The sequence below is a fragment of the Carica papaya genome, chromosome 3 (genome assembly GCF_054855325.1).
Source record: "Carica papaya isolate Zhongbai chromosome 3, ASM5485532v1, whole genome shotgun sequence".
Classification (NCBI taxonomy): Eukaryota; Viridiplantae; Streptophyta; class Magnoliopsida; order Brassicales; family Caricaceae; genus Carica; species Carica papaya.
Window position 1 is genome coordinate 14,484,949 of NC_142311.1, and position 72,089 is coordinate 14,557,037.

The 72,089-nt window shown below is 36.5% G+C and overlaps 3 protein-coding genes across 10 annotated transcripts; 1 reads left to right on the plus strand and 2 right to left on the minus strand.

Annotated features, from left to right (window-relative positions):
* The first annotated feature begins 10,064 nt into the window (after positions 1-10,064).
* RANGAP2 (RAN GTPase activating protein 2) lies at positions 10,065-13,801 on the plus strand. Of its 3 annotated transcripts, none has more exons than XM_022038162.2 (3): positions 10,065-10,276; positions 10,708-10,981; positions 11,763-13,801. In XM_022038162.2, the coding sequence occupies exon 3, from the start codon at positions 11,772-11,774 to the stop codon at positions 13,389-13,391; it is 1,620 nt and encodes a 539-aa protein (XP_021893854.1). In that variant the 5' UTR covers positions 10,065-10,276; positions 10,708-10,981; positions 11,763-11,771; the 3' UTR covers positions 13,392-13,801. The 3 variants fall into 3 exon arrangements, with proteins under 3 accessions (XP_021893854.1, XP_021893860.1, XP_021893846.1); XM_022038168.2 differs by having other exon boundaries at positions 10,712-10,981; XM_022038154.2 differs by lacking the exon at positions 10,708-10,981 and having other exon boundaries at positions 10,066-10,276.
* A 1,641-nt stretch (positions 13,802-15,442) lies between these two features.
* On the minus strand, positions 15,443-31,623 carry LOC110811638 (putative ATP-dependent DNA helicase CHR12). 2 transcript variants are annotated; one of them, XM_088216049.1, is made up of 12 exons: positions 31,159-31,623; positions 30,526-30,682; positions 29,602-29,666; positions 29,046-29,234; positions 28,380-28,541; positions 27,087-27,482; positions 26,321-26,580; positions 25,889-26,107; positions 18,732-18,939; positions 18,482-18,635; positions 17,262-17,867; positions 15,443-16,532 (listed from the first exon to the last, which is right to left on the minus strand). In XM_088216049.1, the coding sequence occupies exons 1-12, from the start codon at positions 31,390-31,392 to the stop codon at positions 15,751-15,753; spliced, it is 3,432 nt and encodes a 1,143-aa protein (XP_088072175.1). In that variant the 5' UTR covers positions 31,393-31,623; the 3' UTR covers positions 15,443-15,750. The 2 variants fall into 2 exon arrangements, with proteins under 2 accessions (XP_088072175.1, XP_088072176.1); XM_088216050.1 differs by having other exon boundaries at positions 28,380-28,529; positions 31,159-31,622.
* Positions 31,624-32,463: 840 nt separating this feature from the next.
* On the minus strand, positions 32,464-53,337 carry LOC110808287 (methyltransferase C9orf114 protein). 5 transcript variants are annotated; one of them, XR_015817846.1, is made up of 13 exons: positions 52,902-53,337; positions 52,707-52,754; positions 52,224-52,400; positions 52,045-52,111; positions 51,277-51,341; positions 50,262-50,340; positions 49,820-49,938; positions 49,648-49,727; positions 33,701-33,770; positions 33,407-33,483; positions 33,248-33,325; positions 33,076-33,149; positions 32,464-32,684 (listed from the first exon to the last, which is right to left on the minus strand). XR_015817846.1 is itself a non-coding variant. In XM_088216052.1 (12 exons), exons 1-11 carry the CDS (start codon positions 53,160-53,162, stop codon positions 33,078-33,080), a joined length of 1,116 nt encoding a protein of 371 aa, XP_088072178.1. In that variant the 5' UTR covers positions 53,163-53,337; the 3' UTR covers positions 32,464-32,684; positions 33,076-33,077. The 5 variants fall into 5 exon arrangements, 3 of the variants coding, with proteins under 3 accessions (XP_088072178.1, XP_088072177.1, XP_088072179.1); XR_015817845.1 differs by having other exon boundaries at positions 32,464-32,688; XM_088216052.1 differs by lacking the exon at positions 33,407-33,483.
* Between the last annotated feature and the right edge of the window lie 18,752 nt (positions 53,338-72,089).

Consider the following 72,089-nt stretch of genomic DNA (forward strand, 5'->3'; position numbering starts at 1 on the left):
CATATGAGTGACAAATGACTTTTTGTTTTAGGTAGACAGAATTTGTTGAACAGTTATAAAGAAGAAATTATGGATTTTTGTGAACGTGTGTTTGGAAAACAGACTAGAGTGAAGTTTAACAAGCAGTTAACACACAAGATCAAGGATAAGTTGGATTATATCCATTCTAACTATTGGGGTCTATACAAAACTCCCTCCCAAAATGGTGCTAGGTATTTTATGACTCTGATTGTTGATTATTCTAAGATGATTTGGATATATTTTCTGAAGTCTAAGGAATATGTATTTTCAACTTTTATCAAATGAAAGACCATGATTGAGAAGTAGACAGAAAGAAAGATTAAGTTTCTTAGGACTGACAATGTGTGGGAATTTTGTAATCATGTGTTTGATGACTTCTGAGTACGGAATGAATAGTAAGGCACCGCACTTATGTTGGGACATCACAACATAATGGAATTGCAGAATGCATGAATAGAACGCTTTGTGATAAAGCACGAAGTATATTATCTCATTTAGGTTTGGGACATGAATTTCGGGTATAAGCTGTGAATACTGCTTGTTTCTTCCTTAATAGATCTCCATTCACAATTATTAAGTGCAAAACTCCTTTTGAGGTATGGTCTGGTTCATCTGCTGGTTACTCTCAGCTGAGGGTATTTTGTTGCCCTGCCTATGCTCACGTAAGAGATGGTAAACTTGAGCCGAGGGCAAAAAAATGCATATTTCTATGGTATACTTTTGAAGTGAAATGCTACAAGTGTGGTGTAGTGATTCAAAGTCTCCAAGGTTTATTATCAGTAAATATGTGACATTTAATGAGTCTGTTTCACTAGACAATCAGAAAGAGAATGCAATAGCAGAATCAGATCTCGATGTTAGAGAACAAGTGGAGGTAGAGATTGAAACTTCAGCAGCTCAGTTAAACAAAGTATAAGGTAGTACTAGTGATCAACAACAATCTTATAGCATCATAAGAGAGAAGGAGAGAAGAAAGATTAGACCACCGCAGAGGTATGAAAATCTGATTGCATATGCCTTAGTAGTTGCAGAGATAGTTGTTTTACAGGAATCTGGAAGTTATAGTGAAGTTATTTCCAGTTCAGATGCAAATCAATGGATTGGTGCTATGGGTGAAGAAATTGAGTCACTTCACAAGAATCATACTTGGAAACTCGTGTCATTGCCAAAGGGACATAAGGTAGTAGATTGTAAATGGGTTTTCAGTAAGATGGAAGGCATTTCGAGGGTAGAAGCATCGCGATACAAGTATATAAAGAAGAGAAAGATAAGACTTGTGGGTGTATGTGTAGTTTAGATTTAGGAAAATCTAATGATCTATGATCTCTACAAATTCTACATTATATATCTTGAGTCTTAATATATAAAAATAAGTCAAAACTACTCTTTCTTTGTGATTGGTTATGTGATTAGTAATTAAATTCGAGACAATCAAGAATCTAAAAAAAAAAATTACTATAATTTGTTTAAAAAGTTGTGTATGTTCAATAAGTGCTTTTATTATGTTACTTATTTAGATATGTTTTATAAAATCTCTCGACATACTAGTAAGAGAAAATTAGAGTGAGACTAAGTTAAAAATTCTTAGTATCAATTAACTGAAATATTTAAAATTTGATAGATAAAAAATATAAATAAGTAAGCACATCATACTTAATTTTTGCATAATTCAATTTTTTGTGTACGTAAATGAAATAACTTGTTAAACAAATGAGCAATTTGCTTCACATATTATAGATATTGACATGGAGCTAGTATGAGGAAGGTGTATTCATTCTTGCACTCAGTTCCCACTAATAAAAATATAAATACATACTTATTCTATAATCGGAGTGAATAGAAAGTTATTTACTCATCACTTGTCCTATGAGTAAAATTTTCTTCTTGTTATCTGCCACGTTTACTTTTTTTTTTTAATTTTAAAAAATATTATAAAACATTCAAATAAAGAATTAACAACTTAATTAAAAGATCTCAAGTGTCAACAAAACAAGATATAACTTAAAATAATATTTAAACATAATCCACTTATTAATAAATATCAAACATTAGAGATATATATTGAATATTTATAAATTATAATTTGATTAATTTGACTACAATTAAAAATTTATTAATTATTTATAGCGAGATAGGTATATCATTAAATTCATATTTATCATATACATATTATGTAAATATGTAACACCCGAAATTTTTTTTTGTAATTTAGGATTTTATTCTAAATGTAATATGTAACACCCCAAATTATTATTATTTTTATTAATATTATTTTATTTTATTTTTTTTTTTTTTGTAATTTTTAGATGAATATAATAATTTATTATGTAATAATATATGTTTTTAATTTAGTTTAATTTAATTAAATAGAAATAAAAATAATAATAATAATAAAAAGGGATAAAATTATTTTTTGGATTTAATTAAAAATAATTTTGGAAAAAAGGGTGAAAAATTAGATTTTAGGGGTGTTTTTGAAAAGAAAATCGAAAATCAGATGTCAAAACGCAATTTAGAAAACTTGCACCACATCAGCAGCCCCGGCCAATCAGGACACGTTGCGTGGCAAAGACGCTGACGCAGGAGGCTACGCGGAAGGGAGCCACGTGGGTGATCCGTGTGCGCGCGATCGAACGGTTGAGATCCGTTCCTGCACGCACGGACAGCCCAGATCAAAAGCCCGTATGGACGGTCCAGATTGCACGTGTACGGACGGCCCAGATTGAATCGCGCACAGACGGCCCAAATTGCATCGCGATGAATGGTCCAGATTCATTTCTTATTTAATCGCGATGGACGGCTCAGATTAAAAGCGGAAGGTTATAAATAATCTCATCCACACCCAAACCCTAACCCTAGTCGCCAGAGCCCTCGTCGGAGAAGATAGCCCAGCCACCGGAGAACCGACCACCGCCGCCACACCGGAGCACCTTCCGACCGCCAAACGAGGTAAAAGTTCTTTCATTGGCTCAGAATTCGATTCTAAACCCACCTGTGGCCAAATCGAAGCTAAAATACTGGCCAATTGGCTGGAAAATGCCGTCGAAGCCCAACAGCGCCGCTGTGGGTTTTTTCGATTTTTGCCTTTGATGAGGCCCTTCCCGATTTCCATTCGATATAATTTTTCCACCATTGTGACCACCGTTCCTTCCTCTATAGGTTGACCGGAGCAAAACACTAAATCGTGACTCGAACCAGAGGAGCCGTCGCACCATAGAGCCCCACCGCCGGTAAGTTTCAGTTTTCGGTTTTTTTCGGCCCACTGAGGGCCCTAGGGATGTTTTCTCACATGAACCAATGCAAGTTTGGCTGAATTCGGCCGAAAACAACCGGAAACGGCCAACCCTAGACTGATTTCCTATCACTGTTGCCGAAGCACGGCGGAACCGCCTTGCCGAAATTCTGAAATTGGCCGAATAGGCCTTGGGTCTGATTTTTGAGTTATTTGGGATATGTGTAGATACCGTAAGCGCGTTTCAGTTCTTGAAAAAAAAATTAAGGGAACCCAAGAACTGCCCGTAGGCGCAGTGAAAATCCAGTTTTCGGCTTCAAATCAAGTAAGGACCACTCACCCTATTTCCTATCACGGGATTAAAGTTTAATAAATGATAAAACTATATTTGTACGAATTAAATAGATATATATAATTATTACGGTTGCTAATGGAGCCCGAACCGGACATATTTCTCTGTCAGTTCCTGTTTGATTTATTTTACAGTCTAAATGCAGTATGGTATCTGACTTATTTAGTCTATGATTTTGAATGCATGAATCACTGTTTACTTCATTGTGGCTTGATTTTGTGAATCTGATGATATGCTTGCCTTGTTGGATGCTCGTTACTTGTTTAAGTATTCATGTTTATGTGAGAAACGAAAAACTAAGAAAAAAAAATATAAAAGGTATGTGATTTGATAAATGCATAAGATGACAGCCTCACTAGATATCATGGGAGATGGTGGACGGACTAGGTCCACAAGGAACTCTACCGGGAACGTTGTCTCATACTGGATGGGGTATGGAGACTTTCAATGTTTTGGCGCTCATACCGGACGGAGTATGGGGACGGGCTGTTTCACCCTCATACCAGATGGGATATTGAGATTTTATTATTTGGTGCCCATACCGGACGGGGTATGGGGACGACCCTGGGAATTAAGTTTGTTAAAAAGAAGAGTTCACGTGTAATGGGGACCCCTATGGATCCCCACAGATACTGGTAGGTTGATAAAAAGGGGGTAACTATTGTTTGATGATTAAAATATAAAAGTATGACATGTACTATGATACAGACTATGTATGAATTCATGATATTTATGATGTTATTGTTTCTATGGGTCATTTTTATAAATTTCACTGAGGTAAGTGGACGGTAAATGGTTTGATTATTGATAAATAAATTTACTTGAAACTTGTGCTCCATTGGTTGTTTTTGATTTTCTACCAACCCTTACTTCTGTGACAGTGATATAGTGTAATGTCTTTACTGGGCTAATGTAGCTCATTCCTTACTTAACCATTTCAGATCAGGAGGACTTGGTTCCCAAGCCCGATTTACAAGAAGACGGCGAGTAATTACCTAGATGTTTATTAGTTTCTTTTATAATCTTTCATTTTCAATATTTTCCTTTAGATGACTTATTTTCGGTATTATTAGTACGTTTAAGTTATTGTGTAAGGGATATTAACCAGAACCTTTTATTTCGCTTCTGCACTTATATTCTTTATATACATTTCCTTTTTAAATTTATGGAGTCGTTACATAATAAAATAATTTTTCAAATTTTCTTTTTATTTTTATTTTTATTTAGAGTAAAAAATGAAATAAAATTGATGGAGGATTTAATTGAAAATAATTTTGAAAAAAAGATGTGAAAATTTTGGTTCTGTAGTATTTTTGAAAGAAAAATAAAAAAATAGGGACCAAAACATAATTTTAGAAAGTTTCGCCATGCCAGATACCCAGTCAACAGGCCCCGACAAACCAAGACGCACCACATGGCAATGGGCGCTGACGTGGTGCCACGCGGGCGAGCCACGTGCCCACGATCGAATGGCCCATGTCTGTTCTTGTGCGCACGGACGATCTAGATGTGCTCCCTCTTAAACGCGATCGAACGGCCAGATTCAAACGTGATCGGATGGTCAGAGTGAATCGCGATGGATGGCCCAGATTGGATCGCAATGAACGGCCCAGAATCACTCCTTATTTAATCGTGATCGGACGAGTCAGATCAAATGTGATGGACGGTCCAGATCAAAAGTGAACGAATATAAATAATCCTCATCCAGACCAAATCCTAACCCTAGCCGCTAGATCCCCTCGTCAGAGAAGACGATCCAGTTGCTGGGGAGCCGATTGCCGCCACCCGCCGCTGCACCAGAACCCTTTCCGACTGCCAGAAAAGGTAAAAACTTTCATTTTTGGACAAAATTCAATTTTAAGCTCACTCATGGCCAAATTAGAGTAAAAAGATCGACGAATTGGTCGAAAAATACCAGCGAAGCCTGGCGGCATCGCCACGGAAAATTTCACAAAACACCTCCAATGAGGCCCTTCCCGATTCCCGTTCTGTATAATTTTTTCAATGCTGTGATCACCGTGTCATTCTCTACAGATTGACTGGAGCAAAACACTCAACTGCAACGTGAGCCGGAGGAGCCGCTGCACCGGAGAGCCCCGTCGTTGGTGAGTTTCGATTTTTCGTATTTTTTGGGCCAACCGATGCCCTTTAACGTATTTTCTCGTAGGGATCGATTCAAAATTGACCGAAACAGCCGACCCGAGGCACACTGCCGTCGCGGGTGCGGTGCTGTCGCCTAAGCACGGCGGAGCCGCCGTGCCAAAATTTTGAAATTGGCCGAGTAAGCCTTGGGACTGATTTTGAGTTTGTTTAGAATATTTGTAGGTACTATTAACGCAATTTCGATTTCCAAAAAAAAATTCAGGGAACCCAAAGACCGCCCGTAGGCGCAGTAAACAACTTAGCTTTTTGGGCATCAAATCGAGTAAGGATCCTTCACCCTATTTCCTATCATAGAATTGAAGTCTAACTAATAATAATATGGTATTTGTGTAAATTAAATAAATGTGCATAATTAATTATGGATTGTTAATGGAGCCTGAACTGAAAATTATTCTCTGTTAATTTCTGTTGATTTATTTTACAATCTAAAAATATGATAATACTTTATTAATTTATTTTATGGTTTGAATGCATGAATTGTTATTTTACGTGACTACTGTTTGATTGAAAAATTGAGATATGATTGTATTCCCTTATGCATATTTGTTTGCGTATGTGATCATGATTGATTTGAAAAATGGAGACTAAAGAAAAACAGAAAAGTTGTGTGATTAAATAAACAGATGAAATGACAGCCTTATTAGATATCCTAAGAGATGGTGAACGGATCGGGTACACAGAAAAATTTACCGTGAATGTTGTCTCATACCGAAGGAGATATGGATATTTGATAATTTGACATTCATACCGGACGGGGTATGGGGACGGCCCGCTTCACCCACATACCGGACGAGATATTGAGATTTAATAAATTAGCGTTCATACTGGATGGGGTATGAGGACGACCTGCAATTGAGATTGTTAAAGGAAAGAGTTCACATATAGCGGAGACATCCCTATGAACTCTCATGGATACTAGTAGACTGGTGAAAATGTGACAGTTATTGTTTGGTTATTTAATAATGTGTATAGATTTATGATATGTGCTATGTTGTTGTTCCGACTAATTGTATATGAAACTATGATATGTGTTATGTTATTGACTCTATAGGTTATTTTTGAAAATTTCATTACGGTAAGTGAATGGTAAATGATTTTATTTTTAATAAATGTATTGGTTTAAATTTAGTGCTCCATTAGTTATTTTTGTTTTATACCCATATTTATTTTTGTGTCGGTGATATAGTATGATATCTTTACTAGACTAGTGTAGCTCATTCCTTATTTAACCATTTCAGATCAAGAGGACCAGGTTCCAGAGTCCGATCCGCAAAAAGATTGCGAGTAGGTGCGAGATATTTTCTCTTTTCTGTTTATTTCCTTATTTCTTGTGTTTCTTTCAAAATGATGAATTCCATAATATTGTTTAGTACTTTTAAGTTATTGTGTAAGGAATGCAAACCTTAACCCTTTTATTTCGTTTTCGCACTTAAGTTATCATCTATTTCATTTGGGTATTTCCGGAGTCGTTACAAAATATTTCTATTTATAATTTTCTACCAACAGAGGACCTCTCCTCGTACCACATTAATTATGAATTTTTGTTCTTATTCTTTGGAGTGAGTTAGAACGAATTAAGATGATATCTCATAATGACGATCTCAATATATATTTAAAATCTGTGATAAATTAGGTAGTAGAAGTTCAAATACATTTAAATAAGTACAATTAAAAATTTATCGATTATTTATAACGCAACAGTGTGAGACAGGTATATCATTAAATTCATATTTATCTAATACATATTATGTACATGTTTTCGTCTATAATTTTCCACCAACACAAAATACCCCCTCCTCGTATCACATTAATTTTGAATTTTTGTTCTTATTCTTTGGAGTGAGTTAGAGCGGATTAAGATGTTATGTCATAATGACGATCTCGATATATATTTAAAATCCGTATTAAATTAGGTAATAGAAGTTTAAATATATTTAAGTAAGTATAATTAAAAATTTATCAATTATTTATAATGCAACAGTTTGAGACAGGTATATCATTAAATTCATATTTATCTAATACATATTATGTACATGTTTTTGTCTATAATTTTCCACCAACACAGAATACCCCCTCCTCGTATCACATTAATTTTAAATTTTTGTTCTTATCATCTGGAGTGAGTTAGAGCGGATTAAGATGATATGTCATAATGACGATCTCGATATAAATTTTAAATCAATGTTAAATTAGGTAGTAGAAGTTCAAATATATTTAAGTAAGTACAATTAAAAATTTATTAATTATTTATAGCTAGACAATATGAGACATGTTTATTATTAAATTCATATTATCTTATACACATTATGTATCTGTTTCCGTTTATAATTTTCTACAAACACTGAATACCCGCTCCTCATACCACATTAATTATGAATTTTTGTTCTTATCATTTGAAGTGCGTTAGAACAGATTAAGATGATAGGCCATAATGACGATCTCAATATATATTTAAAATCCATATTAAATTAGGTAGTAAAAGTTTAAATATATTTAAATAAGTACAATTAAAAATTTATCAATTATTTATAATATGAGACAAGTATATCATTAATTCATACTTATCTAATACATATTATATACACGTTTTCATTTATAATTTTCTACTAACATAGGACACCCGCTTCTCGTACCATATTAATTATGAATTTTTATTCTTATCATTTGGAGGGAGTTAGAATGGATCAAGATAATATGTCATAATGATGATCTCGAGATATATTTAAAATCAATGTTAAATTAAGTAGTAGAAGTTCAAATACATTTAAGTAAGTATAATTAAAAATTTATCAATTATTTGTAGCGAGACAATGTGAGACATATATATTATTAAATTCATATTTATCTTATACACATTATGTACCTGTTTCCCGTTTATAATTTTCTACCAACACAGGACACCCACTCCTCGTACCACATTAATTATGAATTTTTATTCATATCATTTGGAGTGAATTAGAGCATATTATGATGATCTTCCATACTGACGATCTCGATATAAATTTAAAATTCGTGTTAAATTACATAGTAAAAGTTTAAGTACATTTAAATAAGTACAATTAAAAATTTATTAATTATTTATAACGAGACCGGGTGAGACATGTATATCATTAAATTCATACTTATCTAATATATATTATGTATTTATTTTTATTTATAATTTTTTACTGACACAGGACACTCACTCCTTGTACCACATTAATTATAAATTATTATTTCTATCATTTAGAGTGAGTTAGAGGGTATTAAGATGATATGTCGTAATGACGATCTCGATATATATATATATATATATATTTAAAATTTGTGTTAAATTAGGTAATAAAAGTTTAGATATATTTAAATAAGTACAATTAAAAATTTATCAAGTATTTATAGCAAGACAGGAAAAAGCATGTACGTTAGTAAATTCATACTTATATGATACATATTATGTATTTGTGTTCGTATATAATTTTCTACCAATCCAAGACACCCGCTCCTCATACCACATTAATTATGAATCTGTATTCTTATCATTTTGAGTGAGTTAGAGGGGGATTAAGATGATCTACCATAATGACGATCTTGATATATATTTAAAATTTATGTTAAATTAGGTAGTAGAAGTTCAAATACATTTAAATAAGTACAATTAAAAATTTATCAATTATTTTGAATGAGACATGTATATTATTAAATTCATGCTTATCTTATGTATATTATGTATTTGTTTCCGTTTATAATTTTTTACCAACATTGGACACATGCTCCTTGTACTATATTAGTTTGAATTTTTATTCCTATCATTTGGAGTGAGTTAGAGCATATTAAGATAATTTGTCATAATAACGATCTCGATATATATTAAAAATTTGTGTTAAATTAAGTAATAAAAATTCAAATACATTTAAATAAGTAAACAATACTATTCCTAATATCTTGATACATATAATTTTTTATGAAAATATGTAAGAATATGGTACTTTTCTTCGATTGCAGATATCGAGTTATTATATTTGATTATATTTTGTTACTATTTTAATTATTATTTTTACTACAAACTTTTGCTATTATGTCTAGCAATAATAATAAATAATAAGTAAAGCAGTAATATTTATAAAAAAATAATTAATATGTTAATATAATATAATAAAAAAGAAATGAAATACAATAAAAATCCAAGATATTGTTCCTTGTAAGTAATTGGATTCACCTTATATTATATGTATATATAATTAACTAATATCTATACTTGTGTGTATAAATAATTAAAAATAAATTTAATAAATTTAAATTCTGTTTTACGACCAAACAAAACCTTAATGTCTCATAAATTAAATTGCCAAACAGACAGAAGATTAACGTGAAGACGAACCAGACATACAATGAATCTTCCCAAAAACCTAACGTTTCACTTCCTCATTTTCAGTTGATTGCCCTTTTCCCTCCACTCGTCAGTCACTCTTCCTCCTTAGTCTGCTCTTTCATCTGGATTAAGAGATTCAGAGAGGAGAAGAAGACAAAAGGTATTGGTTTTTTTCTTCTTATCTGATTTGCTTCAGTTCTTTATTCAAAGTTTGTTTCTCGTTTTTCGTTTTTAAGGGTTAGTCGCGGTGCTTTTCCCTGTTTATCTATTTGGTTGAACTTCCTAAATGATAGATCTGTAATGTTTTATGCCGAAATGCGAACCTTTTGCAGCGATTAAGATAGTGACTAGGGTTTTGCTTTGTTGGTTAACGTGTTTATGATGCCAAAAAGAAAAAATCTTTCATTAGCTTGTGTCTTATTAGGTTCTATTAGTGGTACCGCTACGATCTTTTTCACTTTAATGTCTTTTTACTTGAGTGTTTTTTTTTTTTCCTTTTTCTCTCCTTTTTCTTTTGTTGATTACATTACGATGCAAATAGTTGATGAGGCTATTGGGGTTTTTTGTCGATTCACTTTTTTTTTGGTATAGACAGATGATAAAGTGATTATGTTGGAGTCCCTTCATATCGGAGGGGGATAGCAAAGGGAATAACTTCCAGACATTTGTGAAAAAGAGAAGCTTCACCTTCTTAAAATCTTTCCCAATTCAGGGGAAAGACTGCATCTTCCTTTTCTTCTTTGAAACCCATTTGCCAAACGAAATTTGCAAAGGCTATATAATAGCTTTAAAGAGCTTATTTCTGTTCAGATAATCCTTTACTATGTTCCTGTATATATTTTAAATATTTTTTATTTTCCAGCAGGTAAACTGTTAACCATCCCATCTGAGTAATTTAGAATTAAATTTCACCTGGATAGTTTTTGTTCCTTTTTTTTTTCTCTATTAAGGGGGTTATTATTTTTTTCCTTCTATCGGACCAGTGGAACAGAGCAAACAGAGCATAAATGTAACGAAATGTATTTCCGTAGGTTTATGTTAACTTTTTATTGTAATAACTTATTTTAGAAGGGCAGTTTTTTCTTTCTTTTTTTTCAGGAGAATTTTAGAGGGACAGTTGAAGCTGCATAAATGCTCCAATATCTTCAAATTTGCTCTGTTATATCCGTTATCAAAAACTAAAAGAGAACTTCCTTTCAGTGCTTGATTTAGTATCTTTTTGCAGAATCGCCACTCGTAAGATACATTAGAAGTTGAGTTTTTTATTACTTCCTTTGTGACTCTAGGTTGGGTTCGGGACTTACTATGTGCACCTTAGGACCTGAGAACAATTATCATTGTCAAGCATTTTCCAAGGTTGGCTTAAAAATTGCTGGTTTCACAAGTATGCAGCTAGCGTCCTTTGTGTGCTGGTCATCTTTTCTCATGGAATTAGCAAATGAATAAAATACTCTGGAGGTTGCGGTTTTTCTAGACATTGTAGGATTTCGAGGAGGGTCCTGGTTAATGTTATGTTTCTTTTTTCTTGGACTTTCTGTTTGGAGGAAGGAGATTTTATGCGTGCTTTCTTTCGTTGCTGTATAATTAATTTTCTGTTCCATGATTCTCTCAGTACATTTTTATTAATATAAGCTCAACATCTGCAGATTGTTGCAATGAACTCTGTAATGCTGAATTCACAGCGCCAACCATTTTCAATTAAACTATGGCCCCCGAGCCAAAACACACGACTGATGCTTGTAGAACGAATGACGAACAACCTCACTTCTGAATCCATTTTCACACAGAAGTATGGTTGCTTGACCAAGGAAGATGCTGAAGAGAATGCAAAAAGGATTGAAGATGTAGCTTTTTCTACTGCTGATACACACTATGAAAGGGAGCCTGATGGTGATGGAGGTTCTGCAATACAACTTTATGCAAAAGAATGCAGTAAACTTATGTTAGAAGTCCTCAAGAGTGGAGCAGCAACCAAGGATAGCAGAAAGGGACTGACATCTGAGAAAGAAGCGGCTTCCCAGGAAACCTTTTTTGATATATCTAAAGGCCAAAGGGCCTTTATTGAGGCAGAGGAGGCTGAGGATATTCTTAGGCCATTGAAGGAGCCTGGAAATTGTTACACTAAGATATGCTTTAGTAATCGAAGCTTTGGTTTAGGAGCTGCTCATGTTGCTGAGCCCATTTTGGCTTCCCTTAAGAGTCAATTGAAAGAAGTTGACTTATCAGATTTTATCGCTGGGAGACCAGAAGCAGAAGCTCTTGAAGTTATGAATATATTTTCAGCTGCTCTGGAAGGTAGTATCCTGAAGTCACTTAACCTCTCAAATAATGCCTTGGGAGAAAAGGGTGTCAGAGCTTTTGAGGCACTCTTTAAATCACAGTCTCTCCTGGAGGAGCTCTATCTAATGAATGATGGCATTTCCGAGGAAGCTGCACGAGCAGTGTGTGAGTTGCTTCCTTCCACAGAGAAGCTTAAGGTCCTTCAATTTCATAACAACATGACAGGAGACGAGGGGGCACTTTCTATATCTGAGGTTGTGAAGCATTCACCCTTATTGGAGAACTTCCGATGCTCCTCTACAAGGATAGCCTCAGATGGAGGAATTGCCTTATCAGAAGCACTTGAGACTTGTACTCATTTGAAAACACTTGACCTGCGAGATAACATGTTTGGTTTAGAAGCTGGAATTGGGCTTAGTAAAGCTCTTTCTAAGCATGCAGATCTGACCGAGGTTTACCTGAGCTATCTCAACTTGGAGGATGAAGGTGCAATTGCCATAGCTAAGGCTCTGAAGGAATCAGCACCGGCACTTCAAGTTTTTGAGATGGCAGGAAATGATATAACAGCTGAAGCTGCTCCTTCTATAGCTGCTTGCATAGGAGTAAAGCAGCATCTTACCAAGTTGAACTTGGCTGAAAATGAGCTCAAGGATGAAGGTGCTATCCAGATTGCAAAGGCTTTGGAAGAAGGCCATATGGAGTTAAAGGAAGTTGATATGAGCTCCAACTTCATAAGAAGGGCTGGGGCTCGGATTTTTGCTCAGATTGTTGTTCAAAAACAAGGGTTCAAAAATTTGAACATCAATGGTAATATCATTTCTGAGGATGGAATTGATGAGCTGAAGGAAATATTTAAGAATTTCCCTGAAATGCTTGGGTCATTGGAAGATAATGATCCTGAAGGAAATCTTGAGGAAGAATCTGGAGAGGATGATGCTAATGACGATGAGTTGGAGTCTAGAATGAAGAATCTTGAAGTTAATAGAGAGGAATAAACTTTATGTTGGTACAAAAAAATCCCTTAGTCGGGGATGATGTCAGATTTTTTTTTTTCTCATAATCTGTGTCCATTTGCGGGCATTAATGTAGGAATCAGGAGACAGTTATAACAACATTTTGGATTGACTGCTCTGGAATATTACCATGCATGAGCAGGGAAGTGGCGGTTACTTCAGATCTTAAATTATTAGATCAGTTTAGAGGTCAATTTCTTTACCTTTCTCATTTTCTTATAAGCTCCTGGCAATATGGCAAGTCATGTAGTAGATTATTTTCATATTTGCCAAAGATGGTATCTTGCATGAGACTGTACAATACTCAGCGGAGCTAATATGAATACTTTGTATCTTTCTGGTCCGCGTCAATGGTAGTAATGAATGGTAGTATGATTTTTCTTGGATTTGCATTTTTCTTGTCCAGAAGTATGAAGCCCTTAGATAGTTCTTTTCCATATTTCTTACCTTGTATGTTGAAGAAGTTACAGGTACATGGTTGGGACACCTTATCAGGTGATTCTTTTTTCTTCTGCTAGTTGGGTATTCATTTTGGTTAGTGGAGTATACCGGAAACTAGAATACAATGAGCTATAGTTAAATCCACACTAAAGGCTGAATGTATTGTTCAAGCCTTTAGCTAGTGAAGGAACAGGGTTTATTACGTTATTATTAGACAAACAAATATGGCAATATAAGATCTTACTTACAAAACAAATCCTTAAATGTTGCAAACATTAAGAATAATAATATTCATATGGACCCTTAATTTAATTTTTAGCTAGATAAAAGATCTCAATGACACTGAGGACAATAGCAATAAGTTATTGAATAAAAAACAAAAATCAGCTACGAAGATATAGTACTAAAGAAAAATAAATCACAGTGATTTGAATAACAGGCAAATTCGGTGATCTATCCTTGTGATATAGTGCATGGATTCTGCACTACACGAGGTTGACTAGAGTATTTCATCTTTTTAATGAAAGGTTGTAGTTATTTTTGAGTGGAATGCTAGAGTTATATAGACATCTTTGATAACTTCACCTATATGAACATGAATGTTTAAAGAAATGAGCTTATATCTAAAATATTTCATGAAAAACCGGGATAACGCACAAGGCCTATGTGCAATCTTATGAAGCTAAAAGTAGAACATAGAAAATGTACACGTGAGAATCAATATTTAATTTTCCAAAATAGGTAGTTCAAGACTTTTGGGTTTTTTTATTAGGTTTACACAAAGTACGATGATTACTAAGTAAAAATTCAAACCATTAATATTTTTTTTTTTTATCTTCACGTAGAAAGTTAATATTCCATTCTTCTTGTTAAAAATATATACAGATAATATAAGTTTTTTTTAAAAAAAAATAATTACAGATAATTTTTTCTTTAAACATCCATAGTTAATTTAAGAGATTTTTACTAATCACTAATTATTTAAATTAAGTCAAATTATATTCTCATATGTGATTATTTTTAAATATATTATGATTGATTTTTGTATATTATTTGAGTAGCCAATATATAAACTTTTTATTCAAGAAAAATTTAAGAGATTTATAAAACTATATGTAGTGGATAGACAATATTAATAAATTAAAAAATGATTTCAAAGTTTAGCTAGTGGGTGTATACAAGTCCATTACATTAGTAAATTACTTTCTCCCATTCAATAACATCACGCTACCTAATCAAATTCCCTTCTTTCTCTTGTTCTTTGCTCCTTCTATCTTTTTCTCCCTTGGTCTTTCTAAAGTTTTATCTAAAGAACTCTAGCTTCTTTAGTGAAGAATGTGCAATGCCTGGAATCAATTGATCCAAAATGGTGGAGTCATGTTTTTGTTAAATAATATTTTTTTGGGTTGCATATATTAGTGAGCAAATTCCTAAAAAATGTTTACACACACACACACACACATATATATATATATTGGTGGGTGGGCAGATTTCCTTTCTCACATGACATTGATAGCCTTCTATCTGAACTTCAAGCTATCTTCGTGATGAATCAAATGGTGCCCAGACAAAGATAAGCAGGTGAAATAATCTTAGACATGGAAAAGAGAACTGCATTTCATTCTATAGATTAAATAATATTACACTGCTTCTGATAATAACACAACACCTTAAATTTTTCTTACCAAAATGAATGGGAGAGGTGGAATGAGCAAAAGCTGTGATGCACCAGTTTAAAGAGTCACTTACAAAATGAATCAGCCAGCAGTCTAGCAAGAACAATGGTCACACAGCCTTCAACCCCATCCCTCAATTTCCTTAAAATATGGCACAGAGCATTTACTTTAAAATTCATTTTCTTCAATTATTTCCATCAACGTTTTTGTAACATCATTTTCCATCAAATCCATCCGTTACCTGCCCCCCTTCCATTAGAATTCTGCCCTCTAGAATCAGAAGATGAACTCTGGATGACATAGCTTGACCTTTTCTTTCTGTGGGTATTCCATGTAAAAATATTTCTGTTCCAATCATTTCCTCCTTCATTCTGATGTTCAAATTTTTCAATACCTTGCTTTTCAGATCTTTCAACTGTTTCCCCACCAGACTTAAGTCTCTTCGGGACAGAAGAGAAGGTATCATCACTGGTTCCTTCACTTGCAGCTGGAACATTCTCATTACCTAATTCAATAACCTTTTTCTCTAGTCCTGAATTATTACTAGCCACTACCTTTCTTCCCACTCCTGCATCGTTATTGGGTGATTCATGGGCCTCATATGATAGATGGTCCCTTCTTTTTCCTTTAATTGAAAACTTAGACAAGTCTTCTCCATTTTCCACTGCCTTCATCCACTGTATATCACTTAATGAATCACTATAAACTACTTCTTTTCTCCTCCGCTTTCCCAAGATACTGCCACTGTCATATTCGGAACCTTTAGCCTTGTCTTCCGGGTTAGCAGGTGCCGTATATGCCCATTCTGGTACCTCATGCTCTTCCATGAGACGAGATCTATAATTCTCTCTTTGTCTTCTCTCCTCGTCCATCTTCTCAAACAGCCAGAATTCCTCATCAGAACGGGCTGCAAGGCGGTTAATTTCTCTCTCGCTTGGCACATCTGTTCCAAGTGAGCTCGTTCCTCTACGCATGATCTCTTCCAACATCTCTCTTCTGTCCTGGGCTGCACCAAAAACGAACCAAACAAACATGATTTCGAATTCCTCCCAGTATAGTGACAGAGGGTCCTTGATGGCAAGCAACAAATTTGAGCATAAGATAAATAGGAAGAGCTACATTAGCATAGAATGGATGCAAGCAAAAACATTAGAATAGAAAGAAGTTAGGGTCAGAATAGTTAGTAGGATTCTCGGGGATTCTAGAGAATCTATTTTTTGATTATATTGACATAACTATAAACATATTTTATAAAGAAAAATATTATGAGCTTATCATATCTAGTATCAACAGGTAGAAGACCGAGAAAATCATGCCAATTTAACACCTGTTTGCTTCTGATGGTGCAATCTGAAAGGACATAACTTTTAGAACTGGTAAGAAAATCAGGCTTCGTATCAAGAAAAGTTTTGCCACCACCTAGTAGGCTTCATCACAGTTCACCCTGCACTACCATTTTAAAACATAGTTCCCTGGCAGATGGATAAGATATCCAGGACCTCTCTTCTTTTTTATCCCCCTTTTATCCCACTTTAGCAGGGGAAGTGGGGAGTAAAAGACCAATAACCAATTGGATCATGTCTTTAAATTAGGAATGGATGAGGCATCAAATGGATTAGAGCAGGCCAAAGAGAAAACATACAGTAATCAGTCCTAACAAATTTTTAATGGAGAAAAACAATTTTACAAGCCTCTTTTTATAGAAAATATAACATATATTTTCAGTACAACATACCAGTGGAAGTTGTGTTGAAAAGTCCTGCCTGGATGACCTTGGCATCTATGCCCATCTTCTGCTTTGCGCGCTCCAAGATTACCTCTTCAATTGACCCCACGCTAACTAACACAAAGACTCTCACTTCCTTCTTTTGACCTATGCGATGGGCTCGATCCTCTGCTTGCTGGTCCATTTGAGGGTTCCAATCACTATCAAAAATAATTACTGTATCTGCAGTTTGTAAATTCAAACCAAGACCTCCAGCACGAGTGCTCAAGAGGAACATGAAATATGGAGAATCTGGAGCATTGAACTGCTTTAGTAAAGCTCCTCTTTGCTCTGTTTTTGTCGTGCCATCCAGTCTAAGATATTTAAAATCGTTAAGTGTCAAATATATTTCAAGAATGTCCATAAGACGTGTCATTTGCGAGAAAAGCAAGACTCTGTGTCCAGCTCTACGAAGTTTTGGGAGCAACCGATCGAGCAGCTCAAATTTTCCTGAAGCTCTCACAATGTCTGCCTTCTTCCACATGTCATAGTCCCCTCCAACAAAAAGATATGGGTGATTACAACATTTTCGGAGTTGCATCGACAGATTCTGTAGGCTTTTTGATTTCCCAGATCCTGAAAGGTTTTAAATCTCTGAGAAAGTAGCAATGCTTAAATCAATATAACAATTAATTATGCAGATAAATTATTCAGGTATGAATTGTCGGTGGGGGGAATAGGGGACAATTGACGACACTTGAATGAGAATATAGTCAAACTTCTATTTTCTTAGGTGTTCTTTGACAATTCCGAACCTTGTAGTTCCAGCATAACAGTAAGTTCCACCATGTTAGTCAGACATTTTAATAAGGACAAAAACATGTCCCACATTTGCACTGGTATACACCATAGTATCAACACTAATTAAGGGAAAAGTGATCTTCTGATACTTTATTTAAAGTTCAAAAAGTTATGTGGCCAGTATTTTGGAAACCCTATAATTATGGACATGTTAACTTTACTTTGTCCAGCTCAAACATGCAAAAATATCGCTCTGGCTTGACTTAGTGGTTCACCAATATTCATAGGATCGCTAATGGAAGAGCTATTGAGGATCGAGTCAATGAATTTAAGTTGAGATTTTTACAACTAATGACATAAGACAGCAAATGGGACAATGCAAAGAGGACAGAAATAATCATAGATGATGACAGGATAAAAACACAAAAACATGTTGTAGAACTGCAAACCAGTATGTAGTCCAACTCTGCCCACATCTGTAACTTGTTGATAATATACTTTCTGCCACGCTGACATGTCGCATTTCAGTATGACCTGGGATTTTCCAGGAAGGAATTTTTCTACTTCATCTTTCTTTCTCCTTAATATGAATGGCCTTATAACCTGAGAAATTAGCAAATACATTCAGATAAGTAATTCCAAGATAACAACAAGGGTTTTAAACTATGGACTACTAAGGACTCATAACGCAACACTAACATGATGCAAACGTCGAATAATCAACAGCTCTTCTTCATCAGTGAGAGAAACATCACCACGATCCGCAAAAGGAGCATTAAACCACTCCTCAAAATTCTGGACAGAATTAAAAATATTTGGAAGAAGAAAATTAAGCAATGACCAAAGTTCCTGCAAGCTATTCTGTATCGGTGTCCCAGTTAACAAAAGTCTACGTTGAATCCTGTAGCTGCATACAGACAGCATTAGATTAGAAAAAGATCAGTATTTTCATATGAAGACACATGAACATTACAAGAACACTATGAGTAAGCTAATTGGAAAAGTCATGCATGCAAGACTAATATAATGGTGCTTTAAGTGATATACAAAAAAGTCACATTGAAAATATAATACAGTAATTTGAATTTGGATTATGCTCCAAGAAATATTTTATATGTAAAAGAAGTTATCATTCGTTCGGGTATTATCACTGGAAAGAGGGATCTGATTGCAATGACCTATACTATGGGGAAAAAAAGACATGAATCTTTCCAAAGTAGCAGACCCTCAAGGTTAATGTCAGAAAGTTTAATATTCTTAACCCACTCAGTGTTGATTCCAAAGGTCCTTGTAATAAGAGCAGATCAATCCAGGTAACTAAAAGACTTCATTACATATCAATCCAGGTTACTAAAAGATTAATCAACTATCCTAAAAGCGCATGGAAAAATGTTAGAAAAGGACAATGAAATTTTGATAACCGAATCAGTGTTTCTTATACTTATTCTCAAATCTGACTAACATTTTGAAATTTTTTTTAAAAAAAAAAGAATACAAAAGAAAAAGAAAATCCCAATATTTGATTTCTTTATTAAAAAACAGTACAATTAGAAAGAAATAAAAAGCTTACAACCAAAAGGACAATAAGCTTTCCTCCAAAAGTAAAAGAAACGAAGTAAGAGCTCTTGTCCTACAAGATAGTAACTCAAATCTCTGTTGCATGGACAAAAGAAAACACCCTACAGAAACAAACTTACTCTCCAACCACTCTCTCCAAAATTTCAGCAAACCAATGGAACCTTTGCTTATATTCTCACAACCAAAGGGTCCATAAGCCAGCAAGATTAACCCCTTCAAAGCATCTTCTTATCCTTACTCCACCCAAAACCAAGTCAGGAGGAGATACCCAAGAAATACAGAAAGAGACATCCCACAATGAAGAAACACATGATTTTTTTTTAAAAAAAATAGAAGAAACAGATGACTGTTATACACCGAAAGCACACATCAAAACAAGCATAGGAAGAAAGCACTTCTTGAGATGTGCAAGTCTCAAGCAAGTATTAGTGCCAATCCTCTTTAGAATTGTTGCCCACAGGAAGATTCTCATCTAAGACAGAGGTTTCACCACCAAAAAGGACAAAATTATGAAACTTTTTCTGGTAGAACAATGTGCTAAAAACTGAAAAACTTATTTGCAAGTACAAGCTCCCCAAGAGTCAATAGACCATAATTGGAATTAAGGCTAGAAGTGCGAAATGGAGTCCGACAAACTAATCAAAATGCAAATGATATAACCAATCAATATGTCCTTTATGGCCATATATTTTATTATCTAGGAGGAAATATGCTTTTCTTTTCCTGTGTAAGTAGCTAAGGGATTTTCTCTGACTTTCTTTTTATGAAAAAGAAATATTATCAGAGAAAAGCTACAAGAAATGTTCCTAAGCCAAAAAAAAGGAAAAAGAAATTATTTCAAAAAGAAAAGGAAATAAAAAGAAAAATCACAAAAAATCAATACAATGTTGCAACATAATCCCTTTCCAATATAAGCCAAAGCAACTCCATGATCCTTAGCCCACAAAGACAAAAAGAAAACATTTTGTCCGAGAGATGAGGCAAAAGGAAGTAAACGTCCTAGAAGATTGTGCTCCAATCACAACACCCATTATATGGAAGTAGGGCCGGGAAGAAAGAGTTCAACAAAGTAATCAAAATACAGATGGTATTACTTTTTTTAGATAAAACGTGTACGTATTAATATGAGTGCCAAGGGGGTGCTATCCATTTACAACATTTACAAATCTATTAGCATATCAACAAGTTCCACAAAATGCAGATGATATCATTATTAAATATGTTTCCTCATGTCAACATTTTTAATTGTCTAACAAGAATTATCCTCACTAAGGCTTTTGCTGTCATCGAATACGTAAGTAATAGCGCGTTTGCCAATGTTCCTTCTATTCAATACATAATGATTGATTAATTCAATCAATTCATTGATGGTCAGCAAGTATGGTTCTAATAGTGATGACATCAATTCTAATGATTCACAGTCATTCAGAATTTTAAAAACAAAAAGGTTCCACCATATGCAACCATCATGCAACCATCATGGAGGTTCAAGTAGGAAGTGACGAGAACACTATGCCTTGTAGAAAGTCTGTAAAGCAGGGGAAGCCATGAAGGGAGGGCTTCCTCAACAGAATCATCTACATGTCCAATGGGTTATCGGGGTAATTGTCCCAGTTTCATTATCCCAACTATTCTGGTGAAGAGCAGACTTACTCTTTGTCACTCTATGCCTCAATGAACTAGGTTCCAACTAAAACTACCATAATCACTTAGCCTTCAGAACAAGATTTTTGGATGCTAGATCCCAATACTTAGCAGCCTCCTTGGAGAGACAATACACCTCCTTAGAAAGTCTTTGATAATTCTGTTAAAATCTCCAACTTCAGAACAAGATTTTTGGATGCTAGATCCCAATACTTAGCAGCCTCCTTGGAGAGACAATACACCTCCTTAGAAAGTCTTTGATAATTCTGTTAAAATCTCCAACAAAATCCTAAACTGGGAGAAATAATAAAACGGAATACCAAATAGACATGCCTATTACAAAGTGACCCTAACCTCCTAAGAAGTAATGCCCCTTTCCAAGTGTTTGAATGTTTGGAAATCTTCCCCGCTACGGGATCCCAAAAATAATAGACACAGGATTATCCCCAGTGACACCCCGAAGTAAAATGTAGGTCACTCCAAATACTAAGATATATTAGATTGACTAGATTCCTTATAAGATTCATGATACTATGATACCAATTTTATCCAAATTGATACTCAAATTGGATATCACCTCAAAAATCTGCAAAACTAATATGCAATTGAGGATTTATTCTAGTCTTGGGACAAGAAAAGAATGATATCACCTATAAATTGCAAGCAAGAAACCTCAAGAACCTCATCTACCACAAAGAGATCCATGAATAATCATTTGCCAATCCTTGTAGTTAGCACCTTGCTAAAGGAATCTACTACTAGAGTGAATACGAAGTGTCCCCTCGTTTAACCCCTCTTTGACCTTTAAACTATATTTTTCATTACTTGGTAATAATAATAAAGTAGTGATAGATAAGTATCATAGTGCTTTGGGGCCAAAAACCACTATCCCAAGCTCAAACCACTGGCTTTCAAAAATTCAAATTCAAATTATTAATAAGATCTTACTTGCGTCTTTATATAGAGTTCAATTTTTTTTTGAGATAATATATAGAGTTCAACAATGACATATCTTTCCAACATGAGATTAGGGTAAGACAATTCTATCAGTAAAATGAATGATGTCTTCATGAAAATCACATATCATAATTAAAAATTATAATCCAAAGACCACAAGGTCCAAGATCACACCAATGTGAATTCGATTTAGTATGTACTTTGATACCATTTCTATACATTGACCAAGCACTACAAGTTTGACCTATCATTTAGAAGTGCTAGCTATTGGTGCTTTAAGTATTTTAGGCTGTAAACCATAACTCACTCTGCAGGACATTATCAGCAAACCCCTACTCCAATATATGCATTTCCACCCAAAACCACTTTTACCCACAGTTTTATCTAGGAACCACCAAACTAAACCCTCCTAAATTCTAACTAAGGAACAAGGCTCTCCATATTCTTCCTCTTGATGTCCATGGCAACTTCATTACTTATCAAGGAGAACCAATGATTTCTCTATCAGCACTCTAATAGGTCAAAATTCGTGCCTTAATGAAACATTACTTATCATAGTCAAAGTAATAAAGGTGAAATGCTTGTTGGTACCGATCTTTCCATTGAAGAACTCCTAAACGAACTTTAGTGAATCTCCTTTTATAATCTCTAGTAGAGTCCTACTTACAGTTCTAGTTTTTTTTAAAAAAGAAATCAATAACTAGTTTGGAGTGACTTTGAGTTTACATAGAAATCAATAAGTAGTTTGGAGGGTCTTTAAGTTTTTCTTTCTTTATCAATCGCGAAGTTAAATTAAAGGCTCGTTAAGAAAGAACCAAACGATCTATTATGTACTTAAACTTTTGATAAACTTTTCCATGATATTTCTGCATAGCATATCTGGAATTTATTCCAATAGAGCGCAGTTTCTAGTTTTCCATAACTTAAGAACTGTAAAATCTTACCCCATATTTTGTCAACACCAAAACTGTTAAAAAACATATTCAAATACAATTGCAATGCATAAACATGGCCAAAACTTATTTAAATAGCTCTACAGTGTACACAACCAGCAAGTACATAGCGACAAAATCCTGAACCTGGGCAATGAACCATAAAATTAGGACAAACTAATCTTTCAACATAGGAGCCTTCCTCCTCTGATAATATTTGGCAAAATGCTTTCTGGGTCTTCAAGACTCCTAACATCAGTTCCCTCCTCCAGTTGGCACTTGTCCTAAAGCACAGATTATGGATAGCACAAAGTCATTTGATCAGCCAACTCCCAAGAAGCATCCTCTGGTGAGAGGCCTTCTCAGTCAATCAAGACTTCATGTTTACCTTGGTGGAACTATGAACCTAATTGAGCTTGTGGAGTTGGGATAGGAACTGGTTGGTGGAAGATTTGGAATGACATTCTCCTGGCCATGAGATTTCTTCAAAAGTGAGACATGAAAAACAGGGTGCAAAGTAGAATCTGAAGGTAAAGCTAATTTATATGCAACTCCTCCAACACTTTCAACAGTGAGAAAAGACCCATAGAAACGTGAGGCTAACTTTTGAAGGCATTAGGCCTCCAAGAAATCTGCTGAAAATACTATAATTTGAGGAGAATCAAACCACCCACATTAAAATTAACCTTTCAATGATGTGATCATAAAAGTCTCTGGTTCGATCTTTGGCCAGGCGAAGACGTGTTCAAATTATGAAAATTTGTATCCCAAGTTGATTTTAAAATCAATTGCTTCTAAAGTAGAGAAACCCAAAGAATAAGAAAATAATCGTGGAACTGGCCCAACCACATATACCACTCTGAAAGGAGTAGCTTTCGGGGAAGTATGTAACTTGGTGCTGTAGCAATATTCAACCGAGCTACCAAATCCACCAACTAGGTGTTAGGACGATCGCTCGTAAAACAGTGCAAATACATCTCAACTATTCGATTAACCACCTCTGTTTGACTACCAATTTGAGGATGATAGGCAACATTAAAAAAGTTAACCATATTGACAAAATAATTCATTTTAAAACATACTTGTAAAAATAACACCAAATTCACTTATAGTAAATTCTGGCAATCCATGAAAATTGAAGATATGATCAAAGAAAGGGCAAGCAGTTGTTGTAGCAGTATATGGATGTTATAACGGCATAAAGTGAGCATATTTAAGATAATCAATTCACCATAACAAACAGACCATTCTTACCTCTTAAAGCGGGAAGGTTTTCCATAAAATCAAAAGAGACACATACTATACTTAATGGACACGGGTAGAGGTTGCAATAAACCAACAGATTGAAGATGGCAAACTTTATTTTGTTGTTGACAAATAGAATAAGATCAAAGAAAAGTCACAAACTTGTTCAACCCCTTCCAATAAAAATTGGTAGGCAATCCCTTCAAATTCTCCTGAGAACCCTCATGAAATTGATTGTTGACAACTGTCTGGATGAACCAGTTTGGTCAAACCTAATTTAAATGTCAACTAGAGCACAATTTTGTTGATGCCCACTGGTGGGTCACATGTGCACGGGCTCCAAAGCACAAGTCAATGGAGAACCAGGAGTTGTCTCATCTAGCAATGGGAGTTACAAATCAGCATGTGGTATGAGAAGAGGCCGCATGAAAGACAGATTGCAAGAGCAGCAGCTGGCTTGTGCTTTTCGAGCAAGTGGCACCCTATTCGAGCGAATTTCATGGTTGAGCTTCAGATTTTGGCAAGTAGAAAGGTTCTAGTGCCAGCTATAGGGGTGTTTCCATTCCCAGCGAAGCAATGGCTAGCGATTTGAACTCAAGGCTGGGTTGCAAGTGTAGGGCCTTCCATTTCTTTTTTTCCAGACAGGTTTGGGGTGGTTTAGATGTAGGGAGTTGAGATTTTTGGTTCCAAACTTGTAGCTTTAGTACCAATTGATAAAGGATAAGTCAGAGTCAATTGCCTACTTAGGGTTTAAGGTGAAAAGCTACACATCACACATAGGGTTTCTTAGACCTCACATCTAACACATCTGAATATCATATTAGGGGTTTGACTGCATCACAAAACTAAAAAAGCAAGAAAATTCTTAAAACATTTTATCCATAACAAAAATGCCTCAAAAAGTGAGATTACAGGACATTTATAACGACTTCTTATTAACCCTTCCCTAATAGGATTAAACTAAAAAATATTAATTCAAATAAGAATTGTATTCTATAATCTATTTAAGCAATTTAAACCTAACCCATCCTATATCACAAGCCCATGATCAGTCCTAAGATCCCCAATTGCAATTTGCAATCTCACTCTCCTCAAAAAATATCTTTAGCCTTCTAGCTTTAACCTTATCAATAGGGCACCATTCCAAACCCTCAAGACATACCTATTGGCTTATAGAAGGGGAAAAAGATCCTTATCATCAATTGGCATAGGTGCTAATGGCGAGATTGATTGTCCTTATGCTATCTACAAGAAAATTAGTCTCAAGTATTAAGGCCTTTGTTAATCAAGCCAACAGCCTAATTAGGCATTAAAATTTTAGGGTTCTTTGAGGAAAGAAATATCTTAAAATAAATAATTTAGTTTTAAAAGTCTATAAGCAAAATACCCTAACCATAAAGGGAAGACAAGTGAATATAGAAGAGAAATATATAAATTAATAGAAAAATTGATGAACATAAATTGAGGCAGCTAAGTGGTCTGAATTGCATTAACACATACCCAGTGATAAGTGTCCTTGCAAGAGCACACTCATGATTCTTCAATCGATGGCCTTCATCAACAATCATGTAGAACCAGTTAATTTTCTTCAAAAACGCTTTATCTCTCATGATAAGATCATAGTGAGTGATTAGTACATTAAATTTTCCTTCTCCGGATAACTCATCTCGCATTGCTTTTCTCTCATCTAAACGCCCATCATAGAGAACAGCGGCAATACTGTGCCAAGAAGAGAATACACAACAAGTTTTTAAAAAAATTAGCATAAGGATGCAAGCATACACATAAAAACTAATACAAATACAGATGCAAAAAAGCATGCAAGTGCAAATAGAAGCACATAGCCATGCGCGTCTGCATGCACAACCAGAAACATGACCACAGAATAAGAGAGAAAGAAAGATGTATATTTAAGTAAAGCTAGACACATACCTAGGGGCCCATGTTGAAAATTCATTTATCCAATTTGGTAGGACAGCTTTTGGAGCCACTATCAGGTGAGGCCCAGCCACACCCTTGTTCTCCAAAAGATAAGCAATCAATGAAATAGTTTGTATTGTTTTTCCCAGACCCATCTCATCAGCTAAAATTCCATTCAGGTTGTTATTGAATAAAGAGAGCATCCATTGTAGTCCCTCTAACTGGTATGATCTTAATTCTCCACCTTGAAGAATGGATGGTTGCTCAGTAACCTATTCAAGAACAAAAAGTTTAGTAGATTCCCTAAATTTACTTGGGAATTTGAGATCAATGCTTTTGCTACACAAGGAATTCTCATGTAATAAAGGAGCACTTGCAATCATATTAGAGATTCAGAAAAAATTATCATTATCTGCGAGATAGAAAATCTAGACATACAGGCTCAGAACACACCTAAAATCAATCCAAACCACCAGGCCATTTTTTCGAGAGACAGCTCAATAATTATGCTCATTCAATAATATAATCGGAGTTGTAACAATAAAAAATGCATACCCCACTCAACAAAATGGTTAGAATTTTAAGAACAACAAAAGCATAGCGAAGAATCTACACAAGTTTGACGATCAATTAAGTTACAGCCGACAAACTGGGCAAGTATAGAGACTAAGGGAAAATCCAACAAGCCAAATCTCAAACAAAAGGTTTAAGACCTCCACCAGAAATGACATATTCAAAGAAGTGTAGAAAGGATTACAGATCAAGCCTTTATCTTTACCTTCTCCTGAATTGAGTGTATAGCCGAGTTGTATTGCCTCTGACCTTCCAGTAGGTCATTAGAGTCATCATTGTTATCAGAGTCTGTGATCTCTACATCTTTATCAGGAAATGAATCCTGAGGGGTTCCATCCTTTGGAGCATCCACCTCAGATAAATCAGATTCTGAGCCTTTGGAGGTTTCAATGCCATCTGACTGTTTAGCATCTTTCTGACGTTGAACAGCAGCTCCTAAATTAACAAGGAGCTTATTTGTTTCTTCAAGAAGTATGGTTAATCGTTCATTTTTGCTCTCCTTTACTAATCTCATGTATGCTTCTTGATCATCAGCTTTCAGAGCTTGAAACCTTAGTTTCTCTGCCCTTGTAGCACGTTGTCTTTGTCTTCCATGCCATGCCTATTGAAGTGCACGACATATTAGAGATCTTATCACCACATGATATATAGAGAGTAACAAACAGTGATTTACCATCCAATCAACCAAAACAACTACCTCAACTTCTGGAATTACAGACAATGATCTCTAGGAAACTGCATTAATTTTTTCCTCAGAATTTCTCACATATGAAAGAAATAAAGAAAACAAAAATGAACTTTAACTTAAGCCAACTGAACCTTAGTACCAAAACAAGTAAGATTTTGCAAATACGTAACTGACATGAAGACAACATACAGAAGTTTTATTGATGCCACGGAAATTACAAGACTACAAAAAGAGGTCCATTATACCACGACATAATTGCAGAAAGAGTACCAAAAATGGATATATGTAACCATTAATGTCTTTCAGCTGAAAAGGCATAAATTATGAATAATTTAGGAACTAAGGAAAAAATTGACGTGTTATTGGTTGGAATTTACTAAAATTTAAAACAGATTCAATGTCTAATTCTCGTTTATTTCTTTTCTTTTTCCACATTTTCAGATCTTCTCAAGAACCTGATTAGTTTCATTTTGTTTTCCTCACTTATGGAACTAAGATAGCCAAGTCTGTTTATTTTGTCTCCCAGAAATCTTTATCTCAACTTCCCACATATTTCATATACATACACACTCATATGTAAAAATGCTGATTTCAGTTCACTATCTCCATTAAAATATATATTTCTATCTCCTGTGCATATTTATGGTCAGTAATTGTTTAATTCTTTTTTTCGCCTTTAAGTATTCATACTATGGTTAGGTAGCATCATTTAGACTACTTTCCGATTTCTCATCTCCAAGCTCCATCTAAGGATGTAGGCTTCATGGAATACAAGATAGAGGTTAGAGTGCATAAAGACAGACGACATACCTGGATCCCATCATTCCTTTGTTTTCGGCGCTTTAAAGAAGCTTGGATTTGCAATTGGAACTCGCGTACTGCATTGAGTATCTCTGCAAAAAATTTTCTTTTTCTGGTCTCTACGTGATTCCTTTCCTCCTCTTCCAACCGTGATAGCCTCTGCAACAAAACCTGGTTAAAGTCAGCATCAAGTAGGATTTTTTTTCTTCTTTTTTTTGGTTGAAAGAAGTAAGAAAAAGAGAGTTGCAATTAAATTTAGATGATGTACAATTTCTATTAGTTATTTAAAAAAAAGTTTATTTACAAAAAAAAAAAGTAGTATAATTTCTATTAGAGTTAATTTGATGTTGAACTTATAAGGAATGCCTGCGTACATAAACTTCTTGTTCAATTCTTAATGCAAAAAAAAAAAAAATTGATGTTGTCGAACAGCCTTGCAAAATACTTATAGCTTTATTATTCAGTTATATTCTGATATTAAGTGGGTATATTAATATTGGGAATTTTGGAATTGATAAAGGAAGCTTGTCATATGTTGATTGTTGCCTCATTGAACCACTTAGAGTTTCATCGGTTATTGAAGTTATCTAAAACCTAGAAAACAAAATTCCAAGTATTCCCTTTACCAGTGTGTAAAAGATACTTCAAACAGATAATAGGAATAGAAGTAATGACCTCAGCATCCCGTTTCTTTCTGAACTGATCATCAGCTTCCATGGCAAAAGGATCCCCAACACCATATAGAGGACGGCGTAAACGCATCATGCCCCAGTCAAATAACTGCTTGTCAGAATATGCACATTTCAATTGGAGCCAGTACTCTGAACTCACATCAGACCGAACCTTGGACTGCAATTCAGCTAGCTGCTAGATGAAAAATATCCTTAGTCACAAGGAAAGAACCCATGTCACCCCAAAATACAAAGGAAAAAGTAGGCGCAAGAGGAAATATTCCCTGACATTAACCATTGACATTATCTTAAGCAATTTGGTTTGCACTTCACAGGTTGCCAGGAGTTCATCAGCAAAGTAATTTAAAAAATCAGCAATACAAGTTCTACTCTTGGAGCACAAAAACAAACTGACGTTGTTTCTGCAAATGGGCCCGTACCCCTTAAATGCATAAAGACCAACTAACATCTTTTCATCAGATAAAATCTAAAAGTTTATGCGGTACGCAAGTGAATACATATGCAAAAACTTTGCATCGCAACTTTTGCATCAAGTTTACCTTCAATCCATAGAGCTCAAGCAAGCATTTGGTCTGCATATCTTCCCCTCTACTTGACGGCAGTTCTGATTCAAAAGATAATTATTTAGTATTCCTCTCAAAGATGCACATAATGTTTACGATCAGAAAAAGGCATCTGGAGCTATTCAATTCAACAACGCCGAAACCAGTGACCAAAATCACAAAATTTGGGTTGGAAACTTGAAAGTGTCCTGCTGCCAGACTGATGTGAGAATCAGTCAAGATAATTAAAGCTCTAGCAATGCCTATATACTGCCTAAAAGTTGAACTTTTAGCTTGGAAACTTAAAAGTGACCCTGCTGCCTGATTAATGTGAATAAATGAAACTCAATAGAGTAGCTTAAGAATAGCATATCTAACCCTTGGATGAGCAATTTGATTTAAATTTACAAGAAAAAAACGCTAACAATTTGTTTCCTCCGGTTTCTATGTTCAATCATAAAAGACCTTTAAGCTTCAACACTTACTCAATGGTATAAGTCAGATAACAAAGAAAGCCCACAGAGTGTAAAAGCTAAGCTATTCAGTCTGCCAATACCTAATACACAACCTCAAAGTGAGTATAGCTTAAGAATAGCATAATGAGTTACTGGCTGCGAAAATTCTTACTTTACAGAAACATTCAATTTCCTAGTTTCTAGTTTAGATCATGATAGATCTCTAAGTTTCAACGTTTACTCTACGGCAGTTTAGCGGAGAGCATCAACAGAGTCCATTAGAAATTTATGAGCTATATATATATTATTATGAAGGCTATAATAGCAATTAAAGCCACCAATTTATCAAAAAGGTTGCTCCTGTTAGAAACTAAACCAACATTGCACTTGTGTGTAATAATAAAGGAAGCCTCAGGAGATAGCTTTGTTAATATTTTACACAACTAAACTTGAGGTTGATGCTGACCTTCAAGTTCATGCAATCGATGCTGAATGTGGCTCCGATACAAAATTTCCCTCGATTTTGATAATTCAGAACCTGATGCGCATTTTGGACGTTGTCTTGAAAGTGCATCCTCAAATTCGCTTAGTAAATCACCTGTGCTAGAAATCCTACCATTATCCTGCAGCATGAATCTTAAATCAACATTCTGTGAACCCAAGAATTAAAAAGCAAAAAAAAAAAAAAGAAAGAAAGAGTTGCCAGAGCCAAAATTTCAACAAGGATTGAAGAAAACGGCAAAAAGATAACTTCAATCCCAAAAACAACAAAGGTATTCCAAAAACCACACTATGCCCTAAAAGATTTCAAAACAACTCCAAACATCAAATCACGAAAAAGAAAAACAAAATCCCTGATTGAGAACAATTCCCAGCAAGCAAAAAACAAAACCTTAAAACAAAAGGGAAAGTAAAAACAAAACCAAAAAAATTAAGGAACACCAAAAACGCAAAGAAAAGAGAATTACTAACAACACAAGATCATATATATCAAAGTCTTGACCATTGAAAGATCAAAGCGACAGAAAAAGGTTTCGTAAAAAACCACAATTAAAGTCGAAATTCAAAAGCATCTCCAAGGCAAGAAGCCAAAACGTACCAGAACCTTGTCCGCCACCTCTGTACGGTCAGATCCACCAGCAGTCTGGGACCCACAGCCGGAGGGCTCAATTGCGGGGTCGTGTTCGCCATAATAGATAGACGAAACGCTGTCGTATACGTCAGGAGGGAGAGGGAGGTTTCGAGAGACAAAGTTAAGGGCACAAATCAGGGACTTGGTCTTCTCTATGGGATCATCTTGTTGGCCCTGGTGATTCTCCAGCTGAGCCACCATGGCGGGAATATTGGTGATATCAACGGCTATTTATCGCTATTTTTATTTTTTTTTTAAATTAAATATATATATATATATATAATCAATACAAGCTGTTATATGTGTTATAGTAAACAAGACCTTACTCACTCTCCCTCCCAAAATCCCTCTTCGGCGCTTTATCTCAACTTTCTCTCGCCTTCTTTGTTTACCGAGGGAATTAGAGTGCCATTTGTGGAATAGCGGTGCGTACACAACGAGTAACCAAACAGGCCTTTATCTTTTCTACTTTGACAAAATTGCCCCTATATCATCCATTAATTCCCCTTTTGTCATCAACCAAGGCGGAGCCTCAATACCCACGGCCCACTTAATGAATTACAAAATTAAATTAAATGATTAAAAAGTATAATTTTATTACGTTTTATAATTTAATTTCAGTGATCAAATTTTCATTTCCCTAAGATTTTTTTTTTTTTTTTTTTTTTGATTTTGCTTTAAACCCATTAGATAATTTAATTTAAAAATAATATATACTAAAAAAAGAATGTCAGTACCAACAGACACGTGCTAATAATAATTCATTAACAATAGTGTAATATTCAATGACAACCACCTCATTATAATAAAAAATTCAAGCTTTCTAGAAAAATATTAAAATTAAAAAACAAATATGAAAAATTTTACTTGATGAAAAATATATTTATAGTATCAATGTCATATATTAAAAATTGTATTATCATTTCTATTTATAGACCACATTAAATTTGAGATTATGGACGTACGTGTATGCGTACTTTATATATAAATATATATATGTATGTATAGGTATTATACGGCCATGACGAGAGATGTCGATAGTTTTATCAAAATAACAAATTCATAGTTGTTTTAATTTATGATAAATTAAGTAAAATTAATATTTTAGGAACTTAAGTAGAATTTTTATAGTTGACTAGATTTAGTCTTTTAACTTTTGTTGGTATCTTTCATATTTAATTACCAAAAAAAAAAATAATAATTTTGTTTTCAATAAGAGTTAGAACTAAAAAATATTTCATATAATAAAAAAAAATCAGGTAAACATTAGAATAAAACAAGTAAAATAAAATAAATATGAAGGATTTTGATAATCAGAATAGTGATACAAAACATAGGAATTCACTACACCATTTTGGAGTGTTAATTAGACAAATCTTTCATTAAATTTTAATAAAAATCAAATTAAATTTTCGTTTTGTAGCAACCCAAGTAGATATACTGCATCTGCACGGTATCTCTCCAAGTTATTGCTGAACAAAGAAAATATCTACCTGCCTAAGAAACCAAGAAAAAAACTAAAGAAAGTTATTGCTTGAATACAAACCAAGACTTGTGGAAATCAAAATTACCCCACCAAACGTAGAAATGAAGAATCAAATATTAATAGTGACTTGAGACACGAACCATATACACAGCCTTAATATAAATCCCTGGGCTGTGATTAGCAGCAATTTTAGATTTAAAGTCAAACCCAGAGACACCGCGTCAAATGGTTTGTCTCATGTGCATTCATCTTAGTGTGATTAGCAGCAATTTTAGATGACTCTTTTTTTTTCGAATTTAACTTTGCCATTTCCCATTGTAGAGTTTGTGGCTGAAGCTCAAGTCTATCTCTTCGTCTCATCCCAAAAGAAAAAGAAGAAAAGAAAAAGAAAAACTAACCTTCAACTGTTAGCACTTTGCATTGCTCGGCTAATTGCTTCTTGAAAATATTGAAGTGATATAAAAATTGCTTCCTGTTTGTATTAAAGGTGCAAATTTGGAAACAAATACGCAGATTAATAAACAGACAAAGGAAAAAAGTAAAAAGAAATCAACTCAGCGAGCACCTAACCTCAGTCCTAATCGTTCGACTGCCTTGAAAAGGACACGTGTTCAGGTACGAATGAAAAACTTCACGAACATTTTTTCCCTGGATGAGAAGTGTAAAAAATTATCCACGTTTTCTTTCTCCTACTGGCCTCAGTGATTAAAGAATTTAGCCACAACATACACGTTAAAACATATTATCCAGAAATTCACTCTCAGACGCCAAGACAAGCGGCCATACATTGAAATGGAGATTGTTTTCTAGAATTAAAGAAAAAGAAAGGAGAGTTAATTTTCACAGGTTTCCTCGTTGAATGATGATGGAAATTGAATATGCCTGAAAATCTCTTGGACAAACTAACCACAAAAAGAGTTTTTAAAACTCGATTGGATACTCTCTAGGGCATAAGCCAATAGAGTAAGAAAATAGAACCAGGCAAAACAACATAAAGAAATTTACCATCCTACATGATCATACCTTAAAATTATCATCTCCTTCAATACTCTCTTCTAACCCGGCGAGTCCACCAAAAGCAATCAATAAGTGTCTACAAGTTGAAACAATATGCAAATTAGATGCTACTATTTTTGAAGAAAAAATAATATAATGTTAAAGTCACATGTTTAAGATCTCGTTCAGAGTTGAAATATGTAGAATTTAGGGTTTAAGGCTAAGTTTTATTAGAGATAACACACTAACTTACGGAATACAAGTAAGGTATATGATATTGCTTTTAATTAATTAATATAATGGCAAATTTGACGTCTATAATAGAAAAAAATCACATTACAAAATGATCAATTCGTATATTTATAAGATTGGGGTTCAAATTTTGTGTTTTTATTCAATAAAAGAAAAAGTTTTCTTCCAATTCAGTCTCTTCGAACGCATTCTTGATTCCATGGAAAAATTGTTTGATCTTGAATGAATTTTTTTTTTTTTTGCGAATTTTTTTATTTGAACACCCGTTTCTCAAACAAAATTGAATTTTGGTGCAAATCACTTGGTTAAAGAAACAGTGAAAGACTTATTGTTTCTAGGATGCAAAAAGAAGTTGTGATCTGGTAAACTTAACTGAACTGCCAAGGCCGGTCCATTTTTTTGTTAAAGAAAACCAAATCCGGTCAGGTCAATTAATTTTTAATTAACACCGAATAGGACAATGTTTGGTTTTAGAAACAAAAAACATATTTGAATTCAACCGGTTTTATGTATATGATATACATAACCCAGTTCAGATTAGATTGAACTTAACCGGAAAACAGATCTGGCTGAAAACAGAATTAATTTGTTAAATTCATTCCAATCAGATCAAGTTTTAATTTTGCAATACCCACCCCAAACCTAATCTGTTACCATCCTTAAATGTTTCTTGATGGGCAACAACATCCCCCCAATTGATAAAATGATCCTCTTAAACTCACTTGAAGAAGGAAGAGAATGTTCCTCATAACTCTCTCAACACTCTCTTTATATCTACAGGAAGTAAAGAAAGGTAATATAAGGGAATACTAGAGAAACAAGACCGTGTAGGAGTGACCCTACCACCAAGGAAAAAAAAAGACTTCCTTCCAACAGTCAAGAAGCAAAGCAAGCTTAGGGTTAATCTCGAGGGAGACATCCGAATAGGTGATGGGCCCCTCTAGAACGTCATACGCCGCCAACTCCGCCAACTCTATGACCTCTCCTCATCAATATCAATTCCAAAAGACAACTCATGCTAAGATTAATAAGCAAACCCAAGAATCCGTCAAACAGATGCAGGATGGTGCTTACATTTACCCAAGAATCCCAAGAACCCAACCACACTCTCCCCCCCCCCCACCAACCCAAAAAAAACAAAAACAAAAACACACACACACAAAGAATGCCACTCAACCGTGGCTTCTAAGCCACAAGAAATCAAACAACTCATAACATCCACCATAATCCCGAAGAGAAAGGGGGGAAAAACTCCCCTAGTCTCGAACCTCCCTGACCCCAAAACCAAGACATGGCGTTACCATTCAGAATGACAAAAAGAGCTAAGATAACCAATAATGCAACTCCTCCACTGAAGACCAAAGCCCTTCCTGTAACGCCCAAAAAATTGGGCAATTTTGTTATTTTATTATAAATTTTATTTATTAAGTTTTTAAAAAAAAAAAAAGCGCCACGTCAACGGCCCAGCCAGCAGCCCTGTCCAACCAGGACTTGCCGCGTGGCAAGACCACGTCGACCCGGGGACGGGCCACGTTAGCGATCCGCGTGCGCGCGATCGGACGGCCCAGATGCGTCCCCGCACGCACGGACGGCCCAGATCAAGCGTGCGCACGGACGGCCCAGATTCAATCAAAAACGGACGACTCAGATTTAATCAAAATGGACGGCTGAGATCAAAAGGCAAAAGGGTATAAATAGAACCCCCACACCTGACCACAAAAACCCTAGCCGCCTGCCCTCACCGGAGAAGACGAACCAGACGCCGAAGGAGCCGGCCGCCGCCACCCGCCGCCGCACCAGGGAGATTTCCGACCGCCAATCGAGGTAAATTTCATACCCCCGACTCGTTTTTCCACGCTGAGTTCCCCTGTGGCCAAATCGGAGCCAAAATCCCGGCCGAAACCCAGCGGCGCCGCCGCGCCCCTCCTCGGTTTTTGCCTCCGATGAGGCCCTTCCCGGCCTCCGTTTGATGCAATTTTTATATCACCGTGATCACCATTCTTTTCTCTACAGGTTGATCGGAGCCGAATCACCAAAACACGAACCTCGCCGGAGAGCCGTTGCACCCGAGAGCACCACCGTCGGTAAGCTTCGGTTTTCCGTAATTTTTTGGCCCCCCAAGGGCCCTAGGGTTGTTTTATCGCAGGGACCGATGCAAGTGTGGCCGAATTCGGCCGAAAACGGCCAACCCGAGACAAATCGCCGCCGCAAGCGGCGGCGCCTTCGCCGGAGCACGGCAGAGCCGCTGTGCCGGAATTGCGATATTGGCCAAAAAGGGGCCCTGGGGCTAATTTGGGATTTTTTGGAACACGTGCAGGTACCAGTAGTGCGTTTCAGTTCCTCAGGAAAAATTCAGGGAAAATTAGGGACAGCTTGTAGCGCACTGTGAAGCCGTGTTCGGACCCCGAAACGAGTAAGGACCCCTCACCCTACTTCCTATCACGGTATTAAAGTTCAATAATGATAAAACGGTAATTCTTGAATCAACGAATGTGTGAAATTGCTTAAGGTCGCCAATGGAGCCCGAGTCTAGTGTGTTGGTCGGTTAACTGTTATTTGGCATATTTTACAGTTTTAAATGCAGTATGAGGTCTGATGTTTTCATTTCATTGTTCCGTGTGCATATTTTACTGTTTTATTGATTATGGGTTGAATGACTGAGAAACCGATGCTGTATGTTGTCTTGTTTGGCATAAATTACTATTTTACTTGTTTGTGTATGAATTGATGATGCTGACTGAGGAAAAGGGGAATGAAAGGGTATGTAAATTGATAATTGTATAATGTGATCAGTCTTACTAGATATCCTGGGAGATGGTGGACGGACCGGGTCCGTAGGGAACCCTACCGGGATTGTGGTCTCTCATACCGGACAGGGTATGGAGACCCTATGTGTTTTGGCACCCATACCGGACGGGGTATGGGGAAGGCCCGTTTCACCCTCATACCGGATGGGGTATTGAGGTTTATAGTTTTGGCACCCATACCGGACGGGGTATGGAGACGGCCCTGGAATCTGATTACAAGTGTTAAGGGTTCACGGGTAGCGGGACCCGTATGGATCCCCATGGATACTAGTAGGCTGGTAAAAGATGAAAGATATGTTGTGTAATGATTGAATTACAAAAGGTGTGATAAGTATTATGTTATACAGTTTATATGATTTCATGATGATGATGATGTTATTGCTTTCGTATACGGTTTTATGATTTTCACCGAGGTAAGTGGATGGTAAAGGTTTTATTATTGATAAAAGGATTTGTTGTAAATTATGCTCCATTGGTCTTTTTGTATTTTCTACCCACCTTTACCTCCGTAACGGTGAGATATCGTGATGTCTTTACTGGGCTAGTGTAGCTCATTCCTTATTTAATCATTTCAGATCAGGAAGACATTGTTCCCGAGCCCGTTCCGCAGGAAGACGACGAAGGGAACGCCTAAAGACTCCATAGTCATATTCATAGCTTTTACTTTCGAGTTTTTCCTTTAATTAGTTTGATTTTTTATATTTTGAGCACGTTTTTGGTTTTGGTGTAAGGGATGTTAATCGAAATTTTGACTTCGCTTCCGCATTTGACATTTTTAATACACATATTTCATTTTAAATTTCCGAGGCCGTTACAGTTGGTATCAGAGCCAGGTTTCCTCGGACCCATCCCTTACACAATAGCGCCTTAAAGAAATACTCACCGATATATCGTTACTCAACCATTCCTTGTGAATGCAGGTACACGGAAATGAGGAGAGGAAGGCCCCCACTAAACCGAGCGGCCTAAGATAATTCGCTTCGGGAGGATTTAGACAGACTATTTGAGATGGTGGAAGCTCTCGTAGCTGCCCAGCAAAGGCGAGAGGAGAGAAGGGAGTTACCCGGACCTCCTCCGCTATCGCAGGTTGAGCCCCCGCTACAGCAGGCTGATCCCGAGCCACCCCAGCAGGAGCCTGCTCCTCCACAGTACCACCCGGCACCACAGCCACGTTACCACCAGGCGCCGCCACAGCACATTCCAGTACCCCCACCACATCAGCAGGTGCCACCACAGGGTCCTCCAGTTCACCGTCAGCCGGCTCCAGTCCCTCTACCTCGGGACCCCGCTCCTTCCTTGATCGACCCCGGCTTCATAGAGAGGTACAGAAGACTGAACCCTTCTACTTTTGCAGGGGGATCCTCTTTTGAAGAGGCCCAATACTGGCTGGCAGAGACTGAGAGAGCTTTCGAGACCTTGGGAGTAGTTCCTGAGCAGAGGGCTGCCATTGCCTCCTACATGCTGGTAGGGGAAGCAGTACGCTGGTGGGAGCTCAAGCGGACCACCCTGCCTACACCAGCTACTTGGGAGCAATTCTTAGCGGCCTTCCACGCGGAGTATCTCCCTAAACACATCCAACACCTAAAGGAAATGGAGTTTGCTCAATTGGTCCAGGGAAACATGACAGTGTCGGAGTATGCCCGTAAGTTCCTGGAGCTGGGCCGACATGCCCCAGAGACATTGATGGATGAGGGCCGAAAGGCCAGGAAATTCCAGTGGGGTCTCCGCCCGGAGATCAGACAGCACTTACTGGTAATGGAGCTCGAGACATATTCAGCAGTCCTGGCAAAAGCGCAGATCATAGAAAGGAGCTTCGACACCCACCCTCAGCTAGCGAGGAGTTCCCGACCCTCAGCCCCGCTCCGCAGGCCAGCACCTACCATGCCTGTCCAACCCAGTAAGAGGCCCAGACCCGCCATCCAGGCCCCTCCTCAGGCTACGGGGGCAGCACGTGGGAAGATCTGCCAGTACTGCGGCAGGGATCACGGGGACCGACCCTGCTACCGCCTCAACAACACCTGTCGCATATGCGGCAGTGCCCAGCACTATGCAAGGGAATGCCCGAGGAACCAGAATCAAAGAATACCTCCAATCCAGGGCAGAGTTTACAACCTTACCCAGAAGGATGCCGACGCAGACCCGGACGTGGTTCATGGTATGTATACTATCTCTGGCCACATTGCTCATGTTTTGTTTGACACTGGTGCATCACATTCTTTTGTTTCACATGTTCTTGCTTCTAAAATTTGTGTGTCACCTGATAGACTTGATTCATTATTGCTTGTATCTACCGCTGGGGGGGAGACATTGCTAGGAGAGGTTATCTACAGGGCATGTGCCGTGGAGATAGCAGATAGGAAATTGAGGGTAGATCTGATAGGGTTAGACACGGGGATTTTGATGTAATCCTAGGAATGGATTGGCTAGCGGCGTATCACGCCACCATAGACTCCTTTAACAAAAAGATTGTATTTAATCCTCCCAACGAGGAACCATTTACAAGTTAATAAAATCATTCAGTACTAATTTCCCCTGATGGCAAGTTTTCTTAATTCCCAGTGCCTTAATCTTGTATTTTCTCTAACTAGGTAAACCCAAGAAAGAAGTTTGTATCCAAGAGATTCCAGTAGTCCGAGACTTTCTAGACGTATTTCCGGATGAACTGCCCGGTCTACCAGTGGACAGAGAGGTCGAGTTCACCATAGACTTACAGCCAGGTACCCAGCCCATCTCGGTAGCTCCTTACCGAATGAGCCGCATCGAGATGGAAGAACTAAGGAAACAGATCACTGAGTTACAAGACAGTGGTTTCATTAGACACAGCGTTTCCCCATGGGGTGCCGGGGATACTTTTGCAAGTAAGGTAGATGGAACGTTGAGACTGTGCATTGATTACAAAAGGATAAACAAGGTAACAATTAAAAACAAATATCCTCTTCCCCGGATTGATAACTTTTTCGATCAATTGCAGGGTGCACGGGTCTTTTCTAAAATAGATCTACGATCAGGTTACCATCAGGTAAAGATAAGAGCAGAAGACATCCCCAAGACGGCATTCCGAACCAGGTACGGACACTATGAGTTCCTGGTCATGCCGTTTGGGCTAACCAACGCCCCGGCCATCTTTATGGATCTAATGAACAGGATCTTCAGAGAGTTCTTGGATCAATTTGTCATCGTGTTCATCGATGATATCTTAGTCTACTCAAAAAGTAGAGAAGAACATGCTCATCATCTTACCCAAGTCCTACAGGTACTCAGGAAAAAGAAGTTGTATGCAAAGTTGAGCAAGTGTGAATTTTGGCTCGAGCAAACCGCCTTCCTAGGACATGTTATATCGAAGGAAAGGGTATCAGTGAACCCCGAAAATGTTGAAGCGGTACTTGGTTGGAAAATGCTGACAACAGTTAAGGAAATTCGCAGTTTCCTGGGGACGGCAGGTTATTACCGCCGGTTTGTCGAAGGGTTCTCTAGTCTAGCAGCTCCTCTAACCCGACTCACAAAGAAGAATGCAAAGTTTGAATGGAATGAGAACTGCGAAAGGAGTTTTTCAGAATTGAAGAAGCGACTGACTACTGCACCCGTGCTGGCTCTACCGAGTGGATCAGGAGGGTATACAGCTTATAGTGATGCCTCCTATCTGGGCCTGAGTTGTGTCCTGATGCAGCATGGAAAGGTTATAGCATATGGGTCTAGACAGCTAAAGAATCGTGAGAAGAACTATCCTACCCATGACTTGGAGCTTGCCGCAATCATACACGCCTTGAAAACCTGGCGCCATTATTTGTATGGAGAGAACTTTCAGATCTATACCGATCATAAGAGTTTGAAACACATCTTCACTCAGAAGGATCTCAACATGCGTCAGAGAATGTGGATGGAACTCCTCAAGGACTATGATTGTGACATCCTATACCATCCAGGTAAGGGCAACGTGGTAGCCGATGCCCTCAGCAGGAAAAGTGCAGGCACCCTAGCCCATTTGATGGTTTCAGAATGCAGGTCCATTGGGGCCACGCAGCAGGTTCGACTGCGAGATCTGAAGAGGGCCACATGTTTGGGCCACCTAGCAGTCCAACCCGAATTAATCCAAAGAATAAAGGAAGCCCAGTCCGTCGACCTCGCCCTAGTAACCCGCAAGAAGGATGCAGAACAGGGAGTGAGTTCAGAATTTCAGATCTCTGCCGACGGATTGATTCGTTTCAAGGACAGAGTGTGTGTCCCAGACGACAGTGAGTTAAAAAGAGACATCATGACGGAGTCCCATAGTTCAAGGTTTGTCATGCATCCAGGAAGTACAAAAATGTACCAAACTATGCGACCTCGGTTCTAGTGGAACGGGATGAAGAGAGATATAGCCGACTTTGTATCTAAGTGCTTGGTATATCAGCAGGAACATCAACGCCCAGGTGGGTTACTTCAGCCTTTACCGATTCCAGAGTGGAAGTGGGAACATATCACCATGGACTTCGTATCAGGACTACCCAAGGCACGATCAGGACATGATGCTATATGGGTAATTGTTGACCGACTCACTAAGTCTTCCCACTTCCTGACCATCAGAACGACTGATTCTTTGGACAAATTGACAAGAATGTATATCCGGGAGATAGTCAGACTACATGGAGTCCCAGTGACAGTGGTATCCGACAGGGACCCCAGATTCACTTCTCGGTTTTGGAATAGTTTCCAGCAAGCTATGGGAACAAAGCTGTCTCTTAGTACTGCCTTCCACCCCCAAACTGATGGACAATCAGAAAGGACAATTCGTACGCTTGAAGATATGCTCCGAGCTTGTGTTCTTGACTCCGGGGGCCATTGGGACGACCATCTACCCCTGATAGAGTTTGCCTACAACAACAGCTACTAAGCAAGCATCGGCATGGCTCCATATGAGGCGCTATACGGGCGCCCGTGCAGGTCACCGATTTGTTGGGAGGAAGTGGGCGATCGAAGATTGTTTGGCCCGGAGTTGGTAGAAGAGACCACGTCCAAGATAGTTAAAATCAAGAAGAACATTCAGACAGCTCAGAGTAGGCAGAAGAGTTATGCAGATACCCGGAGGAGAGACCTGGCTTTGAGAAAGGCGACCGGGTGTTTCTTAAGGTCACTCCCTTCAAGGGAATTAGTAGGTTCGGCAGGAGGGAAAAATTAAACCCCAGATATAATGAACCCTTTGAAATTTTAGACAAGATTGGTACCGCTGCCTACAGACTTGCACTGCCTCCTGAGCTCTCCCGGGTTCATAATGTGTTTCACGTATCTATGCTACGTAAGTACAACCCGGACCCTTCTCATGTCTTAGCTCATGAACCGCTTCCACTCCAAGAGGACTTGTCTTATGAAGAAGTACCGGTCGGTATCACGGACCGAGAGAGCAGAATACTCCGCAACCGGGAAATATCATTTGTAAAGGTCGTGTGGCAGAACCACACGTCCAGGGAGGCTACTTGGGAACTGGAATCAGAATTTAGGGCCCAGTATCCCCATCTGTTCGATCAAGAGTAAGAGGCAAATTTGGAGGACCAAATTTCTTTAAGGGGGAGAGAGTTGTAACGCCCAGAAAATTGGGCAATTTTGTTATTTTATTATGAATTTTATTTATTAAGTTTAAAAAAAAAAAAACGCTACGTCAGCAGCCACGTCAGCGGCCCAGTCAGCAGCCCTGGCCAACCAGGACTTGCCGTGTGGCAAGACCACGTCGACCCGGGGACGGGCCACGTTGGCGATCCGCGTGCGCGCGATCGGACGACCCAGATGCGTCCCCGCGAGCACGAACGGCCCAGATTCAATAAAAAACGAACGGCCCAGATTTAATCAAAATGGACGGCTGAGATCAAAAGGCAAAATGGTATAAATAGAACCCCCACACCTGACCACAAAAACCCTAGCCGCCTGCCCTTGCTGGAGAAGACGAACCAGACGCCGGAGGAGCCGGCCGCCGCCACCCGCCGCCGCACCGAGATTTCCGACCGCCGATCGAGGTAAATTTCATACCCCCGACTCGTTTTTCCACGCTGAGTTCCCCTGTGGCCAAATCGGAGCCAAAATCCCGGCCAAACAGCTGAAAAACACGGCCGAAACCCAGCAGCGCCGCTGCGCCCCTCCTCGGTTTTTGCCTCCGATGAGACCCTTCCCGGCCTCTGTTTAATGCAATTTTTATATCACCGTGATCACCATTCTTTTCTCTACAGGTTGATCGGAGCCGAATCACCAAAACACGAACCTCGCCGGAGCGCCGCCGCACCCGAGAGCACCGCCGCCAGTAAGCTTCGGTTTTCCGTAATTTTTTGGCCCCCCGAGGGCCCTAGGGTTGTTTTATCGCAGGGACCGATGCAAGTGCGGCCGAATTCGGCCGAAAACGGTCAACCCGAGGCAAATCGCCGCCGCAAGCGGCCCCGACCAACCAGGACGCGCCAGGTGGCAGAGGCGCAGATGCGGGAGGCCACGCGGGGGGGAGCCACGTGAGCGATCCGCGTGCGCGCGATCGAACGGCTGAGATCCATTCCTGCACGCACGGACAGCCCAGATTGAAATCGCGCATAAACAGCCCAGATTGAATCGCGATGAACGGTCCAGATTCACTCCCTATTTAATCGCGATCGAACGGTTCAGATCAAAAGCGATGGATAGCAGATCAAAGTGGATGGGTATAAATAACCTCATCCGTACCAAAACCCTAACCCTAGCCGCCAGAACCCCTCGCCGGAGAAGACAGCCCAGCTGCCGGGGAGCCGACCGCCGCCACCCGCCGCCGCACCGGAACTTTTTCCGACCGCCAAAAGAGGTATAAGAATTTTCCTCTTGCATGAAATTTTATTTTAAACCCACCTATGGCCAAATCGGAGTGAAAGAACCGCCGCAGAAAATTTCACAAATCGCCTCCGATGAGATCCTTTCTGATTCCCATTTCGTGTAATTTTTCCACTGTTGTGATCACCGTTTCCTTCTCTACAGGTTGACCGGAGCAAAATGCACAACCGCAACGTGAGTCGGAGGAGCCGCCGCACCGGAGAGCTCCACTGCTAGTGAGTTTCGATTTTCTACGTTTTTTCGGCCAACCGAAGGCTCTAAGTGTGTTTTCTCACAGGAACTGATGCAAATTTAGCTGAATCTGGCCGAAAATGGCCGAAAACAGCCAACTGAAGGTGGATCGCCGCCGCAAATGGCAACGCCATTGCCGAAGCACGGTGAAACCACTGTGCCAGATTTTCGAAATTGGTCGAGTAGGCCCTAAGATTGATTTTTGAGTTATTTGAGACATTTGTAGGTACCATAAGCGCGTTTCAGTTCCCGAAGAAAAATTCAGGGAACCCGATTTTTGGGTTATTTAGGACATTTGTAGGTACCGTAAGCGTGTTTCAGTTCCCGAAGAAAAATTCAGGGAATTCAAAAACCGCCCATAGGCGCAGTAAACCATTTAACTTTTCAGCGTCAAATTAGGTAAGGACTCCTCACCCTATTTTCTATCATGGTATTGAAGTTTGAATAAATGATAATAACTATATTTTGTACAAATTAAATAGATGTGCATAATTAATTACGGATTGCTAATGGAGCCCGAACCGGACATTATTCTCTGTTGATTTCTGTTGATTGATCTTACAGTCTAAAAGCATAATGGTTTTTGATTTATTTATTTTATGGTTTAAATGCATGTATTATTTCCTTACTTGACCACTATTTATTTCGGAATCTAAAATATAATTGCATTGCCGGATACATGTTTATTTGTTTATGTGATAATATTTGATTTGGTGACGGAGACTAAGGGAAAACAGGAAAGGGGTGTAATCTAATAAACAGATAAGATGACAGTCTCACTAGATATCCGGAGAGATAGTGGATGGACCGGATTCATAGGGAACCCTACCGTGAATGTTGTCTCATACCGGAAAGGGTATGGAGATTTGGTAATTTGGCAATTTGGCGCTCATACCGGACCCTATGGATCCCTATGAATACTAGTAGGCTGATAAAACGAGAAACGGTTACGATTTCGTTTAATGTTAATAAATGTGAATTTATGATATGTTCTATGTTGTTGGTCGTGCATGAAATTATAATATGTATGATATTATTACTTTTATAATTTTTTTTCATAAATTCCTCCATGGTAAGTAAAAAAATAAATGGTTTTATTTTAAATAAATGTATTAGTTTAAATCTAATGTTTCATTGGTTGTTTTGATTTTCTACCAACCTTTACTTCTGTGTCGGTGAGATAGTATGATATCCTTACTGGACTAGTGAAACACATTGCTTATTTAACCATTTCAGATCAAGAGAATCTGGTTCCCGAACCCGATCCGCAAAAATACTGCGAGTAGATGCTAGATACTTTATATTTTCTTTTACTTTTCTCATTTTTCGTGTTTCTTTCAGATGATTCATTATGTGATATTTGTTTAGTATTTTTAAGTTATTGTATAAGGGATGTAAATCTTAACTTTTTACTTCGCTTCCGCACTTAAATTATTATATATTTCTTTTTGAAATTGCGGGATCGTTACACTCTTAATAATACTTCAACTATTCTAGAAGAAAACCATATTTAATCCATCTTGTCCTTGCACCTTGTTCATACTAAGAGCTTAAAAAATTGATAATTAAAGTGCGGAAGCGAAATAAATACTCAAAATTTACATTTCTCACACAATAACTTAAAATACCAATTAGTGTTACGAAATTCACTATTTTGAAAGAAATACAAATAAATAAGGAAATGAACGAAAAATAAAGAAAATTAGCATTCTACGCGCAATCATCTTCCGGATTGGGCTCTGAATCCCGATCCTCTTTATCTGAAATAGTTAAATAAAGGATGAGCTACACTAATGTAGTAAGAATATCACATTATATCACCGACACAGAAATGAAGGTTGGTAGAAAATCAAAAACAACTAATGGAGCACTAAACTAAGCAAATTCATTTATTAATAATAAAACTATTTACCGTCCACTTACCGTAGTGAAATTTATAAAAAACAACCTATAGAAAACAATAATATTATATATATCATGATTCCATATATAATTGGCAACATAACACATATTATACTTTCATATTCAAATCATCAAAACAGCAATTGCCTTTTTTTTCACCAATCTGCTAGGCTAGTATTCATAGGGATTCATAGGAATGTCCCCGCTACGCATGAACCTTTTCCTTTAACATTTTCAATTACGGGACGTTCCCATACCCCATCCGGTATGAGTGTCAAATTACTAAACTTCAATACCTCGTCCGGTATGAGCGTGAAGCGGACCGTCCCCATACCCCGTCCGCTACAAGCGCCAAGTTACCAAGTCTGCATACCCCGTCTGGTATGAGACACGTTCACGGTAGGGTTTCTTGTGTACCCGGTCCGTCCACCATCTCCTAGGATATCCAATAAGGCTACCGTTTCATCTATTCACTTAATCACACAAGTTTTTCCGTTTACCTTTAACCTCCATTTTTCCAATTCAACCGTAAACACATAAAACAACAATACATGCATTCAATGCTATAAAATCAATCAATAAGACACTATCATGCATTTAAAATATAAAAACAATCAACAGAAAAACAGTAGATACTGATTCTGTCTCCATTAGCAATCCGTAATTAATCATGAACATTTTCTAAATTGTACAAAATACCGTATTTATTGTTAATTAAACTTCAATTCTATACCAGAAAATAAAGTGATGGATTCTCACTCAATTTGATACCCGAAAGCCTAAACTATTGACTGCGCTCACTAGCGATCCCTAGGTTCCCTGAATTTTTCTTTGGGAATCAAAACGTGCTATAAGTACCTACAATTGTCCCAAACAAACCCAAAATCAGTCTCATAGCCCATTTTGGCCAAGTTTGAAATTTCGACACAACGGCTTTGCCGTGCTCCGGTGACGGCACTGTCACTCGTGGTGGCGGTCCGCCTCGAATCAGCTGCTTTCGGCCAATTCTGCATTAATTCTTGCGAGAAAACATGTTAAGGGACCTCGGTTGGCCGAAACTCATAGATGACGAGGCTCTCGGTGCGGCAGCTACTCCGGTTCACGTTGGGGTTGGGTGTTTTGTTTTGGTCAACCTGTAGAGAAGGAAACAATGATCACAATGATGAAAAAATTTTGCCGAACGGGAATCGAGAAGGACTTCATCGGAGGCGTTTTGTGAAATTTCACGCGATAGTGCCGTCGGGCTTCACCTACTGTTTCCGGCTAATCGACCGGTCCTTTTGCTCCGATTTGGCCATGGAGGTGTTTAAAATTGAATTCCGAGCAATAAAAAAATTTACCTCTTTTAGTGGTCGGAAGTAACTACGGCACGACGGCGAGTGGCGCCGGCTCTCCTTCCCGGTGGCTGGATCTTCTTCGCCGAGGGCGACTAGCAGTTAAGGTTAGGGTTTGATATGAATAGGGTTATTTATACTCGTCCGCTTTTGATTTGAACCGTCCATTGCATTTGATCTGAACCGTCCGATCGCGATTAAATAGAAAGAGAATCTGGGTCGTTCATCGCGATCCAATCTGGGCCATTCATCGCAACCTAATATGGGCCGTCCGATCGCGTTTGGGAAAGGAACACATCTGAGTCGTTCGTGCGCGCGGAAATGGATCTAAGTCATTCGATCGCGGGCACATGGATCGCCCACGTGGCCTCCTGCATGGCACCACGTCAACGTCCACTGCCACACGACGCATTCTATTTCGTCAGGACTGCTGATCGGACATCCTACGTGGTAAAACTTTTTTAAATTACATTCTGACTCTCGATTTCCAATTTTTTCTTTCAAAAACACCCCCAAAGTCCAAATTTTCACCCATTTTTCTCAAAATTGTTTTCAATTTCACCCCCCATCAAATTTACTTCATTTTTGCATTAAATAAAATTAAAAAAATCAAAAAATTTATATTTATAATTAATTTAATTTACAATTAAATTAATTTGGGCATTACATAACTCCTCAAACAACTTTATTTGTTCTCTTAATAATACTTCAACTATTCAAGAAGAAAACCATATTTGATCCTTCTTGCCCTTGCACCTTGTTCATACTAAGAGCCCAAAAATCTCTTGATCTCTAACTCATGAAGGGTCTCTTGGACCATCTCGCTCTCTCCCTATCAATGGGACTGCAATCCAAACCCTAAACAAATGACTAATTGATGATCTCATCCTCAACTACTTCTCAATAGTCAATGATCATATACAACCAATCACCTCCTAGTCTCTCTCAAGTCTTCGATTCTCATGCTCAAAGCTCTGGAATACAAGTCTCTACTCCTGGCATTAACCACCATATGAAAGAGGCCAGTACTGGCATCTGTTTTCGCAACCAAACTCATCTCGGTTTATACTTACCGCTAATTTCCTCTTTCACAAGAATCTCTTAGAAATCAATTTCAAGGAACTAATTGAACATCATCAATACATTATCCAATGCCATCTTATCGAGAACATAAACCCTAACCAAAATGTTGTTATTCTCACTCTAATGTCCACCAAAAACCTTTTTGTTCCACATTTGCAATTTACTCTCAAGAATTGCAACTTTTTCATAAACTTAAACCCCTCCCAACCAATAGGAACACTATGCCCATCAAGTCTAACACTCACTAAGGTCAGTATGGACAGCCATAAATTCTCAAAGAATCTCTATGTTCCATGTTATATCCCCCTCTTCTGAGGGATAAGTTAGAAAGCAAATTACTATGAATAAAATTAATCATGAATCCTACATCTTAAATCTAGATAGAAAAACTTTTGTAGTTTATTTCATACCTGTCTTCTTAAATTTGGGAATTTATCCATCTTTTACAAAGGTGTTCAATGAAACCAAATGAAAATAAATTTTCATGTTTGCTTGTGGATTAGAGACACTCAAAATGATTAATCAACATCTACTATAACCTCTAGTCTTCTAGGATAACAAATTACCAAAAACAAAAAAAGGAAAGGACTTCTTGCAATAGATTAGGAAACCTGTCCTCCCAACGATTAGAGACAAGGAACCAGTCAATATAGGAGGAGGCAATTCTACCCCAATTTACTTACCAGATAAATTGAGCACTAGAGAGGAGAAAATCTCTTAATTTCACAGTCCAAACTCCTAACCCACAAAAAATCATTTTTTTAATTAATAAAAATTCTTAAAGATATCTGCCCAGATTTTCTCTCTTATGAGGCCCGCATCCGCACCATGATATTAGCCACTTTCTTTTTTCTGCTTTTTTATTTGTTATTATTGGGACATAAGATATACACATGTAGACAACCACAGCACTCAAACAAAAATATCTTCTAAAACACCAAGAAGATCAAACAAAAGCAAACAAAGATTGAATATTCACAAATTAAAAAAAATAATAAGAACAACAAAATTAAAGCATTTATTAAACCTTCAAGAGAAAAGAAGTTGTTTCCAGTATAAGATTTTGGCCAAAATGGATTGAAGGGCAGAGGAGAAGTCTCAAAAGTAAAAAGAGAATGCGACCAATTGTAAGAAAATTACAGGCGATTGTATTAATTTAGGTTGAACAAGAACAAAAAGGAAGCACAAGTAAAGTCACCTAAAAAGAAATTGTAAATCAAGATCTCAAATCCCAGATATTCAAATGAACCACTTGCAGAAATCAAGCACTTCAAAGTTTCCATAAAGTTTATTAGACTTGAAAAAGAAATCCCAAATGGATATCTCTGGGACTGTCTCCCTGTAATAAGCTCCCAGGTGGGAGAACCCACATAGATGCAATTATATTCATTCTATGCAACTTTCCACGCATAGAATAGCAAGCAAATATAGTAAAGACCTATTTTTTCAGCATTGCCTAAAACTCGTCAAACTAGAAACTTCAGCTAGTTTACGAAGCAGGCATCTCCAAATATATTATGGTGAATTGTTAGTTATTCACTGAGAAGCTTACCTGAAGACAGGCAGATTCAGCTCTGAGGAATTGATAATCTGACCATGCTCTGAGGTACCAATCAAATGATCATAGCCACCCTGTGATCAAATATGACATTAGTTGGTCTTTGTGAAAGGTCAATAGAAGAAGTGCACTCATCAATTACCAAACCCGCATCAATTAGAATTACTTTGTAGGGGCAATCTTTGAATACTGAACTGATATTAGAAGCATATCGCACTTTGTACCCCCAATACATCCCTGCTTCTTCCCTAGGTTTGGAGGATGAGGCAACCAGCCGTGGCAAATCTAGATAAATGCAATGTAAATTTAAAACATTATAAGTTGAATACTCTTCTGTTATCTCACAAATGAAGATGGCATTCAGCATTCTTATCAGATTGTGGTTAATCATGGAATTCAACTAAATCGTGGTTAATCATGGAATTCAACTAAAAGTTAAATGTCACACAACATAACTGCGCATACATGCAAAAATCTAAAGGAATATGAAAGTGCAATAGCATGACTCCACCAACAAAAATTGACGAGGACCCACATAGCATAGCATACCAGCATGAATAACATTTGAACAGTTCAAAACTGCAGGAAAAGGAAGGATAGTTAATTACCAGCATCCAGATTACGGTTGGCACTCATAGCGACAGTTACTCTTATTCCAGGTTCAAGTGTTTGTTCAACAACAACATTCTGTGTCATTATGAACATTAGAAAAACAAACTTTACAGAGACTTGCTTCTCATCAAAAGTTGAAAATGACAAATAAAAGTACAATTTTGTGATAAAGAATCAAAACAAAATATAAGAAAGATAGCTAGATCAGAGCCTCCAAGGCCTAGCAGTCAATACCTGGCCTCACCATAAGGGGTCAGCCAGGATTAAAAGCTTTGCTTAGCAAAGAACAAAAAGCTTTTACATAGCAAACATAATAGTGACAAGTACAACTCTAGGCATCCTTGTCCATTGAACAAACACAAAAGTTATAATACTTGAACTCTATCAATAAATATCACAATGCAAGAACTCAACAATAAATAAGGCCTTGTAAACAACCATGGCATGTTTGGTTCACTATTTAAAGCAGAGATGTGTCGAGAATATAATAAATATTATGTAGTATAAGACTTGTTATTGATTTATTGGCCAAATCAGGTTTACTTTGCAATTCTTACTACTGAAGATCTTTATAATGCTTGCGCAAGTAAAACCTGGAGGCCACTTAAATGCCAATGGCGCCCCATAGATGAAAACTAGGAATAATACATGAAACAGATATATAAAATCTTCTAGAGAGCATAATAAAGGTTCCTGACTGCAGATATAGACAAGATCATGAGGCTACAGAACTAGATGTGCAAGATTAAACAAGCTGACCAATAGTTACTAGGCCAAATCACATGATTGAATAAAACCACATAAAGGAAAAGTTTTACCGGTGCTTTTAAGACAATAACAATAAATCCATGATAAAATAACAGCCCCTTAGCAGTAACTATGTACCACTAACAATCAGTATCTTCAAGTCTATACTTTCTATGCCATGCTAGAACAGTGGAAGAAGCTAATGAAGTACTTTTAAAAGACGAAAAGAGAGTCTCAACTAGATTTAGAAGATTGAGACCATACCTTACTTAAACCCACATCAACCATGGTTCTCATCGAGTTTGGGGCCTTTTCTTTTAGAGTGACACCTATAAATAATGACAACAAGATAAGTTTATATGTATATACATATACTTTCAAAAATACACAAATATGTTATAACACATTGGCAGCCAATCGATTCAGACCCAAAAGACTCCTGTTAGATGTTGGATAGATGACTATCACACAAAGAGGCCCAGGTCATTTCAAGACATTAAGAAAAGTTGAACTAAATATTCCTCTTTGATTAAGCTAAATTTCATTGACCATGACCCAATTCAATTCAAACACTAGACTTGCCATCTCAATCAATCCTTTCTTCAAAACAATCTTAGTGTAGGCTCTGTTTGGAATAAAGGATGTTTATTTTCATCTGAAAGCTTACACTTAGTTTAGTTCAATTTTAAGAGCTGATAATCCCTTTAAAGTTGGTGAAACTGATTTTCATTTTGATGAAATTAGGAATATATTAGTTCAATTCCACTTAGAATTCTCTTTCAGTAGAATTTTCCATTCTCTACTAGTCATACTAAATGTAGATTTCCAAATGAATTCCACCAATATTTGTCCATTTTTTTGAAACATTAACTTAGTGTGTTGTGAACATGAATATGTAATATTGCAGGTTATCTAAAACATCACCTTCTAGTACCACTGATTCAGCTAAGTGCTCATCTAAAAATATGCAAAACTATAAACTGAAGGTACAAGAAATTATAATTGAATGTCGATCATTATAATGCATTCTACCTTCTCGGTAGGCAGCCCACTCATGCTTTCGCAAATGGTGTGGAGCATCAAGTGGGGGCAACATGCCCTGCAAAGCCCCAGCCAAGACATCCAATTTACCACCCAAAAGAAAAAGTATTAGCTAATGAGGAAAAACCAAAAACAAAAAAAACAAAAATAATTGAACATTTAGAACACACCACAAATCTTAAGTTATTATGCTTTGGGAAGAGAGCTTTTCTTAAATATTGTGGTGTCTCGAGATACTGCAAGATCCTTATAAGAAAAGCTGCACCACTTTCATTTTCATCTGAAGAAACCAATGTTGTAACGCCAGAATCATTTTCTGAGCTATTCTTATTATCAAATACAACCACCTGCCATTTCAAAAAAAGAAAATTATGAAAAATTCTCAGCAAGCAAGCCAATCATATATTTCCAAACCTAACAACCCAAAATCTATATTCCCATCCACAAACAATATTGACAATTACTTCCAGAAATAAAAAAGCAAGATTAATTAAAAAAAAAAAACAATACTGATTACAAACACAAAGCAGCTTCCATTATTCCTGAGCTCTTTTGCAGTAACGAACAGTATTTTGCTCATTGTACAATAACTAAACCTTATTACTACTAAGAAAAGGAAAAACAGACCTAATGAACTAAGTATAGGTAGAGACCTCGTCAATACGAAAAATAGTGGCGGCGCGAGCAACCTGACCAGCCAACTGAAAAAGGGACAAAAGTTAAAAGAACAACATTAGGAATTTAGTGCCTAAGCAAATCGTGCGAGACCAATAAGATAAAGGAAGTTTTGGTTTCACTAATAATAAATTTCTCAGCAACCAAACAGAAGCGAGGGAGAGAAGCTGTACTCGAGTAGCAAGTTCGAGCGATTGAGTATTGTCGATGATGGAACCAGGTAAGGCTATGCTAACGGTAGGACTCTCATAGCCAACTTCGTCCGTGCCCGTTTTATCTCTCTTATGTTTCTTCTTGTTTTTCTTCTTATTAGGCTCGCCGCTAACGAGATCGACATTATTGTCAAGATCGTGTTTTTCCCTTTCTTTCAAATTTCTGCCTTCTTCCAATTTTTCCCCTGCTTCTAGTTCAGCTCTCTTCTTCTTCTTCGCCATTCCTGAGCAGTAGTTACTTTACTCTGTCCGCAGTCTAACTCTGTGGTAGCCAGAAGCGCGAGGAGCGAACCTAGGATGGTTATGCAAGAGTGCAGCAGCACAGAGGCATCGGCGAATTTTAAGTGTAGAGAAGAGTTTTGTTAAGAGAAGCATACGTCTGAGTTAGTACGCGCAGTCAAGGGGCCTAAATAATTGTGGTTTCAATAATATTAAATTTTGTTTAAATTAATTTTTCTCTTAATTTTTTATCAAATTGATTCTCGATATTAAGTTAAGTATCACGTGTCAAACTTACCGATACGGAGCACTTTATCATTGATCCAAAAAAATAATATTATATTAAATATCACATAACATTGAACATAATATTAAAAAAAATTAAATATTAATTGGTTTAAATCATACATAATTTAAAAAAAAACTATTAACTCGTAAAAAAAAAAACCACATCCTAAAATTTCCACAATCATCTTCTCTCATCTTCGATTCCTCTTCGAGTAGGTGACTCAGCACTACTAGGAGAAGAGAGTGGTGGTCGTAAGCTCCTTCACCACTGGGAGTGGGACAACATCAATGCAATGACCCTAGAGTGTGACCCGACCCCACTAAGACTCCATGTAAATTTTACACTCTCTTAACTTAGTTATACTCTCTTCTTCTAGGTTGAATTGTTCTTTGTAATTTTTCTGTAAAAACAAATTTATATATATGTTATTCCACATATTTCATTTTTATTTTTTAAATTATATTGCATTCTTTTGTAATTCTATACTTGGATATACTGATATATTTGAAATGAATTCAACTAGAAGTTGATATTTCTACCTATTAGAGTGATGTAAAATTATTCACTTGGTTAAAAAAATATGTGTATAGTAGATTTAATTTCGAATTCCATATATTTTTGTTATAAATTTTGTAATTAATACAATACTAATAGGTGTAACATGGACAAGCAATGCATAACTTAGTGAGGAGAAAACAGGAGTGAACCAACAAAGTGGGAGTGAGGAGAAAATAGGAGCAAGCAAAAGCTTAACATCATTGTGTGAAGAAATAGCTCAACACAACAAAGTTCCCAACTTTTCTTACTATGTTGAATGAGAAGGGACCAAAAGGCAATGAGGAGAAAAGGGAGAAGCAAATGTTATCACGGACCATACCTTATCTTATAGGGTAATGATCGGAGCATACTTACTTAAATCATATAGATTCGAGTTAAATAAAATAATTTAATTTTATTAATCATAACAGAATCGCAGAAACGTTTCATTCTTTAAATGTAAAACATAACCATATGTACAAGACTCTAAATTTCATTACTTACATTATTAAATAAAATTACGAAATAGTAACTTTAATTTCAGAGTCTAGCTTCAAAAAAATTTTTTGTATCACCATTCACTCTGTAACAATATCTTCAGTATCTAGAGAATTCTAGAGGGGTAAGATAAAATATCTCAATAAGCAATATTATGATATCACATCATGGTACATGTAATATATAGTTTCTTTACACACAACAAAATATACATATCATATAATCTTTTCAAAACAGATACGAATTAGAATACGATTGTACAAATCAGAAAATAGACTCACAATTATTTCGTTATATACTTTATCACTATTATGAAGGATAAATCAGTTATCATACATTATGCATGGGCACATATATTTATTACTGTTTTTTCATGTACCCGAATACAGAACGGTATACATGAGTATCTTGAAACACTGCTACTCCCAAAACACAGAATGGTTAAAGCACGCAAATTAGACAATTTTCCCATACACCCAAACGCAGAACGGTTATATATGAGTACACACTTATCATTTCACTAATATACCCGAACATGAAATGGTATGTATGGCCATATTGAAATCGAGCATAATGCAGATGCTTCCAGAATAACTCTTTTCCATAATAAGTGATACACACATATCAAAATCACATTTCCAAAATACAAAGTGAAATAACACTTTTATCGAAGTAAAACTTTAACAAATATTTACTTAGCAAACACAAACGACAAATTAAATATTTGCACATTTTTATATTGAAAATACATAAAATATTTCAAAACTACATAGGTTATGAATCTATAATATCCACTTACCTTAGGTCTTTAACAGTCGTAATCTTAATCCCGGCAGAGTTATAGCTTTATTTATGATATTTTTCTCTCAAAATTAAGGTAGAGGTTCGGGATGATTTTTGATCACTTTCTTGACTCAAAAATATCAAACATAATACTTAAAAACTAATTCCAAAAATTAAAGAAAAACTGAACTTTAAAACTTAATAAAAGACTTATATTTCTAACGGTTTATAACTTCTTTTTTATCGTGAATTTTCTTCCTCTTCTCTTCCTTTTCATCTGCTGTAACGACACCAGAAATATACAATAGAAATAAAAGATAATTAAAGTGTGGAAGCGTAATAAAAGTTCAGGGTTTACATTCCTTACACAAATAACTTAAAGTACCAAACAGTTTTATGAAATTCACCCTTTTGAAAGAAATACAAGAAATAAGGAAATGAACGGAAAATAAATAGATATAGCATCTACTCGCAATCCTCTTGTGGATCAGGCTCTGGAACCTGGTCTTCTTAATCTGAAATAGTTAAATAAGGGATGAGCTACACTAGCCCAGTAAGAATATCACACTATATCACCGACACAGAAGTAAAGGTTGGTATAAACTTAAAAACCTTTAATGGAGCACTAAATTTAGCAAATTCATTTATCAATCATAAAAATCATTTACCGTTCACTTACCGTAGTGGAATTCATAAAAATAATCTATACAGACAATAATATTATACAGATCATGATTTCATATATAATCAGCAATCATAGCACATATTATAATTCTATACCCATCATCAATAAATCAAACAATAATTGTTATTCTTTTCACCAGCCTGCTGGTATCCATGGGGGTTCATAAAGATGTCTCCGCTACACGTGAACTCTTTCATTTAATATTCTCAATTACGGGTCATTCCTATACCCCGTCCAGTATGAGTACTAATTTACCAAATCTCAATACTTCGTCCGGTATAAGGGTAAAGCAGATCGTCCTCATACCTCGTCTGGTATGAGTACCAAATTATCAAGTCTACATACTCCGTCCGGTATGAGACAACATTCACGATAGGGTTCCCTATGTCCCCGATCCGTCCACCATCTCTCAGGATATCTAGTAAGGCTGTCATTTCATCTATTCATTTCATCACACAATTTTTACCGTTTAATCTTCTTTTTCCCAATTTGATAGTAAACACATAGAATAAACCATACATGTATTCAAAGTCATAAAAAAAATTAATAAAATACCATCATGCATATAAACTGTAAAAACAATCAAGAAACAACAATAGATAATTTCCGATTCTGGCTCTATTAGCAATCCGTAATTAATTATGCACATTTTCTAAATTCACACAAATATCGTATTATTATTTATTTAGACTTCAATTGTATGATAAGGAATAAGGTGAGGGATCTTTGCTCAATTTGATGTCTGAAAGCTACGTTGTTTAACTGCGCCTACGGACGATTTTCGAGTTTTCTGAATTTTTTTTCGGGAATTAAAATGCGCTAATAGTACCTACAAATGTCCAAAAAATTTAAAATCGGTCACAAGGCCCACTTGGCCAATTTTAGAGTTCCGGCACAGCGGCTTTGCCGTGCTCCGGCGACAACACCATCGTCTGCAGCGGCAGCTCGCCTCAGGTGGGCTATTTTTGGCCCTTTTTGGCCAAATTCGGCTGATTTTGCATCGATCTCTGTGAAAAAATACATTAAAGAGTTTCGGTTAGTCGAAAAAATATAAAAAATCAAAACTCACCGGTGGCGGGGCTCTCTAGTGCGGCGGCTCCTCCGGCTCACGTTGCGGTTGGGTGTTTTGCTTCGGTCAATCTGTAGAGAAGGACATGGTGATTACAACGGTAGAAAAATTACACAGTACAAAACACAACCTAGACCTAGGTAGGAGGTATCACTATAAATTGTATATCCACTCGATCCGCTCGGCAAGGCCAATACAGGTGTAGTAGTCCGTCGCTTCTTTAGTTCTGAAAAACTTCTTTCATAGTTCTCGTTTCACTCAAACTTGACATTTTTCTTTGTGGTCCGAGTCAGAGGAGAAACTAGACTAGAAAGCTCTTCTACAAACATGCGTTAATAACCTGCCATTCCCAAAAAACTACGAATCTCTTTAATTGATATCCAGTTTTCCCAACCAAGCACTGCTTCAACCTTTTTGGGGTTTACTGACACTCCATCTTTTGATATGATGTGTCCCAAGAATGTAGTCTATTCAAGTTAGAACCCACACTTACTCAACTTTGCATACAGTTTCTTTTCTCTGAAAACCCACAAAACTTGAGTCAGATGGTGGACGTGTTCCTCTCTACTTTTTGAATAAACTAAGATGTCATCATAAACACAATAACAAACTGATCCAAGAATTGTCTGAAAACCCTGTTCATCAAGTCCATGAAGATGGCTAGAGCATTGGTTAGTTCAAGTGGCATGACTAGGAACTCATAGTGTCCGTACCTAATTTGAAAAGCTGTCTTATGGATGTTTTCTGCCCCTGATTTTTACTTAATAGTAACCTGAACACATGTCTATTTTAGAGAATACCTAGGCACCCTGTAACTGATCGAAAAAGTCATCAATATTAGGGATGGGATACTTGTTCTTGATTGTGACTCTATTCAGACCTCTGTAATCAATACATAACCTCAGTGTTCCATCTCCCTTTCTAGCAAAGGTGACTCCAGCACCCCAATGGGACACACTATGTCGAATAAACTCACTGTTCTGCACTTCAGTGATCTGTTTTCTTAGTTCCTCCATCTCAACACAGCTCATGCAGTAAGGAACAACCGATATGGGTTGGGTGTCTGGCTGAAAGTTTATGGTGAATTCGACTTCTCTATCCACTGACAGTCTGGGTAGTTCATCCAGAAACATATCTGAAAAGTCTTGGACTACCAAAATCTCTTGAATATAAATTTTTTTCTTGGGTTTGACTAGTTAGAGAAAACAGCAGAGTTAAACTAGTTGATAATAAGAAAACTTGCCGTGAGGGAATAAATGTTAAATGATTTTATTAGTTTATGAACGGCTACTCATTAGGAGAATTGAATATAACCTTCTTGCTAAAATAATATATGGTGGCGTGATACACCACTAGTCAGTTCATTCCTAAAATTATATTAAAGTCTCCCGTGTCTAATTCTATTAGGTCCACACTCAATTTTTTATCTGCTATATTTATGACACAGGCTTTGTATATAACTTCTTCCAACAGTATCATACTCCCAACAGTTGTAACGCCCACTAATATTTTGATTTTTATTATTATTATTGTTATTAATTTTATTTAGTTTATTTTATTATTTTATTATTTTAATTGATTTATTTAATTTAATTTAAATTTTTCTAATAAAAATAAAAATAATAATAATGATAAAATTGGGTAAAAATATTATTTGGATTTAATTGAAATTGATTTTGGAAAAAAGGGGTGAAAATTAAGATTCTGGGGGTATTTTTGAAAAGAAAATAAGAAACTGGGGGTGAAAACGTAATTTAGAAAAATTGTGCCCAGTCAGCGCCACGTCAGCAGCCACGTCAGCGGCCCAGTCAGCAGCCCTGGCCAACAAGGACCTGCCGCGTGGCAAGACCACGTCGACCAAGGAACAGGCCACGTGGGCAATCCGCATGCGCGCGATCGGACGGCCCAGATGCGTCCCTCGCGCACGGACGACCCAGATTAAGCGTGCGCACGGACGACCCAGATGCACGCGCACGGACGGCCCAAATTCAATCAAGTACGAACGGTCCAGATTTAATCAAAATGGACGGTTGTGATTAAAAGGCAAAATGGTATAAATAAAACCCCCACACCTTACCACAAAAACCCTAGCTGCCTGCCCTCGCCGGAGAAGACGAACCAGACACCGGAGGAGCCGGCCGCCGCCACCCGCCGCCGCACCGGGGAGTTTTTCGACCTCCGATCGAGGTAAATTTCACACCCCCAGCTCGTTTTTCAATGCTGAGTTCCCCTGTGGCCAAATCGAAGCCAAACGGCCGAAAAATACGACCGAAAACCAGCGGCGCCGCCGCGCCCCTCCTCGGTTTTTACCTCCGATGAGGCCCTTCCCGGCCTCCATTTGATACAATTTTTATATCACCGTGATCACCATTCCTTTCTCTATAGGTTGATCAAAGCTAAATCACCAAAACACGAACCTCACCAGAGAACCGCCGCACCCGAGAGCACCGCTGCTGGTAAGCTTCAGTTTTTCGTAATTTTTTGGCCCCGCGAGGGCCCTAGGATTGTTTTATCGTAGGGACTGATGCGAGTGTGGCCGAATTCGGCCGAAAACGGCCAACCCGAGGCGAATCGCCGCCGCTTGCGGCGGCGCCGTCGCCGAAGCACGGCGGAGCCACCATGCCGGAATTGCGATATTGGCCGAAAGGGGCCTTGGGTCTAATTTGAAATTTTTTGGAACACGTGCAGGTACCAGTAGTGCGTTTCAGTTCCCTAGAAAAAATTCAGAGAAAATTAGAGACAGCCTGCAGGCGCACTGTAGAGCCGTATTCGGACCCCGAAACAAATAAGGACCTCTCACCTTATTTCCTATCACGGTATTAAAGTTCAATAAATGATAAAATAGTATTTCATGAATCAACAGATGTGTGAAATTGTTTAAGGTCGCTAATGGAGCCCGAGTCTGGTGTGTTTGTCGGTTAGCTGTTATTTGGCCTATTTTACGGTTTTAAATGCAGTATGAGGTCTGATGTTTTCATTCATAGTTTCGTGTGCATATTTTACTATTTTATTGATTATGGGTTGAATGACTGAGAACCCGATGTTGTATGTTGTCTTGTTTGGCATAAATTACTGGTTTGCTTGTTTGTGTGCGAATTGATGATGCTGAGTGGGGAAAAGGGGAATGAAAGGTTATGTAAATTGATAATAGCATAATGTGGTCAGCCTGACTAGATATCCTGGGAGATGGTGGACGGACTGGGTCCGTAGGGAACCCTACCGGGATTGTGGTCTCTCATACCGAACGGGGTATGGAGACCTTATGTGTTTTGGCGCCCATACTGGACGGGGTATGGGGACGACCTTGGAATCTAATTATAAGTGTTAAGGGTTCACGGGTAGCGGGACCCCTATAGATCCCCATGGATACTAGTAGGCTAGTAAATAAGAAAAAATATGTTGTGTAATGATTGAATTGCAAAAGGCGTGATAACTATTATGTTATACAGCTCATATGATTTCATGATGATGATAATGTTATTGCTTTCGTATATTGTTTTATGAATTTCACCGAGGTAAGTGGATAGTAAGGATTTTATTATTGATAAAAGGATTTGTTGTAAATTATGCTCCATTGGTCTTTTTGTGTTTTCTACCCACCTTTACCTCTGTGACGGTAAGATAGTGTGATGTCTTTACTGGGCTGGTGTAGCTCATTCCTTATTTAATCATTTCAGATCAGGAAGACATTGTTCCCGAACCCGTTCCGTAGGAAGACGACGAAGAGGACGCCTAAAGACTCCGTAGTTATATTTATAGCTTTTACTTTCGAATTTCTCTTTTAGTTCATTTATTTTTTTATACTTTGAGCACGTTTTTTGTTTTAGTGTAAGGGATGTTAATCAAAATTTTTATTACGCTTCCGTATTTGACATTTTTAATACACATATTTCATTTTAAATTTCTGGGGCCGTTACAACAGTAGACACAAACAACAAAGAATCAAGTTTATCAGGTAATACATTAAATTTTGATGTAAAAATAGGTGAAACAAATGAATGTGATGCACCATTATCAATTAAAACATGAGCAAGATGGTTACAGATAGTGTACATACCATGCACCATGTCTGGGTTGACTTGTGTATCCTGCTGGGTGAAATTATAAGCTCTGCCCAAGATAGGAGGTCTTGCCTGATTCTGGTTCCTTGGGCACTCTCTTGCATAATGTTGGGTACTACCACATATACGAGAAGTGTTGTTGAGGCGATAGCAGGGTCGGTCCCCATGATCCCTGTCACAATGCTGGCAGATCTTACCATGTCCTGCTACTGGAGCCTGAGGAGGAGTTGGATCATCAGTCTGGGCCTCTTGTTTTGTTGAACAAGCGCAGTAGGTACTGGTCTGCGGGATGGAGCTGAGGGACTAAGGTTCTCTGCTGCTTGAGAGAAGGTGCGGAGGCTCCTATCCACTAACTGTGCTTGGCCAGAACAGTCGAATAAGTCCTGAGCTCCAGCACAAACAACTGTTGTCTGATCTCTGGATGGAGACCCCACTCGAACCTTCATGCCTTCATCCAACAATGTCTCAGGGGGATATCAGCCCAACTCTAGAAACTTGCGAGCATATTCTGACACAGTCATGTTTCCTTGTATCAATTGTACAAACTTAATCTCTTTTAAATGTCGGAGATAATTTAGAAGATATTCTACATGAAAAGCTTAGAGGAACTGTTCCCAAGTAACTAGAATAGGCAGGGTGGTCTATTTGAGTTCCCACCAGCGGTCTGTTTCTCCTACTAGCATGTAGGTAGCAAGGGTGACTTTCTGTTCGGGAGTCACTCCTAGGGTCTTGAAGGCTTTCTTTATCTCTGCTAACTAGTGCTCGGCATCTTTGAAAGAGGATCCCCCTGCAAAAATAGATAGATTTAATTTCTTATAGCTCTCTATGTAACTTCAGTCCATTATGGGAGGAGCTGGGTCCCGTGGAAGAGGGATTGGGCCATGCCGAGGATGGACTGAGTGGCCTTGCGGTAGTACTTGTTGATACGGTGGGGACACCGGATTGTACTGTAGTGGTGTCGGGTGGTACTGTGGCTGGAGCACCGGATCATACTATGGTGGTGTCAGGTGGTATTGTGGAGGAGCATGGTCGTACCGGGGTGGCTCGGGATCCTCTCATTGCAGAGGTGGCTCAACTTGTGGTACCATGAGAGGATCAGGTAGCTCCCTCTTTTCCTCCCGGCCCTGTTGAGCAATAATGAGTCTCTCCAGCATCTCAAATATCTGGTCAACATCTTCTCTAAGTGAACCATCCCGGGCTGATCAGTTTAGTAGGGGTCTTCCTCTCCTCATCTATCTATACCTATATTTCACAAGGAACGATTGAGTAATAATCCATTGTTTTGGTGTTCCCTATGGATTTGTGTAAGGAATGGGTCTGAGAAATGCGGCTCTGATACCAACTGCAATAACCCCAAAAATATTCAAAATAAATAAAAGATAATTAAAGTGCGAAAGCATAGTAAAAGTTCAGGGTTTACATTCCTTACATAAATAACTTAAAGTACCAAACAGTGTTACGAAATTCACACTTTTGAAAGAAATATAAGAAATAAGGAAATGAATGGAAAATAAATAGATCTAGCATCTACTCGCAATCCTCTTGCGAATCGGGCTCTAGAACCTGGTCTTCTTGATCTGAAATAGTTAAATAAGAGATGAGCTACACTAACCCAGTAAGGATATCATACTATATCACCGACACAGAAGTAAATGTTGGTATAAACTCAAAAACCACTAATAGAGCACTAAATTTAGCAAATTCATTTATCAATCATAAAAATCATTTACCGTTCACTTACCGTAGTGGGATTCATAAAAATAATTTATACAGACAATAATATTATACAAATCATGATTCCATGTATAATCAGCAATTATATCACATATTATAATTCTATACTCATCATCAATAAATTAAACAATAACTATCACTCTTTTTACCAGCCTGGTGGTATCCATGGGGGTTCAAAGGGATGTCATCGTTACATGTGAACCATTTCATTTAACATTCTCAATTACGGGCCGTCCCCAAACCCCGTCCGGTATAAGTGTCAATTTACCAAATCTCAATATCTCGTCTGGTATGAGGGTAAAGCAGGTCGTTCTCATACCTCGTCCGGTATGAGTACCAAATTATCAAGTCTTCATACCCCGTCCGGTATGAGACAACATTCACGAGAGGGTTCCCTATGTCTCTGGTTCATCTACCATCTCCTAGGATATCCAGTAAGGCTGTCGTTTTATCTATTTATTTCATCACATAATTTTCACCGTTTAACTTTCTTTTTTTCGATTCGGCAGTAAACACATAGAATAAACCATACATGCATTCAAAGTCATAAAATAATTTAATAAGATATCATCATGCATATAAACTGTAAAAACAATCAACAAACAACAGTAAATAATTTTCGGTTCTGGCTCCATTAGCAATCCGTAATTAATTATGCACATTTTCTAAATTCACATAAAATATCGTATTATTATTTATTTAGACTTCAATTCTATGATAGAGAATAGGGTGAGGAATCATTACTCAATTCGATATCTGAAAGCTACATTTTTCGACTGCGATGGGTGATTTTTGAATTCTCTGAATTTTCTTTCGGGAATTAAAACGCGCTAATAGTACCTACAAATATCTCAAACAAATCCAAAATCAGTCTCAGGGCCCACTTGGTCAATTTCAGAATTCTGGCATGGCGGCTCCGCCGTGCTCTCGCGGAGGCGATCCGCCTCAGATTGGCTGTTTTCGGCCGAATTCAGCTGATTCTGCATTGATCCCTATGAGAAAATACGTTAAAGTGCATCGGTTTGCCAAAAAAAACACAAAAAAACCGAAACTCACCAGTGGTGTGGCTCTCCGGTGCGGCAGCTCCTCCAGCTCACGTTGCGGTTGGGTATTTTGCTCTGGTCAACCTCTAGAGAAGGACATGGTGATCACAACGGTAGAAAAATTACACATAACGAGAATCGGAAAGGGTCTCATCGGAGGCATTTTGTGAAATTCCCTGTGTCGGCACTGCCGGACTTCGCCGGTGTTTTTCGACCAATTGACCAGTCTTTTACTCTGATTTGGCCATGGGTACGTTTAAAATTGAATTTTGAGCAAAAGGAAAAATTATTACCTTTTTTGACGGACGAAAAAAGCTCCAATATGGTAGTTGGGTCTTCTTCTCTGACGAGGGGATCTGGCGGCTAGGGTTAGGGTTTGGTGTAGATGGGAGTTATTTATATCCGTTCACTTTTTATCTAGGTCGTTCATTGTGATTCAATTTGAGCCGTCCATCACGATCTAATGTAGACCGTCCGATCGCGTTCAAATCTGACTGTTCGATCGCGTTTGGGGAAGGAATGCATCTAGGTCGTTCGTGCGCATGGGAACGAATCTGAGTCGTTCGATTGCGGGCATGCGGATCGCTCTTGTGGCCCCCCTGCGTGGCATCGCATCAGCGTCTGCTGCCATACGTCGCGTCCTGGTTCGTCGGAGCTACTGGCCGGACGTCCCACGTGGCAGAACTTTCCTAAATTGTAATTTAACCCCCAGTTTCGGATTTTTCTTTCAAAAATACCCTTATAACCCAAATTTTCACCTATTTTTCCCAAAATTATTTTCAATTTCATCCTCCTTCTATTTTTACTTTATTTTTACTCTAAATTAAATTTTAAAAAATTAAAAAATTATATTTATTAATTTTAAATTACATTAAAATCCCATTTTGAGGTGTTACATCTGCTCTCATAAATTTAGCAGAGTTTCTCTAAGATTTTTATCTAAAACCTTAAAATACTATCAAAAATTACATATTTCGTACTCCCTCTTCTTCCTTCACCTCAATATTTCTTACTATTTTTCTCTTATCCGGAATGTTTCTTCCTCCATTCTCTCATCCCTTATTTATAGGAGTGGGGAGCTACAAAAGAAATATTACCACCATTCCATCATGTTACTTCATCCAAAAGTTGTCACCTTTCATCATGTCACTTTATCTAAAAGATTACCATTTCACATGTTGTTTTATTTAAAAAATTACTACTTTTCACATATTGCTTCATTTAAAAGGTTATCAATTTTTTCATGTCAATTCACCTAAAAGTTATCACTTTTTGTGATGTCACTTTATCTAAAAGTTATTACTTTTCGCATGTTACTTAATCTAAAAATTGTCACTTTCTATTATGTCATTGTATCTAAAAGTTATAACTTTTCATTATATCATTTTATTTAAAAGGTTCTCATATTTTTCAAGCCTCTTCATTCTTATTCTACCTCTTTCATTCTTATCTATTATTTTTCTGTTTGACTCTAAACTATGTCCTTAACTTTATTATATATTTTCAAACACATATAAAGATTAAATTAAATATATCAAATATAAAAAATTAACTTGAATGTATTTTCAAGCTATCACAAACGCACACGAGGGAATACCACTCTACAATGACTTTGGTGGTAAAAAAGCTTGACGACCACCACTCTATTCTTTTGATGAGGCTGGGTGACCTGCTCAAAAAGGAATAAAAGATGAGAGAAGATGAGCAAGTGTGGGATTTATGACATTATTTTTTTAACCACTTAATCGATTTTTTATTTGTGGACTAATCTAAACCGATTTATATATAATTTTTTTAATAGCATGTCAAATGCCACTAGCATTTAACATAATATTCAATATGTACAAGACAAATAAGGTGTCCCTTGTATCATCAAATTTGATATATGTCACTTAATTTAATGAGAGTAATTATTGGTCAAAATAAGAGACTAAATTGAAATTTTTTTTGAAGTATATGAACCAATTTAATCGAAAATTAAGGTAATAAATAATTTGAACAAAAGTTGATAGTATGGACCAAATTGTTATTTTAGTTTTTTAATTTTCTTACAGATTAGATCAATTTGATTTTTTTTTTAATCTAATTCAGTGCAGAACAAAATAAATTGAAATTTTTTAAATATGTCAATTTAAAACTAATGAAAATTATTTTTATTATTGATCGAATATTTGTTTCAGACTAGACTATTTAGTTCTCTTTAATCTATTGTTCCAATTCGAACCAAAATTTAAATACCTATAATCTATATATCAAATCTTCTTTGAATTTTCTGAGTGAGAAATTTTTTTGAAAGAGTTATAATGAGAGTTTTTTTATCCTTTTCAAATTCTCTAATATATTAATTATCAAATTATCTAAATTAAAAAATTAATAATTTTTATTAATATTTTAAGAATTAAATTTTGTAAATATTTTCTCCCAAAAACTTGTAACTATCAACAAAGTTTCATTCATATCTTGTCGTATTACATTTTACTCTCTATCTTTTGAAAAAATTTACTTTTGTTATTTTTTTTTAAAAAAAAAGAGCTCCTAAATGTTATTGTATACGTCAAATATTAAAATTACAAAAGAAAATATAAGAAGATAAATTGGACTAAAAGTTATCTTTTTTTAAAAAATCACTTTAATGAGGAAAAGAACTTGAAATTCGAGATCTATACTTATTTCTTAAACAGAGTAAAATAGAGCATTGATTTTATTAATAAAATAAAATAATCTTAATTGTTAATTAGCTATTATATATAGGCAGGAATATTTAAAATTTTAATTCCTAAGATATTAATTATAGTCTCTCACTCTTATAACCCTTAATTTAGATAAGTAAGTAAATAAGATTTTGAAAGTTTTATAACGGTTCAAATAAAAGATTTTAATTTACTCCCTTGAAAAGTCTCAAACAAAAAATGGCAAATAATCTATGATACATTCTCTTCTTCAACTTTCAAAAGAACTCTCAAACATGATATGAAATGTCTGGCAGTAAGGGAGAAAATATTAAATATATATAGACCTTATTTTAATTAAAAGCTTGTTATCTTTTTTACAATTAACCTAATAGGTAATGCCTCAAAGGTAAATGCTTGCTATGCAACTAAAGTAATTAATGGGTTGGGTAAAGTAGAAGAATTAAATAGGTTCAGTTATCTATCATCAAGGTTTTTACTCGTTCATGGATTCGAGATGATTTGTGTTAAGAAATGAATAGTATTATATAAGATTATATTACCATTTTCTATTTTATATTAACAATTAATGGTAGTAGTGAAAAGGATGGTGACAATATTGGCAGCAGTAGTGATGACATAATGATCATCATGACAGTAAATACGACAACAACGACTATAAGGATGGTAGTGGTGATGTTTATAAAGTATAATAGTAAATTAAGTGGCATCATGTGCAACGAAAAAAGGGGTAATAATGAGTTTGAGATAAATATGATAATGATAGTAGCAACAGTAGTATCATGGTGGTGGGTTGATAGTAGAGGTGATCACGAACAATAATGATAGTGGTGGTATATATAATAATGAGAACAATTGTGATGAAGATAATGGTATGATGATAGTGGTGGTAACCGATAATAAAAACAGCAGTAGTTGTCAATATAGTATTGATAACAACAATAAAACTAGTCGTAAAAGTAGTAGTTTCACTATTTTATCAAATGATAAATGTAAGAATAAATATATAGATGGTTATCTAAGCATTCCAAAATTTATTTGAGGATATTAGGGAATATTTGCCAAAAACTTTAGTACTGATGATATTACCAAAAATTTACAATTGATAATATATTGCACACTTGAAAGCTCTTTGGAGGCATTTAATTCCCAAAATAATAATGATGACAAGTAAAATGCTTTTTTACTTAATTTGAACACTTTTTGGAGTGAATTATAATTTCAGTCCCATCTAAAAGTGGTGTTTCACATTGTTGTTTGGACTATAAAACTAACGCACTTTTAGTTCATCCATACTATTAAGTTAATAAGTAAAATGGATCCATATAAATATCTAATGACAAAACACATGTCTATCATGTTATGCTAAATGGTCACTTATCTTAATAAAATTTGGCGTTACTTCTACTCCTAAAAATGTATAAAAAGGGCAAACATTGACTGATTTTGATAGCCACATGTATAATAACAAACATCCTATAATTGCTAAAAGATTTCTCTAAGGAAGTTTTGATTATCAATACTTCAACTTAGAAAATTGTACTCTAATATAGTTATAAGAAGAAACAGAGTATGTGTATGCATCATGATTCTCACACATTCTAAGGCTTTAAAGCCTTGTCATTCTTTATACTGAAATTGTTGTTGATATGAGACATTGATGATCTATTTTAAAATCACATTAAAAATGAAGAATAACTATTTGTGAATATTCCATCATTCATAATTAAGTGTTGAGCTGTTGAATGACAAATATAAAATGAGAAAAGATAACTTGATGTTGTATCACCAAAGAGCCAAATATTTGATCTTAAACTACATATAAAGGATCTCTAAATATGCAAAAGCTTAAATCATGTACGGTAAATTATATGGTCTTGAAAGTACTTTGCCTTTTAGAATTATCTAAAGCTTCATCCCTTATTAGGTGAAGTCTGTAGTAAATTAAATGTAGCAACAACATTAAGTAAGCTAAATATTTATATAAATAAATAATAGAATTTATATAAGTTTTAAAATGCTCAAGAGAACATATTTACTACACTTACTACTAAAGAAATGAAGTTACATAAACAAAAAGTACTTTAAAAAAATACAATATGTGTCAAAGTAGAAAGAAAAAATAAAATATAGAAATAAATAAATGAGTTTATCCAAATTGTAAAAGGAATTTAAAGTGTCAAGAATTGTCTTAAGCTCTTTTTTTTTAGCCTCAAAAGTTTAAAGCCTTTTATACTCACCTCTAGTGTCTTCTATTGTAAATCTTCCTATCTAAATTCTCTTCTTTTAAGTGAAGACTAAGTTTTAGGGCATTACCTTCAAATCAACTTTTTCTTTCTCCAACTCAGTTATTTCATTCTAAAGTCTTGTCTCATCTTTTAAAAGCTCATTCTCATGCACTTCAAAAAAATTTCTCTTACTAAAGAATATGATTTATATCAGTCTAAAATTTTTTCATTAGCCTTCATATATGTTGCATAACTTTTGGTGAGGTAGTAGAGGAGAGATATAACATTAATATTTAAGTAAAAAATGATGCTTATAGAAAAGTCAAGCCTTAGTTAATTCTTTATTAAAGTTAATATTGACTAGAACTTCGATAACCAGTTGAGTACTTTAGTTGTTTTATAATATGATTTTAACAAATGCTTAAGAAAAGAATATAAGTAAGGATTTTTTAAGTTAAAGATTAGATATATGAAATTTTTTTGGGAATCTATCTAGTCTTTTCGTTTAAGGTGCTAAAAATTTGTGTCAATTCTATTTGTAGAGAAAATTAATGAACAACTTCCATTTATTTCTTCATGGTCTAATTTTTCTAATTGGTTAATGATTGTAGCATCATTTGGAACGGAAAGTTCTTGATGAGGTATAATATTTTATACATATCTTAAACCCTCTGAATCAGACTCATTATGTAGAGCTCTCTTGTAATCTTTTTTTATTGAAGAGGATCCTATTTGTTTTTTAATTTAACCATTATCTTTGAATTTTTTTCCACATTTAAGGGATGTATGAGCATGTTAACTTACCTAACTTGCTCTTCTACATAATAAGTTACATTAATGATTGCTTTAGTTATATATTTGATGGCCATTTTTGTGAGGATCTTTTGGTTCTTGAAAAATGGTTTCCCAAGGTAAAAAATAGAATTTTTTATCCCATGTTGTCATAAACCCCTAAAAAGTTAAAAATATAATTTTTTTTAAAGTTTTGATAATTTTGAAAAGGAATATTTTTCATTATACAAAGAAAGGTACAAATAACTAATTGTAAAATCATAATCCAATTCATTTGATCGCTTTATCCTTATAGAAATCCAATTCCAGTTCATCAATTTTTAAAATCACAAAATTAGTTTTTTGTAACCAACTTTTTATTAGCCAATATTGAAAATTAATTGATTCATCATCACCATTTGTGTTATCTCAATAGAAAGACAAATTGAAATTTGTTCATAAAAGAAACTATTAAGTTGGGTTAGGATGAAACTAGAGATTGCTATCTTATTATACTCATGGTAACACCATGTACCTAATTTAAAAATAAAAGATAGGTGATTTCTTTTTTTTTTTGAATTCAGCAATCATCCAACTATTCTACTTCATCATTCGTAGACCATTAATTTAGCAAAACATCATGATCAATGTTTCAAAATTAGTTAACACACAGTTTTCCTTCTTCAGACCCTCTATTTTCTTCTTCAGAGACTGTTTTTTTCCCTCTAAAACTCCTTTTTTGCTACTTAGTTGATGGATCCCTTCATTTATGTTGTTTTTCATCTGTGTTTCTCCTTCATCACCACTTTCTGATCTTTAATCGCATTGCTCATTTCCTTTTTCTTTATGTTATCATCTGTTAATGATCATTACAACTTCTTGTTAATGAGCAACAACAACTCCCTAAATGCTTCTTCTCGGTGTTCTCCTCTTCTACTTCGGGTTGTCTCCGTCATGGTCAGCATTACCACTATTCCATCACCATCGTCATCGAGCCTTTTTTTTTTTTGCTTGGTGTTAAAAAATTAGGACTAGGCTTAATGTGGAAGCAATATTACAAAGTGTTTTCTTTTTTCCCACGATCCTTAATTGTTGATGCCTTTTGTTTTCTTCCGTATGCTACTAGAGTTCTGGGTAATCTTCACACCCCAAAATCCAAGTCTGTTTATAGTTTAACTCAACGTGAGAGAGATAATGATAATATATTTTTTTTTCGAATGTTATCTGCTTCCTTAATTAAATAGAAGCAATTTTTTTTCACTTGTATACTCACCAAGAATCATCTCTTTTTATAATAATAGTTTATTCTTTATAAACTCACGAAGAGTCATATCTTTTTACAAGGGATATTGTGAACATTTATGATTTTATACAATATCTCCCATTCGGCTACACAAGTCACACTAATCACAATATATTACCACATCAATATATCTCACACTTCATACAGGAAATGGGGCGTGCGACCAAAAAGCAACAAGTAGTGTTATATTAAGTCACCATCTAAGTATACATCACTTTCATATTTATAATACTCCAGATCATTTGAATATCACCATTAGCATACATTGTCTCTCTATATTATAATTACATTACTTAATTATATACAAAATATAACTGTCCAAGCTTATGTGATGATGTTAGATAGATTTTTCCCTACACACTCATAACAATCCATCTCAACTAAACTGTTTTCCTAACATGCTCCGTTGGACCGTATAGGTCATGACCCTTGAAAATATATTAAAGTAGCAACACCAAATCTTGACTTCATGTGACAACTCAAAGTCGAAGAGTATCATACAAGGATGACACAAGAATCTATAAGTTTCACACAGTGACAAAGTAGGGAATTATCTTGTCACTCCTTATATCAGTTGTCATATAGCAATGCAATATGATATATATGTTACAATATAGCTCCCACTAAGTTGGGCATGTCACTCTTCTATATCGTACGAATCATAAGTTAAGATACTACTCAAGTATCTAACTCGAGCCACTTGATCAACATACTCAATGTGTGACCTTACACTCGATATTCAGCTCTAGTGCTTTAGTATAAAATCGGGTATATTTCATATTCAACTCTCTAAAGTCTCATTTTAGATATACTAAGACGACTATAAAATTTTAATATTTTGTCATTAATATAATACAAGTATAAAGACAGTCCATATTATACACACTTAATGCCAATATAATTTAGTCTTATCCTACCAGCTACTCAAGTGTTAGGGAGATCACCCATATGATAAGGTTAATCATAAAGTCTAATGACATTATTACGTGTCTAATCATGTAATTTTGTTCATGAACATTTCATAAGAAAATAACAACTTTTATTTCATGAATGATCAATATACAAAAAAATATATGTCCATTACGTATTAAATCCCACTCGAAAATTAAACTCTATGTAAACCTAGACTCTTCACATGACCCCAAAAAACATCTCTAAGTAAGAGCTTAGTCAAAGGATCAATAACCATTTTACTAGTGGATATATACTTAATAACAACTTCTCATTTTTTGATGGCGT

Excerpts from the sequence above, each read along its gene's own strand:
- LOC110811638 (XM_088216049.1), bottom strand. The coding sequence starts at position 31,392 with ATGGTGGCTCAGCTGGAGAATCACCAGGGCCAACAAGATGATCCCATA. Across the intron at positions 17,868-18,481 it reads CAGAGTTGGACTACATACTG|GATCTGGGAAATCAAAAAGC; the intron begins GTTTGCAGTTCT and ends AAAACCTTTCAG. Across the intron at positions 16,533-17,261 it reads TTTCAACACAACTTCCACTG|CCCAGGACAGAAGAGAGATG; the intron begins GTATGTTGTACT and ends TTTTTGGTGCAG.
- RANGAP2 (XM_022038162.2), top strand. The coding sequence starts at position 11,772 with ATGAACTCTGTAATGCTGAATTCACAGCGCCAACCATTTTCAATTAAA.
- LOC110808287 (XM_088216052.1), bottom strand. The coding sequence starts at position 53,162 with ATGGCGAAGAAGAAGAAGAGAGCTGAACTAGAAGCAGGGGAAAAATTG. Across the intron at positions 51,342-52,044 it reads GTGGGCTGCCTACCGAGAAG|GTGTCACTCTAAAAGAAAAG; the intron begins GTAGAATGCATT and ends CATTATTTATAG. Across the intron at positions 33,150-33,247 it reads GTCGAACGATTAGGACTGAG|GAAGCAATTTTTATATCACT; the intron begins GTTAGGTGCTCG and ends TAATACAAACAG.